At 47.5% G+C, this 71,301-nt stretch overlaps 1 protein-coding gene across 1 annotated transcript; it reads right to left on the bottom strand.

The window, feature by feature from the left end:
• Positions 1-28,477: 28,477 nt before the first annotated feature.
• Positions 28,478-36,529, bottom strand: OTX2 (orthodenticle homeobox 2). Its single transcript, XM_032691043.1, has 5 exons — positions 36,419-36,529; positions 36,134-36,225; positions 32,366-32,583; positions 31,811-31,962; positions 28,478-30,422 (listed from the first exon to the last, which is right to left on the bottom strand). The coding sequence occupies exons 3-5, from the start codon at positions 32,460-32,462 to the stop codon at positions 29,802-29,804; spliced, it is 870 nt and encodes a 289-aa protein (XP_032546934.1). The 5' UTR covers positions 32,463-32,583; positions 36,134-36,225; positions 36,419-36,529; the 3' UTR covers positions 28,478-29,801.
• Positions 36,530-71,301: the final 34,772 nt, after the last annotated feature.

The raw sequence follows: 71,301 nt of genomic DNA, 5'->3' as shown, positions 1-71,301 counted from the left end.
CTGTGGAAGCCGTTCCTTCAGCAAACATTATCACCCACTTTTTCCACCCTTTTTTTAGATCTAAATCTCTGCCTGACATGGTGAGATGAAAATTGCATGTGATGCTTAGGGCATTAGGCACATCTTCGACAGGAATCTTTACACACAAGGTGTTTTTCCAGCTCCCTTACCAAGGGCACCTGTGGTGTGTATGAGCAAATCTGCCCCACTGTCACAAATGGGACATCTCAGAACGAGTGGCTGTCCTTACAGCAGCAGCCACAACCAGACTGGGGACGTGGGGATGTCGGTCTGCAGAGAGTTTGAAAGAGTGAGAGAAGGAAATGTTAATAACAGAGAGGTACCTGAGATCATCTATTTGGGCACTCTCAAAGAATCCAGGTATTCACTGTAACTCAGAAATGGTTACAAAAGCAGCTCATTCCATCACACAGACTGTTGAGAATTTCATGCATGCACTGGAGGAAAAAAAACTCATGATTGCTAAACGCTCCATTTTCTTTTCAAGACACTGTGCTAGTCTGAAGTGGTGTATGTATACATTTCAGGCAAATGTGTACTTTGTCTTCAAATGAACAGCTTTCAAAATGATCTTTGGTTAAGCTCCCTTTTATTTTTATCTTTTATTCGCCTACAATGCCAGCTGAGGTTACCCATCTCCCGACAGCTACCAAATGGACTCGTAATTGTAAGGCTCGGTGATTTAATTAGACTCATTCTAAACACTCACATTTTTATCAATTAGTTAATGGGCTAAAGAGAGTCTTATTGTTGGAGCCAGGTCATTTGGAAGCTGGAGCCTTCGTGAGGGCAAGAAGCTGAAGAACAACAGCGTTAATATCTGTAATTAACCTCACGAGTCCTGGTTTGTTCAATTAGGACTGAACCCCCTCTCCATCCATATGCCTTTCGTCAGATGGGCTTTTAATTTGAAATAATTGTTACAGAAAAAAAATCAACAAATAATAGCTTCCTTTTTTTTTTCTTTCTTTCCCCCCCCTCCCCTTCCAAATGCAGACACATATAAAAACAAAAAGCTCAATCTTGACGCACGTGCCTGTGAGCTATTTATTAAAGCCTCGTTAATTCACGGCTCCCGTATAAATAATCATTCTAGGTTTTTAAAGATTAACAAAGCTCTTGGTAACAGATATTGTGGGATCTTTTCAAATTGATCCTCATCTTGTAATATGTATCTGTGTCTTTTTCACTGCTGCCTTTTCCACTACCAAAAAAAAAAAAAAAAAAAAGTTTGGGCTTTGATTACTTTTTGCAATTTGTTGCATGTGATTTCTGTGCTTTGGAGAGTCTGATACATCTGGTAGTTGTTTTTTTTTTTTTCCCCAGGACGAGCTGTCTTGTTTAAATACATCTGTTACAAATTAAAAAGGAGAAATACGGAACAGTCTATGAGCATTATTACAGAACTACAACAGGTTCAGCATGCCTATGGGTGTATATTTAAGTACACACATATATCTATGATGTTTAATTAGTCATGTTATACTGTAAATATTTAAATGTATGTGTTTCTAAATGAGTGTATATGTTTATATGTGCATAAAAATGTGAGGCTCAGGCTTTGCTTACTGTGTGCACACAATCTTTCTACCTTTAAAAATTCAATTATTCTTTTTTCTTAATAGAGATTATATATATATATGTATGTACACCCGTGTGCATATACAAATGTATCTATATAAACATAAAAGCCTACTTTCATGGCTTGCTGAGACAATAGGCACTCTGTGTGTCCTTAATCTTGTATATAATGTATACACAGTAAACATGCCCTTAACAGTTGCTCCTGCATTTTCGTTCCCTGCAACTTGTTCATCCTTATTCCAATTGCCATCTACAGATAAATCCCAGGACAGACACACAGATGATTTTTTTTTTTAAGCTGCCTTTGAATTCATTCAGTCAAAAGAGAACAAAATTAATTAGAAAGATTTAAGGATGGGCGTGATCACATCAGTACAAGGCATTTAAAAGAGGGTCGGAGGTAGGTAAGTAGATACTAAAAATACCTCCTGGATTACGTGAGGCCCTCAATCATAGGCATTAATTGCATATTGCTTCTGCAGAGAAATATCTTTGCCCAGCCAACACACCCACACCTGCTCAGTTTTATTTCCAAGCACCTAATTCCCCTGAATTCATGGTGCTGTGCAGATACACAAGTGCTGGATTTTAGCATGGTTAGGGTTTCCCTTACAAGGAAGGAATTCACCCTGAAAATGGGATGCACACCTCGGCCCAGCTGCTTGGGAGGCCTGAAACCCAAGCCCAGACAGCATAGAGGTGCTTCTGAGCCCACCCAACAATCCCAGACCCCAAACCTCAGGCTCTGTGGGGTTCTGGGGGCACGTTGGCTGCACAAGGGCCATTGCACAGTGTGCCCACAGCCACCAGCCCAGCCCTGCTGCCACCCTGGATAGCCCAGGCTCAAACCCAGGAAGGATGGAGCCCTCTCCAGCACGACCATCCCCATCACAAAGCACGGCGGGTTCAACAATAATTGGTCCCAAATTAAGCGGGATTAAATAACAGAAACGTAACATAGCACAAGTGCCAAGAAGCCAGGCCTTCTTTTTTACACAGTTATCATTTTTTTTTAACAACGCCAAAGAAAGAGGCAAATTGTTGTGTAAAAATACGCGAAAATAATAGTGGTCCTGGAAAGAATGTTTTTCTTCTCTCTGCCTGCTACAAAAACAGTTGACTACTGAGAAGCAAAGAGCAAATTTGCAAGAAAGGGCACAGCACAACAGCAGCGGGGACTGTTAGGGGGAACGGTAGGCGCTTTGTTATTTAAGGAACTTCACTGTAATTTTAAAGCGTCATTTATAATAGTAATAATGCCAGCCAACTTGTTCCTCCCGTTTGACTTAATACACAACCAGCCTAAATAAAAGACCACAAAAGCAGCTGGGAACAGTACAGTTTCCTACTGTAATTGTGTGTACGTATCTGAACATCTGATGAGCCCCCCGTTCCACGTTCTCCTCATTGTTGTGGCCCACAATTATACCCGTGCATGCGCCGCAGAGACGGTGCTCTGCTGAGCTGCATAAATGCAGCCTTTGTCTCCTTAATTATTAGGCAGACAGTTCATTCTGTCCCATGTCCAAGTTCCAGACAGGTGGAATAAGGAGGTGGCATCTGTCTTAATATTGAATGCCACGCTTCCCCCATCTGCCGTAATAACAGCGCGGGGGCTGCTTGGCTTCAGTTATTCCACCCTGCACACAGCCAGGCAGCCCATATGCCCTTGTGGTGCCGCACGTGCCACCAGAGCCGCCGGGCCCCGGCGATGCCGCGGCGAGTGGGACGGAGCCCGGGCCGCGGGGCTGGGGTCAGGCACGTGCTGGAGTCAGCAGGTGACAGTCAATACAGCTACTGAGATCCGCTCAAAAGCGCCAATAGAAAAGGCCTTCAAAGTCAATTGACAGAACAGAGCGCGCTGCCAATCAAATTTTGCAGGGCATACCTTCCAGGCTAGGCAAATAAGAAGATTTAGAGCACATGGCAGTTCATCGTTTATAATCCTGTCTTAGCCCAGCATGGCTTAGTGATAGTTCTGTGACAGATGATGAGCACATGACAGCTGGGGGATCTTATACAAACTCATACAGTAAAATTAAAATTAAATTAGTGACACACTTGTACACATTAGTTGTGCAACAGTTATGCAATCTGTTCGAGACCCTTAACGCAAACCATCTCTGATTTAAATGGTTTGTACCAAGGCAGAGGTGGAGGGTTGTGGGGGGTTTTTTTCCCCCCTCTCCCAGAAGGAATGCAGCATTTGCACATTTTTAGCTTTAAACAGCTCTGTCCTTTTCATTCTGTTTGTCCTCTCGTTTCATCTTCATGGGGACTGACAGAAAGAAAGCAAAGATTTTTATTTTTTTTTTTAAAGTTGAAACATTCAGAAGAGTTGGTTTGGGGCTCTGGGGGTGTTCTTTTCTTGGTGACTGCACTGTGCAATTCATAATATTACGGCTTGTTTATTCCCCTGCATAGCTTAGGCTGCCACTAAAAAAAAAAATTAAAACCAAATAAAAACAAACATCCTGATCTCCCCCCTCAAGATGTGGAGTGGGAAGGAAACCTATAAGATTTGAGTGTTTTAGATGCAGGAGTATAATAAACTGGCTGTTCTTTGGCTCTTTAATCTGATAATCTTGTTACTATTTTATGTTTGTGTGTTGGGAAAAAAAGAGAAGTAATCACTGAAATGTTGACAGTAGATCTGCAGTTTGAAAAGACTCATAACTTTAAAGCTTAGAGGGCCTGATCCTTTTATCCGCGTGGGCTTGACACCAGACTACCTCTATTAGCTTTAGTGGAGTTACACCTGATTTACACAGGGTAAACAGAGACAGGATTCGACCCTGAAATCCTTTTCTGAAGGCTACTCTCTCTACCAGCAGCATGTATTTACTGCTCCTTCCCAATCCCTGAGCACTGCTCAGTCACTAAAAAACAGCTCAGTCACATAAAGTGTGTTTTACACTCTTGGGCAGCGAGACTGTGATGTGCAAAGGGTGTTGTCGTGCTGATCTGTGCACTAATGCAGGAAATCATAATGATTTCTGTCGTGTAATAGTCTGGAAAAGAAAAAAGAATGGAGGAAATCTTGGGCCTTTTTTTCCCTTGAGCAAATGTTTTTTGTTTATTTACTTATTTCTTTGTGTGTGTGTGTGTGTGTGTGTATTTGATCATGACCAAAGGATGATTTGGAGGCTCCTAGGCACAGAAATTTTCACAACTGGGAAGGATAGTGTGTATGCATATATATTTATATATAATTGTGATTTAGAGGGTAGTTTGGTGTACTCTGGCCCTATAAGTGCTCACAGGTAGGAAGGCTAGTTTGGGTCTTACAGACTGTCTCTCTGTTATGCTCTTTTTTCATATATGTGAAGGAAAAATCCCTAATAGCCATCCAAATGTCGATCCAGTCTTGGAACCCCTTTACTAAAAAGGATAGTTCCTGTTCTACATATCCTTATTTTTACGTTAATAAGGTCAGTGAGAGGAAGGTTGAGGGTTTTTTTACTTGAAGACATCCCTGCTTATTGCAGGGGGTTGGATTAGATAACCTTTGAAGGTCCCTTCCGACCCAAGCCATTCTATGATTCTATGAAATATTTTTAGCATCCTTCCCTTTCCTCCCCGAAGCATTTAGAGGCTCAGGCCATTCCCACCAGCTGTGATGTTCTGTAGTTAAACTCAGCTCACCTGATGCTCCCTGAGGATGATTCACCTGACAGTTCTGTGTCAGCAGGATGCAGAGAGGAGCCATATGGTGAGGTGGCTCAAGCTCAGCCCAGCTGGGAGCAGAGGAGCTTCAGGTGGTCACTTACGTGTGTATATGCTGTGTGTTACAATGTCACCTGGGCAGAGCCAGGAGCAGTAGTGGCCCCAGCTACTCCTCTGTGCTTGTGGCAGTGAGGAGGGCTCAGCAAGGGCATCCATGTGACCACCACCTCCGGGAAAAAGGACTTATACCTGTGCTGAAATTCTGGAAACCCGAGAAATATCCCACATGCTCCTTCCGTGCTCATCCCAGTGATTAATACTGCATCTCCTACCTGTTCCTGCTCTTTCATGCTCCATCTACAGGTGGACTGAGGTGCAGAGAGCCCAGAGCTTGGGCTGCCCAGGCCAGCTCAGGACCTGGAGGATGGACACACATCAGCAGTACTAGACCAGTGAACCCCAGTGTGGTTATCACTGCTCGGCTGCTCTGCTCCCTGATCCCAGACTAGCAGCTCCACGTGGCACTGTTCAGCCAGCCCAGTCTACTGATGGAGGGTGACCCAAGCTTCAAACCCCTGTGGCTAAAAGTGACACCTCTGAGGCACGTCCCTGTCTTGATTTGCTCTCTTCTGCCACATCTCTGCTGGTGTCCATCCTCTCTTCTTCCACAGCCTCCAGACCAGGAGTCAAACCCTGCACTCAGCAAACCCATTCCATTCTCGAGTTTCCCTTGGTTCCCAGTTATTTTTGATCCACTGGGGAACATTGTGTCCCTTGACTTGGCGGGCTGTGAGGTGCAAAAAGACACCGGTACCCTGACTGTGGAAGGAAGGAGTGGCCTGGGAGAGGGATGGCAGTGAGCTCATCCCTGCCTGGAAATGCTCACACAGAAGTGCACTCAGACTGCTGTGGTGGCCCCATTACTGTGTGACGATCACAAGGCTCCTGGTACACAGAGCTGCAAGATGTTTTATAGAGAAATGGGGTTTTTTTGAAACTTTTAAGAGCTTTAAAACATGGCTTTCTTCCTGTTCTCTGTTTCTTCTCCCTGGGGCTGGGTAACAGCAGGTTCTCCTGGCAACATGAGTCCAATTGTGCAGGTTTCAGAAGGAGAGAAAAATGGTGTATAATCAATTGTATATAATAAAACTCAGGGGGAAAAAAGCCTTTTCCATGCTGCACAATATCAGCATTTTGCAATTGGACACTGTATTTACCAAGGCTAGAAAGAGAAGATGCCTTCCAAGGAAGACTTTGGGGCTTCAAAATGCAAATCACAGGGTACAAGCTGGGCTAGTGGAACCCATTACAGAGTATTGGTTGCCCCACACATCAAAATGAAGCCTAAAGGGGGTGGAAAAGCCCCTCTGCAAGTGGTAAAGAAGCAGCTGTTGGGAACATATGCAGCAGCATGTACCCATCTCACCTGAGGAGGAAGCAGATGAAGGGAAATCATCATCATGAAATCATCAGAGAATGGTTTGCATTGGAAGAGACCTTCAGGACTGTCTAGTTCCAAACCCCTGCCATGGGCAGGGACAGCTTCCACTAGACCAGGTTGCTCCAAGGCCCATGCAACCTGCCCTTGAACACTTCCAGGGGTGGGAGGGACAGTCACAACCTTTCTGGGCGATGTTTCCAGCGCCAAATCCTCAGAGTGTCCAGTCCTAGCTATTGTCTGTGCAGATCCTTTAAATGGAGCTGAAAGGATGGAGCTGTCAGGGTTGGATAGGCTGGAGGTGCCACAGTCAGCCCTGTGGTACAGATCCATGGACTTCCCATGGTAACTGCCTGCAGGTTGCAGGCAGGATGGGACATCTTCACCTTCCTCACTCTGCTGGGCCTTCACCAGTTCAGGTGCTCCCACAGCTTCACTTTTTAATCTTGTCTTCTTACAGAGCTCCCATGGGTCCCTTGCAACTCAGAATATTCTATGGTTCTCTGATTCTATGGATGTAGTTCAACAGCTTCTTGTTATCACACATCATACCTGCCCTCCTATTTCACCTGCCCTGCTCAATTGGACTTGAGCTGGAGGGGGAGGATTGTTGCTGTTCAGGGAAAAAAAATGGATTCCCCCCCCCCTTCTCTTTCCCAGTAATTAGAATAATATAGATTATAAGGAAAAATAAAAGTAGGCTGAAGACATATCGGAGTAGCAGAGGAATCATGCACAAACCACACCTTTATACACTGCACACAACAGACATACAGGCGTGGAACAGAGTCAGGGCTGGTGAGAAGCTTATCCATGTCCTGCACATGGGCAGTTTTTTAATTACTTGATGGAGGGACTCGCTGTGATTTGCAGAGCAACCTGGGAACGAGACATCTGTCTCCCACTAAACGAGGGCAGTCGGTGGGGTTTGGTACCTGTTCCCTTTGGAAAGGAGCCTGACCCTCTGGCACGGCCTTGTCCTCAGGCATGGGGTTGGAAATGGAGCAAGCAGGAGCCAGGCAGGGCTTCAAGTACAATGAATCATTTCCCACCTCTGCTGCTTGGTGGAGGTATCCATTTAACTCCAGTCTCCTCATAAATAATGGTTCCATGAGAATAATGGTCATGTTAGATGTCCTGGGCTGTTGTACATGTCTTGCCTTGAAATTGTGGGTGGGATATTCCTGGCTGGCACCGTACCTCTCTGCTGTTGGGCCAGGTCTCAAAGCAGCAAAATATTTCCACAGTCAACAAGATTTTAGTTTGAGAATGTGCCCTGGAAGCTGGATTGTAAGTATTCCACAGAACATAAATAGGACATGATGGTTTGGTCCCTCTGTTTGTGGGGATAAGTATGTGTTTGGGGTGCATGTAATTGTGTGTTGTGTGTGTCTGTGTTGTGTGTGAAATACACCCCTAAATGGCAGCACAGATTCCCTAATAATTCCATTTGTGAATGAGCTATGCCTGCTAAAAATATGTGGCACCACAAGAATTAATAGCAAAGGTGCATTGCCACAATGAACATTTCATGTGAGCTTATGGGCATAATGTAATGAACAAAGCAAGGGGAGAAACACCGAGAACAATATCTTCACTATCAGCAGTTTACTTCAGTCTACTTATGTATGATCAAAGACTACAAATATAGTTTAAACAGCATGAAATAATCGCCAGGTTTGCAACGTGAAATAATTTTAGGGGGAGGAAAAAAAAAAGAAAAAAAAAGAAAAGGCAAAACATACTATGGGCTCAATGCCACGATGCACTGGGCGTGTGGGCTCATTTTGTGATGAACAGCCAAGGAATGGCAGCGGTAGGGAAATGAGGCTGGAGGAGCTAACCTCCCTCCTACCTCCTCTTTGAAGATTTCCACATTCTGGGGAGAGGATAATGAAAATATTTTACCTCCTCTATTACAGAGGTGTCGGTGGACAAAAAAAAAAAAAAAAGGAAAAAAAAAAGAAAAAGGAAAAACAAAAGCCCAAACAGAAAAAAACCCAAGGATGTAGCATAATGCAATTGCCAGGCAGATGTTGGAGGGAGGGCAGGGCTGCTCCCTCTGACTCCAGAGCTCCACCGGATGCACACACAGAGCAGCTGAATTATTCACAAGGGAATGGAGGGTACTGAAACTCACTCCCTGCAGCCCTCAGCAAGTGTCTTGTGCTTTCCCCCTCCTGTTTGCCTGGCTTGGCACGGCACTTCCTTCCACCCAAAAATCACAGAGATGAGTTTTTCCATGGCCCCTCCATACCCAAACCTGCTACAGAGGATAGATTGACATCCCCGCCCATGGAGATAAACCAGTTGCACCCTTCTCCTCCACTTTGGACCCTCCCTGCCCTCCACCCTTTCCCTCAACAGGCCATTCAGTGCCAGTTGTTGATTCTGCAGCAGTGCTGGGCGGGGGACCCGAGCAGGGGATCCCCATGTTCCCTGGCAGGGATGCAACCAGGCAGAGCCACGGGAGCAAAAAAAACCCTCCTGCCCTCAACAAACAGATCAGCCTGGGCTGGAGGACATATCCCTCTTCCTGGAGCAGGGAATCAGGGCTTGGATTACAGCTGGTAGTGAGGAGGGTTGGCATCCTTGCGTGTCGTTCCAGCCAAACGCAGGACCTCCAGATCAACACTGACCACAATAGCAGCAGAAGGTGTTCAGTGACAGCCACATTTTCACACATGCTGCAAACATCAAGGCAGGAGGGCTGCTGCTCCACCCCAGCAGCCTCAGCCACAGGCAAAGGCAGTTACAGCTGTCATTGGAGGTACCAGTGATTGCACTTAAGGCTGTTTAATTTCTTTCCATTTAGTCTCCTGTTTTCAGCTGCTGTTGCTTCTCAATAACTAAATACTTCACTTGAGATCCTCGATGTTTATTCTCTGCCTTAGGGTGAATTCTGCAGCTCTTTCTGCTTTTAGTTGTTTGTTTTAGGGTTTTCAGTAGTGTTTTTTTTTTTTTTCCTTTTTTTTCCCAAGGACAGCAAAATGCCCCAGCCTTTTGGAGTTTTGAATTAGTGTTGCTAATGCTAAAAATTGGCTTCGGTAGCTTTTAGGTTTAACCCTTTCATATTTTATAATGGGTATTTTACCATTTAGGAGTTTGATCTGAGGGGGGAAGAAACATGGGATTTGGCAGATGGGCAGCACTGGAGGGGAATGACTGATGTTTTCTGGTAAAACATATTTGGGTGCAGCCACATCTCAGCACCACTCTTGGCTCACCCTCAGTGAAGCGATGCAGGTGCCACACTGCAAAAATCCCAGCTCCAAACCTAAAACTGGTGGGCACCACCAACTCCAAATTTCAGAGAAGAGCCAGTGGCCAACCCCTTTTGACCCCGGGCTGGTTTGGAAGCCACAAGATGTCCGGATGTTTTACTCCCTGCTCCTCCACCAACCGGCACGAATAATTCTGTGAACTTCACAGCCCTTATTACCGAGCACGGCCTAATAATGTCATCTCAGGAGGCAAGTAATTGCAGTAATTAAGAGGTTGCACAAGGTCACTTGAGGCAGGGCTGGGAATACAAGCTTTTGTCTCTCACCCCGCGCTGCAGCCACACGCTGACTGCAGCCATCGGACCCCAGCTCCCTTCCACTCCTTTCCAGTCTGCAGGGATAGCAGGAAAAGTGGCTTTAAACCTCTTTTCTCCTTCCCCAACCCAGAAAACCTCCTGCTTTACAGAAATGGTTTGAAACTGGTGCATTTTGTGGGAGATATTTATTGAGGAGGAGGAAGGAAGAGCATCGGTGCCTGGCAGGAGGAAGTGATTGTCCTAAAATTCTGTCCCTGCTTTAAGAAGCCTGCGATGTTTCACGTGAAAAATATGTTTTTTATTGCACACAGTGTATAAGCCCTTCCCTATCAGGCCCTGGGTACACAGACACATGTGGAAAATGGGCATCACATTCCACAGATTTCATTCATGGGGGCTTTTCCTAATTTTTGACGGCTCAATTTTGCACCTCTCAGGCTGTCTGAAGTGTATGGCTGCTTGTCTGTCAACAGTGTGTGACTTCAGTGGTGGGACAGAGAGGAAAGAAGGATGGGGAGAGTGACCCCAGCACCCGGCATCGCCTCTTTCCACATGTCTCCAGCTGATGGAGCAGATGAGAGATGCGGTGAGTTACATAAATGCAGGAACCAGAAACTTAATGAAATGGCTCTAAATGTGACAGCATTCATGAAAAGATTAATTACCAGGAGTAAAGGGGGAAGGATGCCAGGAATTGATAGGATTGGTACCAATACCAAAAGCCTGCTGTGCTAGTAGAGCCATAATATGCAGACCTAATCTGAGGGCCTATTGTTTTTCTTACAGAAACAACAGGCTTCAGCCAATGATACAAAAGGGGCTACATTACAGTTTCTGCAGGAAAAACAACAACAGCCATTAGAAATAATTATCTTAAGACAAATCAGCAAGCAGAGTGTGGCACACACTAATATCCTCCCAAGCATGAGGCTCTGGGAAGAGAGGGGCTGTTGCTGTATTTATCCCAGTGGTCGCACAAATGAAGGGAGAGAATTAGAAAGTGGGAGAGAGAGTGAGAAGCAAAATGAGACGAGGACAGGAAGAGGGAGAGATGGAAATGGCAGGTTTCTCATCCCTGTCATGACCATGTCCAAGGACATGGGCTGGTTTCTCCCTACTTGCACTCTCCCAGTGCAATTCCAGCAGAGAAGAGTGAATACGCATTCATCTGGATTTGCTGCTTAGGCCTCAATTTGCCAGGGTGTAATTAACTACGAGGAAGGGCAGCAAAGAACCAAACCCAGAAAGTCTCTTAAACGAGATCATTATTACTGTTCTCTACAAAGACCTACCCTCTCTACTTCCCCCGAAGCAAAGGAGGCTATATTTTTAATTTGTTCTTGCTCATCTTCTCTCCTTGGCAGAATTGATGTATCTGACATATGAAATCACAAACTAACCCGTGGCGGGATAAAAATGAAAAAGCTCCATTTTGCAGTGGGATTAGACGACCACATTTGACTAATGGCGATTTCCTGCTGCATTTTATGTTGGCTGTGATTGTGCAAAAACTTTAAACTCAAATTTCAGATGACTGAAGACACTGAGAATGTTATATTAACTCCCCGTTCAATGAGGTTTTACAGGATGCTGCCAAATATATCCTTAGACAGCGTTTCTCTATATATTTTGAGTTATTTGTATGTGTAAATATATCCTACATTTTGATGTGTGCATGGCTTTTCTCTTTGATTGGTGTGTGTACTGATCAGTGTTGCATTTTAACTGTAATAATAGCATATAAAATACACATAAAATCAGTATAATTTTATAAGTACAAATAGAAATGACTACGTAAACAAGGACCTCATCTATATGGATGTTTGCATACAAATAGATCCAGGCATAGCCATCACTGTAAAGGCATTTTCCCCCAACCTGATGGAGACTAGGTAAGAGAAACGCAGATAACCAAAAAACTTCCTATTTGGAAGGATGTGTCTCTAGCCATCTTACTTGAAACAAAAAGCACACAACATTCTGCAACATCTACAGTGTTAATACATAACATATGGTGTCTGTTTCACATGCTAATAGTGACTTTTTAATTTGAAGTCAGCCCCAATGAACCTAAATCCTTGCTGTCTCCAGGATTAATTATGAGTACTAGACTGCGATACCAAGCCTCTCTTCTTGATAAGCTTTATAACCAGGTTTGCACACAGGATAAAACAGCTCCTGAGAGCTGCCATGTTTAACCTGTACGTGACCTGCTGGTACATCTTCTGGAGAAAGAAAGGTGCTTGGTTCTGTCATCAGGGCACTGGCACTACCAAAGTGAGAAACACAACATTTATGGGCGCTGACATTAATTACTGAGCCATAGACACCTATTCAGCAAAACCCTTGGAAATACTTTGTCTCATATGCAAACGTTACTTGGAAAGCAGGGAGATGGTCCAAGTGGAGTGAGGCATCATGAGGTCCATGGCTTATGTGTTAACCAGTATTCTTCTGCACCTGCATTGCTTCTCCTGCCCACAGTGTTTGGGAGCTCTTCCTAGTGATGATTCTCTGGGCTGGGGTTGGGGTGGAACCCTCAGGGACAGAAGAACCCAAGTGACCATGGGTGAGTTGGCCTGAAGGTCCATCTAGCAGAGATGCTTAGAGAAAAACCATAGAAAGAGGGTCAGCCCTCCCCCTTATCACCTCCATTCCCTGCAGCATTGAGCTTCCTGAGTCGGAGGCTGTATCTTTTTTGTTAAAATAAGCCTGGCTGGTGCTCACTGCATGAATTTGTCCATAGCTCAACCTGTTTGTGCTTCGATTTCCACAGAGGAGCGTGGAGCACACAGCCAGCGAGCACTCTCACTGGCCCAAGGTAATTTCATAGCAGCGTAAAACCCTTAATGTTACTTTAAATAGGTTTAGGTGCAAAGATCAGAGCCTGTCCTAAGCACTGCTATAACATTCCTCCTTGGAGAAAACAGCTTCTTGATGCCCACAAGGATCCTGCTGCAGCGAAGCCATTAGAGCTACTTCTCTAAAATACATGTGCTTGGATGCTCAGGTGCCTGCAAGTTCATCTCCTCTTCCTTGACAAACAGACCCGCTTTAAGAATTGAAACTTCCTTTCTTTTTCTGATTCTCTTTTATTAACCTCAGGTTTTTAAATTACTGAAAAATACATTTAAAGTGGTTTTCAAGGTCGCTGGAAAACTCCATTTTCGAAGCGTCAGTGGAAAATAACCAACTTTCGAACCGCGGAAACGGTGATATTTATTTTTGAACCTGCGAAACCGGTGATAAACCCAAGCTGTTTACATTAGTTTGAAATCTGTTTTCCTGGTTTTGGCCAGCCATGGCCCTGCTGCAGCTACTTTCCCTCCAGATAATTTGCCATCCCCGCTGCAGCGTAAATTCTCCTCCAGACAGTAATGCGGTGGCTGCCAGCCCTGCCACCAAAATGGCCCTGTCTCACAAGCTAAGTCGGATCAGCCTGAGACAGGATTTTCCTGACACAAACTGTCTGTCAGGGCTGGAGGAGTGGGGTTTCTGGGGGTGGCATCCACATCCGTGGTTCAGTATGAAGGCATCGCCCCCGGGCCAGCGTCTGGTGCCGTGGCACTGCCTGAAATCACCTCCCGGAGAGACAGGAACAGTTATTCGTAATAATTAACAATCCCAGAAGAGTTTTCGTGAGGACTGATGTGTTTATCCGTCATGCCCTGGCTAAATTCCAGCAAAGGACTACACGACATCCTGCCTCTGTCACTGTGTTTCATCCCCCTAAATTCTCCCTTGGTTTTGATCAGGAAGGGTCGTCTTCGTTATTCCTTCTCCAGCAGCACTTGGATTCCTGCGTTCAAAAATAGCTGCTGAGCCAAATACATTTCAGTTACAAGTGATCAGTATTGCAAAATTCTTCTGTTTTTATAATGAGTCTCAGGATTTTTAGCATTTTTCTGAAAGCCTGAGCTGCTGGAGTCATCACGAAGCACCGGGATCTCAGTTTTCATGTTTTTAAGTAAGTGGTTCGCACTTGTAGTTGAAAACACGACACGTGTTTACCCCAGAGGCTGAGGAGCCAGATGGAGGATAAAGAAAACGCAACAATTTTGGGTTTTAATCTCGTGGTTTTTCAAGCCGATCTCATAATTTTGGGGAGCTGGACTCACAGTTTGTGAATGTTTGCAGTTGGCAGTGCTGAGTGATCATAATATATGAGGAGTGCCACAGCGCTTAATTAATTGCTGATTTAATTCATGTTTGCCAAAAGCTTTGAAATCCTTGGATTCACTGAGTTCCTTTTAGGAGAAAACACAATTTCCGATGTTAAATCTGCTCAGATCTGCTACTCTGGGAATCTTTCAGTAGCCAGCAGTTTAATTTAACTGATAAAATGCATTTTGGTAGCATCTTCATTCTATAAACTTTGAAGGCCCCTTTCCCTGGAGGCAGAGTGGTCATACATGACCACAGGATGAGCAGCGTCTTCCTAATGGGCTCTTGGGTACAAAAATGGAGAGTCTTCTGAGTCAGGTTCACACTCAGATTTGGGGAGATCACCCACCAGCACCTAAACAGGACAGGAGCTCACACAGGGGTCTTCCAGTGCCACTGGAGGTCAGGAGAAGTCATGTTGTGCTGAGCAGCCAGCTCAAGACTGTTGAAGGTCACTGCTGACCACGATTTCATAGAATCATAGAATGGCTTGGGTTGGAAGGGACCTTAAAGATCATCTAGCCCAACCCTCATGGTCAGGGACACCTTCCACTAGCCCAGGCTGCTCCAAGCCCCGTCCAACCCGGCCTCAGACACTTCCAGGGATGGGGTAGCCACAGCTCCACAACCCAAATGTGGGCTTGGCAGCCAGGCAGATATTTATATGACACAAAGGTATCAATACATTGAAGATATTTGTGTAAAGTAGCTCCTTCTAACCCTTGACTAGACATTTTAGGAAAAGGCCAAACTCTGTTCAGAGTGGGGTTTGTTTCACCCCAGGGTCATTTGGGCAGCTGGGGCATGGAAAATGGTGTGTCACGCAGCAAAATAAGGTGCCTCGTGCTAGGCCTGGTGAGAATGTCTTTTAAGCCAAAATAATTCTGAGTCTTATTTACTTGACAGCTCAGACACTAATTTAAGACAGACACAAATGAATCACCAGCCATGTTACAGTTGCCTCGTTGGAATCCCTCTGCTATAATCTCATAGTTTTTTCACCTAATTAATTTCCCCTTTCCTTGCACCAGTGTTTCATGAGTGTATCTTGTTTGGAGGAGATTAAGAGTCACACACTTCATTAGTAAGGTGTAAATTATCAGAGAGACCCTCTCCATCCACCTGCTTAATTGGGTTAATGAAGCGTCTCTGTGGGCCCTGGTAAGACAGCACTGCTCTCTGCTCCCTGCAGGCGTTACCAGGGCTGTTTGGAAAATAGATGGAGACCTTGAAGTTCCCACCTTGGTACATTTGGAGAGCAGCAGGCATCTATTTTATTTATTTTTTTTTAAAAAAGGAAGAAAAACAGCTGAAGTTGACACGAATTGCAAGATAAAGCATTCCTACCTGCAAAATTACTGTCATAAATATCGCTCAAATCTGTCTGTGTCAGAACTAATTCCTAATTAATACTAACTCCTATTTTTTTCTCTACCTTAAGCACCCAGATTGCATTAATGTAACACACAGAGATGCCATTAATGCTCAGTTAGATGGTTAAGCTGGTACAGAGGCCGCAGCACTGCAAAGGTAAAAATGGGGGCTCGTGTTCAACCTCTGGTCATGAGATGTGGGGTGCACACACTGCTGGGCAGTGCTGCTGGAGGTGATCCCACGTGGAAACCAGGTCCTTTTATCTCTGCACATCCCTGTCTCGCCTCTGCTTGGGTTTTGGAGGCTATTATTGGAAGGGGAAGTGATAAAACTCATATCAGGCGCATACATTACAGCACGTCCCCGAAACGGGGAATTTTAAGGTGATATGAGAGGTTTATTTGCACTGCAACTCCGGGCTCGTTAAAGCCACGCTCTTCCAACCTGGAACAGAAATACAACAGGATGAGTCACGAGCACTGAGCACATCGGGGTGCGTGGTGATGTCACTTGTGGGGTGAGCCCTGCTGAAAACCAAGGCTGATGCTGAGCGAGGTCAAAGCACCACAGACGTTGAAGCTCTTTAAACGTCCTCGCGGGGCTTTTTCTCATGAGCGAGGCCATTGAACTCGGGTTCGTGCAGCCAGAAACAAATCCATCAGCAGCCCCGAGGCTCAACCAAAATGGACAATTTGCGAGCTGGAAATGAGGAGAAAAGTCTGTGGGTAAATTATTTGTCACAAATTATTCGCCCAGCTCTACCTGACAGAGCAGAGTTCTGCGTTTGATCTCTGTGAGCGACTGTCGCGGGAATCAAAGGGAGTTTTGTCAGGGGATTAAGTGCAGAAGTTGTCGTCGAGAACTACATTAAAGATAAGAAATCCAGAGTGTGGCCCAAAGTGCCTAATCCCAGCACAACTAGTGAATTATTAAGTTGGTCATTTGACAGAAGGAGGGAAAAAAACCCGACTGTTTTTGAGGCTGCCTAAAAAAGAGGTTTCTATTAAAATACAGCAGTTGCATAATGAGAACACAATGTGCGGTTCCAGCAGGAGAGAGCTGGGCTCTTGCACCAGTCCCTGCAGCTATGGAGTGATGGCAGGAAAACAGCAGCTTCCAGGTGCAGAATTTGAACCACCAGCTCTGACTGCCAAGGAGAATGCACGGTTTTGAGGTATTAGCAGGAGCTCACCTTTGGAGGCTTGAGATGTGCATGAGACACCTGGCTGATCACAAAACCATCCCACGGGGACCCAATCCTACCTACAGTGTCTCCATGCCTTGTTGGAAAATTAGGAGTACCAAGATTTCCATTTCTGCCACGAGCACACAGCAGTTTTGTCACTTCTGCATTCAGCTCTGGGGTCCCCAGCATGAGAAGGGTTTGGACCTGCTGGAGTGAGTCCAGGGGAGGCCATGGAGATGCTCTGAGGGCTGGAGCACCTCTGCTATGGAGTTGGGCTGGGAGAGCTGGGGGTGTTCACCTGGAGAAAAGAAGGCTCTGGGGAGACCTGAGAGCCCCTTCCAGTGCCTAAAGGGACTCCAACAGAGCTGGAGAGGGACTTGGGACCAGGGCCTGGAGGGACAGGACAAAGGGGAATGGCTTCCCACTGCCAGAGGGCAGGGTTAAATTGGATACTGGGAAGAAATTCTTGGCTGTGAGAGTGGTGAGGCCCTGGCACAGGTTGATCAGAGAAGCTGTGGCTGCCCCATCACTGGAAATGTTCAAGGCCAGGTTGGATGGGGCTTGGAGCGACCTGGGATGGTGGAAGGTGTCCCTGCCCATGGCAGGATGTGGACTAAATGATCTTTAAGATCCCTTCCAACCCAAACCATTCTGTGATTCCATGATTCTATGACAATGACAGGCAGGAAAACATCCAGCATTTAGAGAACAAAGCAAACAGGCAGGGCTCAGACCACTGGAAATGCTGGATTTCTGGACAAACAGCCTCCTACAAGCACTGGAGCATCTGCATAGACAGCTGACCATGGGAAAGAACACGAGAAAATAGAAATCTTACCAGGCTCGTTGGGAAAAAGAGGAGGGAGTGAAACAGCATCTCCAGGAAACCTGCCAGGGATCCTGGAGCAGCTGATAAAGGTATTTGAAGAGCTGTGGGAACCCCAGCAGAATGAGATAGTGTTGGTTACACAAAATCAAGAGAAGAGAAGGCAGGAGGTACTTGCATTACAGAGGTGGGAACTCTGCCTTGTGACCACCACAGGGACATCTGTGAGAGGTGGGCAGGATGTTGGACAGGGTGCTGAGCAGCAGAACCAACCCCACAGCAATGACTCCAACTAAAAAGGGCAGCATTAGGGTCCCATGTATGACACAGAGAGCAGAAAGCAAAAATTTCCCACCACAGTGGTGGGGAACAAAGTCACTTAACACCTCAGTGCCACCACTACTGGGAAATGTGAACAGAGAAGATGATGGCACTCTGAGATACAACAGGCACCAAGACCATCTCTGCTGTCCTTGGGCCAGTGCAGCGTGATGGGAATCCCTGGAACGCCCTTGCAGTTGTCCCAAAGAACTTCCAGACACCAGAAAGGATCGACAGGAAATTTGGTGTGGAAGAGGAGTGGGTCCAAGACGACAATGCCCAATAGCAGCTGCCAAAGGAGTTGGCTGGAGATCGAGGCCTGTGGATTCCACACTATGGAATTGCTCCAAGGGGCTTCAGAGCTTCACAAAACAGAACAGAGCCAAAGACCACCTGGTCCTACCACTGCAGGCAACTGGCTGTTAGTCATAACCCCTCAGCTTCCAAATCCAGGCAGTGATCAGCGTTAGGTAATCCATGTTTCTGGGGGCTGGAAATAGAAGACCTTTAAGGTCCCTTCCAACACAAACCATTGCAGGATTCTATGAATCTAAGGTGTATTTCTGTGTTGTGGGCACAAAGCAGGAGAGAGCAGTGCTTGAGGGAGCTGGGGCGGATGATTCCTCACTTAGCTGGAGGTCTGGGCTTGTGTGGGAGGTGACAGTGATCCCTCAGGCTCCCTCTCCATCACAGACACCAGACAGGTAAAAATTCTCGTCCATGTGAGCAGTTAAGCCCTGGGGCAGGGAGCACAGGACCTGAGAGGAATCTCCATCCTTGGAGATATCAAAAATTCGACCAAAACAATGAGATTTAACTTTGAAGTTCGCTCTGCTTTGAGCAGGATCTAGGAATGGAGACCCACAGATGTCCCTCCAAACTTGAATTGTTCTATATTTTTCCAATCTGTGACTACCCCGTTTATGCAGAATACTGCCCAACAAGAAGCAGCCAATATGAATTTGTCAAGAACAAATCTACCCAGAGCAGGGAGCAACAGCAGTGTGCTGGACTGCTCCATCCCAAGGGAGAGGTGACTGCCTCTCACCTGCTCCCTGCATCCTTCCCTGGATATTCCTGTCCCCTCAGAGATCTGCTGGCATAGCAATTGGTCTCTAAGCTATCAGAGTTACCCAGGCTACTGAAATGCTTTTGTTTAAAAAGATGTGCATGTGGAGGGAGCACAAGTCTTGCAGCAGCTAAAGGAGCATTGTGTGACTGCTACCAGGGGCTGTGAAAACACATGTGGGAGGTACTGAAAAAAAGAGAGGTGGGAAAGGACTTCATGACCCTGTTTGTTGAAGTAAAGTGACGAACAGATCTGCTGAAAGGTGAACCAGCTTGGGTTTGTTTGCTGACACCTCACTGCTTGGCTCCTCAAACCTTGCAATCCTCTGCCACCCTTTGGCAATAGCACAGTCTTGTCTGCCTTGCATCCCTCTCCTTTATCTTTTTTTTTTGTCACTCAGCTGACAAGAAACTCTTCCAGAACAATGGCACACTTGTGCCTGTCCTCACTGAAAGCAAAGGATTTACAAATAAGCTCAACATCCCACCAGGACAGGGTGAAGGGCTGTAAGTCATCGTGCTATGCATGAAGATTTGTTCTGGTGAAAGTTCTGGTGAAAAGTGTATCCTTCTGGGTTCAAACAATTGGAGAGGACTGGATCGTTGTCCTTGACTCAGAATCTATCAGCTGCTCTCTCCAAGCTAGTGCTTGGGCTGGGAATATGGGATATTTAAAAAGGCCTTTTCTTCCATCACAAGGAGCTAAAATGGAAAATGAATCATGGAATCACAGAATATCCCAAGTTGGAAGGGACCCACAAGGATCATTGAGTTCAACCCCTGAAAAACATTTAGATGTCTTTCTCAACCTCGTGATTTTTCATAATGAATGAAAATAAAGCAGTTTGTGTTTATCTCTCTACATCCTGTCCTGATGACATCTGGAAGAGGCTTCCAGCCATCTCAGGTAGTGGGGGCACCACTGGCCACATCCCCTGGGATGCAATCAGGAGGAAGGGATGTGCCGTAAACAGCAGCAGCCTGCCTGGGGTTTGTGTTTTAATGGGTGCAAGAATCGGTGTTAGCATATGCTAACCACTCTTTGCAGGGCGATCATTATGCAAATGCCTACAGTAAACAGGTAGGAAATTAGATCTAATCAGGACAACCCCCTCCCTCCCTTCTCCTGACACAGGAAAGTTGACTCCATCGCATTGCTCTGGGTGCAAACCAAAAGAAGGCTGAATTCCAGCCCAGCCCGAGACTTCAGTTTTCCGTTTGTCCTTCTGTTTGGTTTCTTGCATAAGTCACTGCAAACCGAAGGGCAGCCTTGTGACCGGTTTAATTTTAAAGCTCCCAGAACAGGCTGGTGTGGCTGGATCCAGAATTAACACCGTGATCTGAGGGCAAACAAAAACTGAGCACATCATGCCCGGTCTCCGTGAGCAATTTGACTCTGTGTAATATCTAATCGCTGCCCATTAAAGAGGCTGTTAATGCTGATGGGGACAGTGACAGTCACAGATTCCCAGTATGAGCCCAGGAGCATTGCTGGATTCCCTGGTTATCAGGAGGCCCCCACGGTGCTGCCAGGGGGTCCCACCGCTGATTCCTGTCTCACACCCCCTCTCCCCCTGCAGCTCAGCCCATCTCCTGCTTTTGCAACACCTCAATTCCTCTGTGCCCAAGTGCCAGACACAGCTGTTTCCCTGCCCACGGCAGGGGGGTTGTGGAACTAGATGATCTTTAAGGTCCCTTCCAACCCAAACCATTCCATGATTCTATGATTTGCCCTGTGTTCCGCGGAAGGGCTGTGTCTGACACGGGAAAACGAACCTCTCTGCTTTCCCCAGTCCCAACAAGGCCAAGGATACCTTCTGCAAGGCTCAGCTACTGGGTTTAGGAAATCTCAGCCTCCCAGAAATCTTACAAAAGGACGAGACATCTTCTTGCAGCAAATATTAAAGGCCGTGGCCAAGTAATAACAACTGTTTGCTGCGGTATCTGTGCAAAGGTTGAGGCAATTATGGCACTGCAGGCAGAAGCATAAAAGCCATGGAGCCATAAAGTCTTCCTCAGCCATGAGGACCCTCCTGCATCGTGTACAGGCCCCAGGACAGGTGTGTGAGAAATGGATTCAATGGATTCTGCAGAGACACCCTGGCAAGGAGGGACCTGTGTGTCCTTTGACACCCCAGGGTGCTACTTGGTGTTCTTTTGCCTTTGACTCTTGCAGCCTGACCTGATGGTGGTGAGGGGAACCTCAACAGGCCCTCACTGGCCACTGATGGCATCAAAATAAAAAAAGAAATGTCAGAGACTAGGATTTTTCCTGGGAAATTAGACTTACAGGGGCTATTTTAATGTGGTTCCATCAACACAATACCTCTGCACTCACAGAGTTGTTACCACCAAATTCTAAATAGCTCTAGCACGCTGTTTATTACTCATTTTCAATCAATCCACCACCATCCCTTGCAATGTCACAGACTTGCAGCAGACCTGGATGGTCCATTCAAGCCTTGGTACCCTGGAAAATGCTGAAGGCATTTTAGGAAAACACAGGGAAAGAGTCTCAGCTGTCCCTGCTGTGACCCCTGCTGCAGCCACCTCTCTCACTGTTGGTATGGGAGACCATGAGTCAGAAAGGAGCTTTGGCAGCCCTTCAGCAGTGTGGGTTGCCCCTGGCAGTACCTGCCAAAGGAGGTGGATAGTTTGCACACCTGGAGAGGTTGGCACTGTGTCCTCAGTCCTCCTGGAAGAGGGGGCAGAGGGAGGGTGAGCAGTTCAAGGAGAACAGAAAGAGCAGAGGTGCAGCAGGGCTGACCCACACTGCTCCAGGAAATTCTTGCAAGATATCTCCCTATCCTGGCTTACCTTAGGGATCCCAGTGTTCTGACAGGAGTGGGAGAGAGTGCCCTTGTTCCAGTGCAGATGGCCTGTCCAATGAATGTGGGAGAGGTTGGACACCGCCAGCGTGCCATGCCATTCCTCTGTCACACTTGTCTTGGATGAGCCACCAGCCTGGAGCTCCTACCAGAACACAAATGCCAGCAGCATAGGCCACCTGTACCACTGGTGCCCTGATCCCTGGTGCCCAGCTCTCAGCCCTCTCCTACACCAGCTATGTTTGATTTCCCATGACCAGAGATGATCCAGATGCAAATTTCCCCAGGAACCATCTGGTGAATACTCCATCCTCTAAAAAGTCCTACACATAGCCCTGAAACAGCAGAGTAACCTGAATAATTGTCATAAGGGATGTGCATTATTGTATTCTAAGTACTTATGGGCAGGGGCAAATACCTACTGCATGACCTTTAGAAAGGAAAATGTGTATTTGACTGCAAAACTTAAAAAAATCCTGCACAGCTTCCGTGTCCTAAAGCAAGTTGTTTCAGCTGCTAACTTTTATTTTTCTTGTATGGTCAGTTTGAATTAATCTAATTTTAACTTGTCGTACTCTCACCAGATGGGTAAACACACACTTTTGTCTCCCAGGTAATATCCTGCACTCACTGAATCTACTTACATCATCTCAACACCCTCTTGGATAACTCAGATATTGACAGGTTCTCCCCAAGTCCTCCACCAAGCAGGTTTGCCACTCCTTGAGTAGCTTTCCTGGCTCTTCCTGAATCCTTCCTAATCCTCCACTTTAATTTCAAAGCCAGGTCCTGAGACTGCACAGCACCATTTCTGTACAAGTCTCCTCTCCCACATAATTTGGGGATTTCCAGGGTTTCAGGGGCAACATCCCTGCCCTTATCCCACTACTGACCCAGGGCTGAAACTGTTTGGGTTCCCACCAGACTCCATCACCCTTCTCAGCATTCCATCACCCCAATTCCTGCAACCTCACCACTGCAAGGAGGGCTTAGGGCCCATGCCTCCTCCTCTGTTGGACACTGAAGGAACACCCTCACAACCCAACAAACACCCTCACAACCCAACAAACACCCTCACAACCCACCACATTCCTGCTTTGCAGCTTTTCAGCCCCTGGGCAAACACCCTCACCTGAATCAGGCTGCAGCAAATCCCCAGAGAGGCTTCCCTGGGGAGTGGCTCCACATATTTTCTTAATGAGAGAGAAGCCTGGTTATCCCAAAGGATAAAACCTGCAGCCCCACATCCTACAGAGGAGACACAGAGGCCTCTGGGATATACCCAAAATCAGTGAGACAGAGGGCTTTCCACAACAGAGAGACCAGCTTGCGTGGTTGGAAGTACACTTTGATTTTAACAGCAGCATCAGGAGATAAATCAGCTTCACCTCTGCTTGAACATGTCTGAAAGCAAAAGTGATTTGTCACTTGTAAAGAGAATTAGGATGCACGAGGATCTGGCCTCGTTGGGGAACACACCCTGAGCACGGGAGCTCCCTCTCCCCTCTGGCAGGGGAGGGATGAGAAATGCAGCCCAGCTTGGGCATCCACCCTGCATCCAAAGGCTGGTGCTTGGAAACACAAGGCATGTGCCAAGCCTTGCCAAAAAGTCACAAGTGAATCAATGCAGGTCAGGAGGAAAGTTCTTCTGCTTGGCATTGACATCCTGACCTCACAACCCTGTTTAGGAAAGGCAAAAATGCTTCAAATCTTGAAAGCCCTCCTGTATAATTACTTCAGGGAAGGGGGAGCTAAATCATCCCCCAGCAGGCTGTGAACTGGTATCAGTGGTGAGGAAGAGTAGTAGCAGAGTCCCACAGCCCCTCTGTGCTGGGTCCTGCACACATGCACAAAACACAGTCCCTGTTGGGAAGGTTACAGACCAGAAAGGACTTTTTACATATATTTTCTGATAGAAGTTGCCCTCCTTGCTCCCTCATGCCCTCTCCCCCCTCTCCAGCCTGATCCCAGACCTTTCCAGGGCACAGGTGGGTTAGATCCTGCATTTTCTAAGCATCAGCAGCTCTGGCAGAAATATTGCACTTCTGGTTACCAGCAATCACATGAGAATGAATACCAGGGTTCCTACCTATGAGAGTGTGAGGGGAGGCAGGGAGAGAACCAGCTCCTCCCTGAAAAAAGAGAACAGCAAAAATACAGTCCAGTTTTCTCAATTAGCTCCGTGGGGAGTTTGTAAGGAGGTCTCTGATCTCACAGTCACCTCCTTTCCTCTTGCTCTCCCTATAATGATGCTGCCTCAGCCTTCCAAATTTAACTACCAAGTAATTATACATCACATACAGTGGTTTGGTCCTGGCAAGGGCTGAGTGTCACCAGGAGGTGTTTCAGACCAAGAAAGGTGTTTTCTCTGTGCACTGGGAGCCTGAAGTCCCTCTGGTACCTCCAACTCTGCACCTCTAACAGGAAAAAAACAGAAACCAAGATCAAGTCCTTGGTTGATGGCAGAGTGGGGACATTTTCACCACGAGGCATCTTATGGTCCCCAGAGCACACAATGGCATTCCCAAACCTGTTTAAATGAAGATCAGGGAAGGGACCATGTCAAGGAAGACACTTTCTTTTTGGCACATCCTGCACTAAGAAGTATTTGCCGATAAGCTGATAATCAGGTGGCCTGGCCACCCCCAGTATGTCAGACCTTGCTGCTTAGAGAATATTTGATCATACAGTATCTCCATTAGGAGTTTGTAATCCGCTATCACAGCATTTGAGAGCCATTTGAGTGTAAGGAGATTTTTATTAATGGTTCATGAGCCTAAAAGTCAAAATTGACTCTCAGAGCAGATTTTAACAGTTTGTGTGGGATTTATATATTTATCTATCTCTTCACCACCTCTTCTCCTCCTCACCATCACCTCTCTCTGCTCTGCCCCAGCACAGATACGCAGCAGCAGCAACAGCAGCAGGGAGACACCAGGCAGTCCCAGCAGCTGGAAATGGCATTTCTCCTTCCCTTCTGTCTTTTTCTGTCTTCTCTCTTTACCCTTCCCTTCCCTTCCTTTCCCTTCCCAAACCTTCCCAAACCTTCCCAAACCTTCCCAAACCTTCCCTTCCCAAACCTTCCCAAACCTTCCCAAACCTTCCCAAACCTTCCCAAACCTTCACTTCCCAAACGTTCCCTTCCCAAACCTTCCCTTCCCAAACCTTTCCCTTCCCCTTCCCTTTCCCCTTCCCCTTCCTCTTCCCCTTCCTTTTCCCCTTCCTCTTCCTCTCCCCCTTCCCCTTCCCTTTTCCTTTCCCTTTCCCCTTCCCTTTCCTCTTCCCCTTCTCTTTCCCCTTCCCTTTCCTCTTCCCCTTCTCTTTCCCTTTCCCCTTCCCCCTTCCTCTTCCCCTTTTCCCTTCCTTCCTTCCTTCCTTCCTTCCTCCCTCCACGTGCTGCATTCATGTGTACCTGTGCTGTATCTATGTGTTTGTGTGCTCTATCCATGTGTTTATGCACTACATCCATGTGTTTGTGTGCTCTATCCATGTTTTTGTGTGCTCTATCCATGTGTTTGTGTGCTGTATCCACGTGTGCCTCGGCCTGAGCATCTACAGGTACCCACAGTTCTGCACTATCCATGTCTATCCATGTCTATCCATGTGGAGGGGTCTCTGAGCCCTGCACACCCCTTGATCCCTGCACTCCACAGGGCTAGGAGTGGGGAGTGGAGGTGCCTCTTCCCAGATGAGAACCCCCAGCATGGGATTGGGCTGAGGGAGGTTCCCTGGGACCCTCTTTGGGGTTTGCCCCCTATCACTCCCAGCCCTGCATGGCTCCAGGGGCCTGGCCTCGCTTCTCCTTGGGAAATGGTGGACAGAGGTTGGGGGGCCCCTTCTGGGCTTCCCATTCTGCTATTAATCCCTAAAACTGGATGGGGTCCAGGACGCAAGCCAAGCCCAACCCATACCAGCCCTCCCAACCCTCAAACCCATATCCATGCCCAACCTTCCCAATCTCCTCTTTCTGGCCTTCCCAGACCCAAACTCAGCCCCTCCTAAACCTAAACCCACACCCAACCCTTCACCCTGTCCCTGCCACCCCCCCCCAAACCCCAGGTCAAGGCAGTGCCAGGGGTATGAGCGAGGATTTTGGGGGGTCCCTGTGCCCCTTCACCCAGCACCAGGTGGTGAAGCTCCACTGTGAGTCCCTAAATCCAGCTTTTTTTCAGCAACTCTCCCCTGTCTCCTTGGAAACTGGCAGTGCTCCCCGGCCCCAGGCTCCTCCTGGAAACGCAGCCACCCCAAAACTTGTCCCTGTTTTGGGGGTCCCTGAGCTGAGTGGGAGCAGAGGTGCCCTTGGTGAGGGCTGGTTACTGGGGACACACTGGGCAAGGTGGGCTGGTGCTGGCAGGGAGCAGGCAGGGATGCAGGCAGGGTGGACAGGCAAATGGAGGGGGAATCAGACAGGGAAGCAGAGCAGGAGCAGGAGGGGATCAGACAAGGAGCAGGCAGGGTGCAGACAGGGCGCAGGCAGAGCTGCCGGAGTCGGCATTCCAGGCAGCTCAGCCACAGCTGGGGTCAAGATTTCCCTCCTGTTTTTCTGCTTTTTCAATTTTGGGGATATTTTTCCCCCTCGGGTGGGAAATGTCACATTGCAGAACAGGTGGAGGATTTGCTTATATGTATATTTTGTAGAGCTGAGCAGGGCACCTCAAACCAAACCACCTCCTAATCAGCTCTTTGCCCCTAAATCCGGCTTTCCAACACTAAACTGGTGTGGTCTTTCCAGCTTTTCCCCCCAGTTTTATTGGATCCAGGATTGCCTACTGCAGCCTGAATTCAGAGGAAATTAATTCTACCAGGGAGATCCAAAACATTAAAAATGAAAAAGGAGTTAAAACACTTTACATAATATTTTGTGTTCGCCAGCTCACCTTGGGATTTTGCCCTTTGCCCACGCGTGTGCCCATTTAAATTGAAATCTGAAACAAACAGGTAGAGGAAACATGGAAAGTGCAAAAAGCCAGGAGAAATTCAGAGAAATTCCTGCCATGAATTGGCTTTTTCTGATAAAAATGAGCACTAGCCGGAGGAGCTCATCCCTGACAGACAGGGAAATACTCAGGAAAGAGAAGTAAAAGATAAAGATGGGAGAAGCGAAATATGAAAAGAGGTTTTAAAGAGGCTTCAAAATAATTAATAATCAAAACCTCAGGAAACAAAAAGCTTTTCTAGGCAGGTGGGACACTGTGCCCCAGTTCAACAAGGACTTGGTTTTTTCTTGAGCATATTTTGCTTGAATATGTTTTTTTGGGGGGAGAGGTAAACTTTGTTGGTTTGAAGCAAATCAGTGGAGAAATGAAACTTTCCACGCTGCTGCTTGGGAGATGCCGGCGGCATGGACGTGGCTGAGCTGTCCCTGTCAGCCCCAGCATCCCTGCCTTGTGCTTCCCAAACCTTTCCTGCATGTATCCTCCCAGTAAAATAAAAACAAAAGAGGAAATCACTGACTAAGAAGCACAGCATAAAAGCTCGACCAAATCCCAGAGCTGAAATATGCTTTTTTAAGGGCCGATCTTTGTTCGTGGAGGACACAAATATCGGTGCAGGAAGGAGTGGGTTTGCTGGTGCCCGTGGAGGGGAAGAACCCATTTGGGATGCTGGGACATGAAGCCAAAGAATGGCTGGAGAGGCACCATGATGGTGCCTCTCACCATCACCGTGCTCCCCAGTCCTGGCAGCACCAGTGGGATGATGGTGATCCCACGTCCGTGGCACCAGGTGACTCACAGGCAGGAGGGTGCTGGTGACAAGCCCTGGGGGACAGCAGGGGACAGGGAGTGGGGTGGTGCTGGTGGTGCTGAGGACTTTTCTCTGTGTCTCTCTCTCCCCTCTTTCCAGAGGTCTGTTTTCTCGCTGCGTTAAATCCAAAGCAAGTTCAGGGCTTCAGCGACGCACGTGGGAAGGAGAGAGGGAGGAAGAGGGAGAAGGACAGAGAAAGAGCCACCAAGATGCTTGGGAAGGGCCTGATCCTCAGAAGTGACTTAGATTTGTGAGATTGTAACTCAAACACTTGTCCCCCTCCTTCCCCAGCACCTTTGCTCAAGTGGTCCTGCCTGATCACTCCCGGGTTGCCCCTTCTTCTCCCTGGAAAGTTCAAGGCTCATCCCAGACACAACTGGGGACTTCATCTCCCAGGAGGCCACAGAGCAAACGCATCCCCTCCCTCCCCACAAAGAGATTTGGGAAAGCTGAGGTGGGGAAGGTGTATTTGATTATAAATAAATAAATAAATAAATAAATAAATAAATAAATAAATAAATAAATATGATCCCTCCTTGGTTTTGCTTCCTTCACCTCGGGCAGCTGCCAGCAAAACCCCCTTTGTCTCAGCCCTGCAGGAGCAGCAGGACCCCCCTGGACCCCCGTGCCTGGCTGCAAACAGGAAACCAGGAGCCAGCATTGCTCCTTCTCCGTCACTCGCCGGATGAGATTAAAACGGAAGACAACCATCAAGTGTGCTAGAACCATTTTAATATAATTATACATATCTGCCAAATCCAGGAAAAAAAGGTTTATGCATATATATCTTTTTTTTTTTTTTTTCAGTTAACATCTGCAAGCATAAACGACAACGAATTTCTCGGTTTGAATTCATCCAGGTCAGAGCAACTGCCCAAAGTCCTGTTGGATTTGACGGATACTGCCGGCGTGGCCAGCAGTTAAGGGAGCTCCAGAGGAGTTTAATGTCCTCAGGTTGGGGCATTTTCGGTCTTTCCTCTTTCATTCAGAGACAGTTTGTTGTAAAAAGTTTCAGTGCAGTTCACCTCGGGTGAAAGGCGATCGTGTTTTTTGTGTTTTTTCTTTTTTTTTTTTTGTTTTTTTTTGTTATTTTTTTTAAATATATATTTTTAATTATTTTTTTTAAAAGATGATAATAGGTAACTCAGTTGCTCTGAATTTTCACTTATAATTATAACCTATTTAAATCACAGCAGAACTCCCGCTGGTGCAGAGTTCATAGTTGCATACAATACAGGAGATCACAGTTTTGAAGTCTAGCACAGATTAAAAACCACAGATGTACCATTTATATAAGACACACACTGATTGTCTCTTAAAAACTACATATTGACTCCTTATGAACATTATCTTTTTTTTTTTTCTTAATCTTTAAATAAAGTAGTGCAGCTAGGACAATCAGTCACACAACCCACACAGCCCTGAACCAAGTTCTCCGGGTGCCAACTTGAGCAAGTTGGGCATGAAACAGTTGGATGAGCTCAAGAGAGAGAGAAAGAAAGAGGGAGGGAGAAAAAGAGAGATGTTGTCCATTCTGAATAGTTTAACCGAGGGTTGGCTAACACATTGGAAACCTCTGGATGAAGGATCATCTTTCCACGCACACACACAAAAAAAAAAGAAATAAAAACCTAGACTCTTTTTTTTTTTTTTTTTTTTTTTTTTTTAAAACTGGCCCGTAGGTGGGACGATCTCCCAACCTCTTCCAAACAAAGAAACCCAACAATTGCCTAAAACTAGAAAGAACACAGATGGGTCTGTCTGGTTTCTGCTCACTAGATGATCTGTCCGTTTAAGGCCTTCCTCCTCCGTTTTTCCTCTTTTATTATTCCTTTTCCAGAGCGTCTGAGCAGGAGATGAGTCTGAACGGGATCACACCAACACTGTCCCCCTCTTGTTGCTGTCATTTTTTTTGTTCGTTTGTTTGTCCGTGGAGTTATTTTTCTCTTTAATTTAACCAAGACCTGACTAAAACTGGAGCATGTTCAGCCCAGCCTGTTCGTTCTCGTCGCGATTTCTCTCGGTATCACAAAGGTTCTTCACAAAACCTGGAACTTCCATGACGATGTCTGGTCCTTATAATCCAAGCAGTCAGCATTGAAGTTTAACTTCCAGGAGGCGGTTTGGTCTTTATAATCCAAGCAATCGGTGGTGGAGTTAAAGCCCAAACTGGAGGCTCCATAGCCCTGGGTGGAGAGGGAGGCCGGAGACTGGTTGAGGTGGCTGGTGACCGCGTTGGCACCCATGGGACTCAGGGTGGCCCCCGGCCCAGGGAGCTGGTGGTGCATAGGGGTCAAGTAAGATCCACAGTCCATCCCTCCGAAATAGGAGGTCGATCCAGCGTATCCTTGGCTGTAGCCTGATGCCTGGGTGTAGGTCATAGGGTAGGATCTCTGCATGCAGGAGGAAGAGGTGGACAGGGGGTCTGAGAGCGGGGAGATGGACGCCGGGCTCCAGATGGATACGGGGGCACTGCTGCTGGAAATGGTGGGGACTGAGGTGCTGGAGGGGGGAGTGAACTGCCCGCTGGTCCCGCTCTCCGAACTCACTTCCCGGGCCGGTGAATTCTTCTTCTTCGCTGGCCGGACCTTGTTCTGGCCCCCGTTCTGCTGCTGCTGCTGCTGCTGCCGGCACTTGGCCCTGCGGTTCTTAAACCACACCTTGAGACACAGACACGGGGAGGGAGAGAGAAAAAGGCCGGTGTTAGGGATGCACAGGCAAACCCAAGGGTGGAAAGAGGTGGTGGCAGGGAGACCTTGCTGGGGAGAGGGACCTAAAAGTGCTCCCCAGCAGTGGAGGGTTGCAGGCTGCTGCAAAGGAAAAGCTCCGGGGCTCCCCCTCCCTGAGATCATTAGCAGTAATAACGAGTGGAAATCGCAAATCAAACTCCTTAATAAGGTCACTTTTGGGGGAGAGCCGGGGAGGGGGAGGGGGGAGCATTCCCTCTTTGCTGTTTGCCAGCCGGGGACCCCCAGGAATTGCCATTGAAGGCCTATTGAAGTCGAGCCCTTAATTAGAAACAATAGAACATCAGAAAGGGAGGGAACAATTAGTGAAACAGAGGTAGGGGTTGGGGAGGGGGGTAAAGATGTCTCATTTACCCTCCAAACAAGCTCTCTGTGCTCACCTGCTCAGCCAGAGTCGGCCTCTCAGCTCATCTCACCTTCTCTTAGCAGGGGCCAAGGGTGTTGTCTCTGGGGAGGTTTCGAGGGGAGAAGGATGGGGTTTGACTTGGGGGTATCCCAATCCCAGGCCGCCACACTCCACGGGGACATGGCACCACACAGCCTCGGGAAACCTCTCAAGGAGACAAGTGGGAGGGATGGCTTTGGAGATGCCTTGCCCCTGCTGCTGGGGTGTTCCAGACCCCTGATGGGGGCAGGACCCTCCTACCCTGCCAGCAGCACCTCCAAAACGCTGCCTGGATGGGGCCCCTGCAGGCTGCTTGCAGGGGAGGCACAGCCCAGCCCCAGGAGAGGGGTCCACCAAGGCAGGTCCTCTCTTATCAAAGTCCCTTCAAAGGGGGAGGAAGCCCCCAGCGTGTGCTAGTGCAAGCAGGGATCCCAGTCTGGCCCAGCTCTGGATATGTGGTGCTCCCTGGGGAAGGGGGCGGATCCTTTACGGTTTCCTCAGGGTTCCCAATATGCCTGCAGGACAGGCTGGGATTTGGTACCCGGGGCAAGGCTTGGTATAGAGTTTGAGAGTGCTGGGAAATCCTCAGAGAGGCCGAGGGGGCTGGGAGGGAGTGTGGAGGGCTCAGGAGCTGGAATCTGGAATGTATATGACACCCCCACAGTGCACAGGGAGGATGGGGGGAGGACACACTCCAGCCCTGGGGATGCAAATCACCACTCCATCCTACCCTTGCACCCCCCCCCACCTCTGAGCCTCTTTCATCCCACAGGGGCTTGATTTGACTCCAAGACTGACCCCATCCCCTGAATCAGCCCCCTCATTTCCCTGCCGGCCACAGGCCAGTCCAAATCCTCCACGCCGGTACAGAGTGGGGGGGTCAGGCAGGGCTCTCCGGGGCCACCCCGCTTCCTACCTGCACTCTCGACTCGGGCAGGTTGATCTTCAGGGCCACCTCCTCCCGCATGAAGATGTCGGGGTAGCGGGTCTTGGCGAAAAGAGCCTCCAGCACATCCAGCTGCGCCCGAGTGAAGGTCGTGCGCTCCCGCCGCTGCTTTCGGGGGGTGGCTGCGAACGGAGCCAGAGGCCCTGGCTGTCAGTCAGCGGCCCCTCAGACCCCTGTGTCCCCTCCAGCCCCCTCCCCAGAGGGGCACCCACATTCCCTGCCCTCTCCCGGGAGATCTGCACCCCAGTATCAGCCGCCGCCGTGCCGCAATCCCAACTCCCCATCTCCCTGGATGGGGGTTTGGAGCGTCTGTCCCCCATCTCCAGCAAGAGGCTCTCCTCTCTTTACAGCCCCTTTCCCAGATAAAAAGTTGGGGTTGAGGAAGAAGGGAGACAGAGGGACCCCACACCCTCACCCACCCAAGCCAGTGTGATCCCGGGACATGTTGTGCCTCCAAAATCCCAGCGGCTTCTCCTCCGTGGGAGCAAAAAGAGGTAGGGAAGAGGGAAGAAAAACGTGGCTTACCGGGATAACCGACGGACGGATGCAACAAATCCATGCCCGAGGTTGTGAGACTCAGGCCATTGACTGCATAAGGTGGTTGCTTAAGATAAGACATCATGCTAAAGTTGTGGCGGGGAGGAGAGTTGGCCGAAATCCGGGCGAGGGGGAGCCGGCCGAGCGCCCTGCCTGCCCCGGGCGGTGCCTGGGGGAGCCGTCGGGCGGGGGGGGCCGCCAGGTGCCTGCGCAGGAGGGAGAGGAGGGAGGAATGGAGGGATGAAGGGGGAGTCAGGCCAGCTCGCTGCCCCCCCAGACCCCCCCCGCCCCCCGGCTGGATCCCCGCCGCCGTCCCCCCGTCAATCCTCCCACTCGGAAAGCCGGACCCCAGCCGGATTTGGGAGAGCTGGGAGAGACTGACTAGATAAACGCATCTCTCCCCAAAAAGGGAGAAGAGGGGAGGGGGCACATCCCAGCCAGTAATTACTACCCGAACAAAACCCCCCCATGCCTTCAACTGCCCGCATTGTACGGCAGCCGGGGGCATTTGCATAGGATTCCCGGCCCGGCACCGGCTAATTGTCTCAAGCAAAACTTGATTGGGGCCATTGGCAGACACAAAGAACCCCTCGGCTAAATAAATAATGCAGATAACAAAGCCCAAGGGTGAGAAACAAAGAAACAATTCAAGAAACCTATCTCTCCACTAGTCTCTTGCAAGGACTTTAATTATCCCAGGTTTGGGCAACATTCAAATCTTCCCCCCCACTCCCCCTTTTCCCCTTCCCCCCGACGTTGCTGCATTTCAGAGCTCAAATGCCCGCTCGGGGAGAGTCAAACTTTTCTGCTCTCCCGCCACCAGTCCACGTCTGCAGTAATTTCCACCGGCCATTTGCACCTAATTAGTACTCCGGGTAATTAGATTTGGAGGCAAGTAACAGATTTATTAGGCTTTCAAGAAACTCTTGATGACGGAGCTGAAGCTAAACAAACACCTCGGTGGTGAGCGGCCCCGGGACGGCCCCGGCGGGCGAGTGGTTCCCTCGGTTCCTGCTCCAGCTTTCCCGGTCCCCGCTCGGGCTCTCCCGCTTCCCGCTCGCTGCCCCGACGGGACCGGGATCTCTGCAGCGGGGGGCGAGGGGAAACCCAAACACACACTCCGCCAAAAAATGGCCGACAAGGGTCCAGCCCGGGGCTCCTGAAAGGGTTAAGACTGTTTGCCCCGTGGAAAATATTTTTTAAAACCTTTTAGGGCGAAATCCCGCCCTTCCCTCCATTCCCCAGCGGCCGTCGGGGAAACGAACTCCAGCACAACTTTCTTCCCCAAAACACCCCAAAACTCCGTGTTTCGGCTGAGCCGCCGCCCCGGGAGGGCGAAGCGCTGCCCGTGGGGGGTCCTGCGGGACCTCCAGGACAGGGTGCACTCCCCGCCCGCGCCGTCGGTGCTGCTTTATCCGCAGCGCGGAGTTTCCCCTTTCCCCCTCGGGGCCGCGCTTTGCCCCGCACAAACGCGCTGCGCGGCGGATCCAGCGCGGGGTGAGCAGGGTAGGACCCCCCGGAGGAGGCCGAACAGGGACGATTACACCGAGGGGGGAGCCCCGCTCGCAGCTTCGGCCGCCGGTTCGTTCACCGCGCAAGATGAGCGGGAGAACCCAACGGGGGTTGCCGCCCGCTTGAAAACGGGCTAACAAAAATTTAAAGGAAAAAAAAAAAAAAAAAGCATAAAAGGACAGAAAAAGCGCCAACACCTCCTCCTCCAAAAAAAGCAAGCCCAAAGCTCCGCTCGGTTAAACTCGGCGGCATCCCGCCGAGGCGCCAGCCCGTCGCGGCCGCCCGCGGAGCCCCTCGGCCGCGGCCGCGCATCCCGGGGCCGCCCCGCAGCCCGCGGAGCAACGGCTCCGCTCCGCAATCTGTCACCTTTCCCCCTCCTCCTCCCCCCTCCCCGCTCCGCATAGATCCCGGCTACCAGTTGCTCTGCCCTCGCTCAATAATAATTACCCCGTCCGAGAATTAATTATAATAAATGTTTTCTTGATAAACTAACGAGATAATCCGGGCGGCACACGCTCCCTAATTACGGGCCACCGGCCCCGGCTCCGCTGCTCGCCCCGGTGATTAATGCGGGGCAGCGATCCGCGCCCGGGCGCGCAGCCTGCGCCCCTGCCCCCGGCAGCACTGCGGGGGGACGCGGGGGCCCGGGGGGCTCGGCCGGGGCGCGGAGCAGCGCGGAGGGGCTCCCGCGGACGGGAAGGGTGAAGGAGCCAAGGTAGAAAAGGGAATTTGTTGTCTTTTGTTTTGCAAACGGGAGCCGCGTTCCCTGCCCGCGCCGCGCTCTCCAACGAATTTCTGACATTTTTTTTAAAATTCTAATTTATATAAATTTTTTTCTTTTTTTTTTTTTTGGTAAATTCTAATTTTTTCCCCCCCTGGAAGGACGGTTCGGGGTGATATTTCCCAACGCGGGGATTTTCTCCCGAGGCGAAGGCGGTGGGGATGGACCCGTCACCGGTTCTGCTGAGCGGTATCCCCAGCGCTTCGCCCTCCGAACCTCCGCGCTGCTCCGCGGCCTCGGCCCCTCTCGGGGACCGGGAGCGGAGGAGCCGGGCTCGGCGGGCAGCCACCTCCGCCGCGGGGCCGTCTGACCCGTCTCTGCCTCCCAGCAGCACCCGGTCGCATTTTTTAACTGCTTTCCCCCCCTAACCCCCTTTTGAATGTTTTTTTTTTTAACTAAAGTTGCACCTTTTCTACATAAATAAATAATAAACCTCAACTTCTCTGAGCAGCCGAAATCGAAATAAATCTTAGCAGCGAAAGAGGTTTTTAGTTCTAAAGAAACTTGTGCCGGTGCACAAGCACTTTTCCCGACTTTCTCTTTGTCAGCGCGGTGCGATTCAGAGGAGAGAGGCCGGGGCGCGTTATTCCCGGCCGGTGTCTTTGGGAAGCGCTTTCCCACGGCATTAAAAAATTAAAATAAAATAAGAGAAGGGAGGTGGAAACCAGCTCCAGCCCCTCTCCGACCTGGATGCCATTCTCGCCATCCATTTCACCCACACCGAGTCGTGAATCTCCGGCCCCAAATGCCTTGAAGATTTCTCTCCCTGCGGTTTCCAGCCTGGTTCTCCGGGGCTATGAGTGCTCGGAAACACCTTTACAAAATCACTTTGCTGAGTCTCCACACCGCGAGGAAGAGGAGGAGGATGAAGGGGGTCTCAGGTAGAAACCCCACTCTCGGAGGGGAGAAATTTCTCCCCGGTTATTCCTAATTTTAAAAGTCCAGCTTGAGGTTCAGGAAATAACTACAGGCCAGAGGAACAGGCCGGGGGAAAAAAAAAATCATGTACCCGACGAAATCGCGGTGAAGCCGAGGAAAGAGCGGCTCCGAGCCCGACCCCCGCCCGCCCACGGGAGACAGCCCGGCCGCGGCCGCGGGGGGCGAGGGCGGCGGCGGCGGGGAGAGCCCCCGGCTCCCCGGCTTTGGCCTTTCGCCCTCTCCTCCAGCAGCTCGCGGTCCCCGCCGAGGACCGACCCGGGGCCGCCGGTTGTCCCCGACCCGGGGCCGCCACCGCCCGACCCGGCCCGGCCTCTCCCGGGCAGCGCCACATCTCCCGCGGGGACCCGCCTGCTCCCCGCTACCCGCACGGCGCACCCCCGCCGCACACAGGCGTGTTTAGTAGTAATAGTAATAATAATAAATGTTTAAAAAATATAATTATGATTTTAATTCCCCCTTTCCCTGCGTTCCTGCCCTCCTGGAGATGCCCCCGAGGAAGGATGGAGCCGGCGGGTCGGACTTACCTGCGAGCCTCGCCGGAGCCGCGGGCAGGGCTGGGGGGCGAAGGGGGAAAACCTGCTCCCGGATCCTCGCCAAATTCAGGGCTCGGGCTGAGCTGGGAGAGAAAGCACAAAGCGGGAGGTTAGAGAGCTCGCCGCATGCACATGCCCACGACATCGGGGGAAAGGGGGGGGGTGAGGGGGGGGAGAAAAATGTTTGAAAAAGGAGAATAAATGGGGGAAAAAAAGGGGAGGGGACGGTGCAGGAAAGGGATGTAGGGATGCTCGGGGTCTGGGCTCGGTACATACAGAGCTAGCCGGTGCTGGAGCTGGTCAAAGTGATTTTATTTTTAATAATAGTGGCAGGGTGCGTTGGAGCTGAAGGTCTCTACCTCTCTCGGGGAGCTTTGCTGAGAAAGCGCCTCTCTGGCAACTTTTTGACGCAAACTCTCCAACCAATGGCAGGGAGAGAGTGATTGACACATCTAAGCCAGGGGGAAAATAATAAAAACACACACAGGGGGAGGAAAAAACAGGCCGCTGCTGTACCGGGGGGACAATCCAGAGAGAAATAACAGCCACCGAAATGACACCAGAATATACATTAAAAGAACCTGCTCGGTTTAAAAATATACATTATGGAGCAGAGCAGATGAAGTCATTGTAAAAATTAATGTGATGGACAGCAGAGATGGAATTAGCGTATAGCCCGGGGAAGGAGGGGAAGGGGGGCCAGCAAAAAGCTGGGGGGTGGCTGTAATAATAACAACAAAAGATATTAAAATATATAAGTAAATATTTGTGAAGGGGGGACACGGAGCCTGCCAGGAGCCCTTGGCTGAGCAGGACGAAGCTGAGTGAGAGGAAACCTGTCTGTGCAAAGGGGAGAATCCCTCCCCGGCACAGAATGGGGTACCAGGGTGTCCCCAGTCCCGGGTCGCCCCGCCGATCGGCTGCACCCCAGTTCTACCTCCCACGGGCCAATTGTCCCCTGGAAGGAGGGAAATTGAGGCACCGGGGAGAGGACACAAATGAGTTTTAAACCGTATTTTTAAAGATGTATAGGGATGATGGTGTAGAATGGGACTTAGCGGCGCTGCCTTGAATTTGCAAATAGGGATGTGCACATGTTTTAATCGAAATAAATTGGGAGTAGTGAAGGGGTGAGAGTGAGGAGGGCCTGGGGGGTTCCCGGCGCCGGGTAGAGCCCGACCGGGCACACCGGGCACCGTGATATTCCCCTCGCACCTCCCGTCCCCACTCAACTTCTCCCGGCTCAAAGAACCCCGAAAATAAAGCTCTGGCAAAAGGCAGGAGGACGGAGGCGGCCGAGGTCGGAGGGAGGGAGCGCTCACACACTTTCCTCACTTGTGACAATGGGGGAAAAAACTGCAGCGGCTCGATCATTTTAACGGGGTGACCTATGTTAATGAAGTTATAGCAATTAATTCGCCTCTTTGTGGCTTTCTCCGAGCCTGGCTGCGTGCGATCCAACGTGGTTGTCCTTGGACTTTAGCGCTGGCGGTGCAACCCGGGCTGGCGGTTTGCAGGAGCAGGTTTGGGATGCTCGGGGCTGGGCTGGGCTGGGTGGTGTGGGTTGGTTTTGGGTTGGTTTTTTTTTTTTTTTTTCTTTTTCTTTTTCTTTTTTTTTTTTCCTTTCCTCCCAGAAGGGAGGAGGAAGGAGGCGGCAGAAGGGAAGGAGGGAGGGGAGAGGAGGGGAAATTAAACAAATAAACAAACAAACAAACAAAATACCCCCTCGCCCAGAACGGCCGCAGCCCTGCTCGCCGGAGCCGCTCCCACTTTGGTCGCTGGGTTGTAATTTTATTTTTTTTTTTTTTTTTTTAATTTTGCGAGGCCACTTCGTGGAAAGTTGGTACCCGGCGTACCCCTGGTTGGTACCCCGCGGCCCCCCGGGATTCCCGGCCCCTGCCCTTCTTGGAGCTGTGTTTTGATTTATTTTTCCCTCCCAGACCCACGAGACTTTTTGGGGGACTTTTCTGGGGTTTTATTTGTTTAGCTGAGTTTTTTATTTTATTTTTGGGGGGAGTGGGGGGGGTAGAGAGGGGCGGCTGCAGCCCCCATCTTTTTGCAGCAACCCCCGCCCTCTCTCAGCCCTTGCCCAGAGACCCGCGCCGGGCAAATCCTTCCCTCACCTCCCCGCATGTCGGCACGGCCACGCCACCCCTCAGCCTCTCCTTTAGCAGAGCACCAGGAATAAATATCCCGATTGAACCCTTCCCCCCCCCACTCCACCCCCTCCGCCTTTGCCATCGTCTCCCGCCCCCACATATTATTTAATAACCTTAATCCACCTCGGAAGAATGAGAGAGATAATTCGTCCCCGTGTATCCTGACCAGGAGGGTATTTTCGAAATCGATTAAAAATAAAAGGGAAAAAAATTAAAAAAAAAAAAAAAAAGAAAAGAAAAAGAGAAAACAAGAAAAAAGAAAAAAAAAGAAAGAAAGAAAGGGGTGTTTGGAGGCTGGAGGCAGCCGGGCTGTGGCAGGGGAGGGCTGAGCAAAGCAGAGAAATAAAATTCAGTGCCTGAAGAAAGTAGCTGGGAGAGCAGGATGGGAAGCACAGCCCAGCCGAGCTGCCAGCCCTGCCTGCAGCTGCCCGCGCTGCCTGGCCCTGGGCAGCGGGCAGGGAGAGCTGCTGCCCTGCCTGCAGTCTGCCAGAGGAGCAGGAGCATCCCAGCCTTTCCCTCTGCCCCCTCCAGCCCGAGGAGTTGGGAATAATTCCCGCGGCCAATAAAACAAGTGGCAGAGATGGACAGTGTTACTTAAATAAACAAGGGTCTCTTTAAAATTCTCATCCACTTCAGATGTCTAAAGTAAGATTGTGATGATTTTGTCACGGTTTGGTAAATTTACCCCTTTAAGAGGCTTTCATAAATCCCAGAACACACCTTCAGCCAGATTTGAATATAGATTTAGGTTTTAAAACCCAGAAGCTGGGAACACCGCTTTATCAAAGAGAATTTCCCTTTAGCTTAGCAATGTGTCGGAATGGCTCTTACAAAGATTGGATCTGAGAGGGGGAAAAAGGGGGAACCTTCTTTCCTGGAGCAATCCTGCACACACTTTGCAGCTGCCTCTGCCTTCAACCTTCTGCAGCTCCGGGAAAAGTTGCAAAAAAAATTTAATATGAATTGTTGCAGCTGTAGGATCTCGATTTTTTTTAAAAAATTACTATTTTTCAATGATTTTTTTTTAAACTTTCCAATCTCTTCTGGTCCATTTGGAAAGCGTGGCAGAGCAGGTACAGTCCCAGAGATCCAGACTAGCTGGGGCTAACGGGGAGTGAGTGGAGATGTGTGATTTTCTGCCCTCTAAGAACTTGGTGCTCAGAGAACCAAAATCTGCTTCTGGGATGAAAAGAAACTGTAACTTCTGCTTCTCAGTAAGTTCTCCAACTTTCCAATGCCAATCGGGTTATCAAAGCCATTTTCTCTCTCTGCATAGCTATCTTTCTTCTCTCCTCTCCTGTTTCACCCTCTTTGCTTTTCTTTCTGATTTAATTTCCGACTCTTCTGACTATCGCGACCGTTTCGCGAGTGGTTTTATTGCCGTGTGTTTCGCTCCCAGGGATGAGCGCGCTGAGCTGCTGCCCGCGTTTATTATGGCCAAGGGGTAGAAAAAAAAATAAGGAATAATTTATTCAGGTCGGGTGAAAGTTAAGGAAAGAAGGAAAAAAAAAAAAAAAAAGAAAAAGAAAAACCGACCCCAAAATGAACCGAATTATAATTTGTCATCTTTATATCTCTGATCGGCTCCGGAAAGCGATGCATGCTACGCGTTTTTAAGCTTTTCCCTCATCGGATTTGTGTCTAGTTAAAATATTCCAGACTTTCCTTGAAGTTTATCTGCAATTCAAGTGCCGGTTGGGGTTTATTTTAGTTTAGGGCTTGTTTGTTTGTTTGATTGCGGGTTTGTGGTTCGTGTTTTTTTTGGTTTTTTTGGGTTTTTTTAGTTTAGTTCGACACTCCCCCTCAACCCCAAAATCTCCCTTTCTGGGGGTGCAAAGACGTTGGTACAGCTGTGTCACTTCGAGAAAGGGTCAGATTCGTTTTAAAATGCCGGAATGCTAAAAAAAAAAAAAAAAAAAAAAGAAAAGAAAAAGAAAATTCTCCTTTTATTCCAAGTGTCTGGGAGGGGGATGGCGGAGCCGTCACATCTTTTGGAGAAGGAAAAAATAATAACAAAAATACATATATATTAAGGCAACAGTCTTGCCTAGATGAAAGCAAGTTTTAGAATTGGGATGGGGGGAGAGAGAGGAGGGGACGGTGGAGTTATTTAGGGGCGATCTGAGATTTGCCCAGCTCCTCTTGGAGCCAGACAAGTCCTAAAAACGTCACCCCGAGAGAAGAGAAAGTGAGGTCAGGGCTGGCACCTAAGGGAAGGTCTTCTGTGCAACGAGGCGAGGGGGAAATACCTCCCCCCCCCAAAAAAAAAAAAAAAAAAACCAACCCCAACTTTAAACAGAGAAATAAATGATTATTATTAAATAAATTAAAAAAGCATCTGGGGGAGGCTGTGCCGGGGAGGGGGGGGGAGGGCACACGCGTGGGGGTCGGTGCGGGGAGTCCCCCGGGGGTCGGTGCGGGAGGCTGGGACAGGGGTGTGTGTCCGTGTGTGCGAGTGTGTGTGTGTGTGTGTGTGTTGATGAAAGGCGCTAATACTGCCAGTTTACATAATTTTTCTCTCCAGGCCATGAAGTTACCTTGATGAGCAGCTTGCTGCAGCAATCAGATTATAGCTCCCAACCCAGATATTAAAATAACAGTTACAGTCCCGCATCCCGTGTGTTGGCAAACTTGGGAGAAATGAAGGGGTCGCGGGAGCGGGGGGGGGGGGGGGGGGGGAGAAAGAGCCAGAAAAGGGGTTTTGTAAGAAAGAAGAAAAGAAAACCGCGGAGAAGCTTTAAACTAGTCTTTCGTTTGTAACCTTTTACAACCTTTATTTCCCGTATATGAAAAGCTCCTTTTATTGAGACCCAGAAAGAACTTTTATTTTTTTTTTCCCTCCCCCCTTTGGATTTTTAATTAGAGCCCATCAATTGCAGCCATATATATAGGAATCGATATAAAGTAATCCGTGGAGATGGGCTAAGGTTTTAATCGAAAATCTTCTTTGCCATTCTTTGCAGATCTTCTTTAGCCGCTGGCTGGTGGAGAAACAAATGTTCATTAGAAAAATACCCCCCAGAACCCCCCAAAGCAGCTCCCCCCCACAACTAAACAAAGCCACAATGCAGAAAGCTTGTAAAAGATCCCAAGCCAACTGTTGTTACCATGTGAATAAGGAATTACTCTTATGCTTAACTTCATTCTCCCTTGCAGGCAGGTATTTTTCACGTTGGAAAGTTTAAAACTAGCTTCGAATAACACAGCTAATTTTTTTTCTGTCTTAAATTGTATCTGAGTAATGGTGTTTTGCGTGCGGGAAGGGTCTGGCTTGTGCCGCGAGTGTCTGTCTGTCTGTCCGGTAACAAAGATCCCACAAGTATAACACAGCAGTGAAATCCGGATCCCGTCCTCTTGCAGCTTCTCAGGCTCACAAATATCGCACTTTCTTTTATTCTTTTTTTTTTTTTTTTTTTTTTCTCCTTAGTGTCTGGCTTCTCCCCCCCTTTCTTATTTTTTTTTTCCCTTTTCTTTTCTTTTTCTGCAAGTGCTTTATATCATATAAAATTTAACTATTTGCTTCCCCGCCATGAAATATTTCTTTTCCTATATAAAAAGAAAGGAAGAAAAAAAAAAAATCCCAACTCCCCCCAACCACCCCCAACTCCCCCCTCAACCTTCCTCCTTTCTAAAGAACTAGGGCTGTTTTTCTCCAGGGGAAGGAGGGGGGGGGGGGGTGGAAGCTAAATATTAAACAATGCGGGCAGCTTCGGGTTTATTTTGGTAAATTAATTGTGAGACTATTCTGGCTCCTGTGTGTTTCTGCATGATTAAACTCTGCTATTTGTTCCCCAAAGCTCCACATTAGCAGAAAGTGCAAGTCTATTTTAAAGCATCATCCTCAGGTTTAATGTAAGCAAACTGGGCTGAGTGAAAAGTTTACCCGAGTAATTGCAGCTAAGAGTCCACTGTAGTTGTTTTAATCATTATTTTCTATCTGATAAGTGCGTTTTAAAGAATGGACCCCGCATTTTTTTTTTAATCTGAAGGAAGTGAATCTGGCCGTATTTGTACCCAAACCTCGCGTCTTATCCGTATGAAATTTCAATTTATTTAAAAGCCTGGTATTTAATACACGACACGGGCCACATTTAGTTTAGACAAACCCCCTCTTGTACTTTCTCCGTAATCACGCCTAATGAAAACGTGGGATTTTCCCATTATTAAAAAAAAAAAAAAAAAAAAAAAGTGAAAATATAATGCATCTTCATTAGGAAAATTGACTGCTGTGCTCAAGACAGTTCTTAATTGAAAAGGCAACCTATTTTAATGGTGTGGTTGAGGAGAAGATTACATACTTTATCCAAACACAAAGACAATTAATAATGAGGACCAGGCTGCTGCCATTAACTCTAATGTAGTTACATCAATGTCAATGGAAGTGCTCGTACCTGAGAGGTGCTGGGGGACGCGCCCGCGGCCCCGCCGCGCTGCCCGGCCGCGGCTCAGCCCCTCCACCGCCGCCAGCCTCGGGCATCGCCGCCCCGCTCCACCGGGAGACCCCGCCAGCATCGACCCCCGTCCGTATTGGGATTATTTTTATTGTTATTTTCAGTTTTAACGCCAGCGCGACCCCGAGAAGTTGTGCGAGTGCGGCTCGCCCTCGCCGCCTGCTTTAAAGGGACTTTTCAGAGCTGCCTAATTCAGGATATTTAAGCGCAGGACAATGCAGGGTGGTGGGAGCGCTTAAGCTGTAGTTTGCAAACGAATCCATGCCCCACAGCCAAGGGAAAAGTCCTGTGTCCCCCCCACCCCCCCCACCCCCCGCTCATTCCCGGCGCTGCCAAGCTCCAGCGTTCGCCCGAGCGACGCCTCCACTTCAGGCATTTATTTGGACTTTAAAAGTAATAAAAAAAAAGAAATTAAAATGAAACTTTCATCTGCTCGATGCGCCGATCAGGTGTGATTATGACGAGCGTTGCCTGTGGAGGGTTTGCCTGGAACTTTTTTTTTTCCCCCCTTCCCTTTCCCAGGAGGAGCGGATCGGTGGAGTCCCGCTCCCCCCGCCGGAGCCCCGCGCTGTTTGCGCGGCCGCGGAGCGAGGGAGGGAGAGAAGGGATGCGCGGAACCCTGCGCGTCTTCCCCCAACTTAAACAAAGTCCTGTTCAAAGCCCCTTTCCTCGGGACTGAAGTCGATTTGATAATTACGAATAAAATAATTAAACCAGAGCAGCGCGATTCCCCCCCTAAATAAATAAATAAATAAATAAATATCCGATAGTCGATCCCTCCCCCCCCTCCCAAAATTGCTCCCCCCGCCCAGCGCCGGCAACTTTTCAGCAGATCTTTGTCCCGCACAGGGCAAAGCCGCGCCGGTAAGCGGGGAGGGGAGGGGGGTGTCCCGGTTTCTCGGTTGGATTTATTTTGGGGGGGGTGAGCAGGATTCCCGGCCGGGGTCCCGCATCTCTGGTGCGGGAAGTGGGAAGAGGGGATGTCCCTCTTCTCAGCCGCCTCCCATGGGTGCAAATAGGCTTTTGGGGGTGTTTTGGTGGGTTTTGCGCTGGCGGCGCGGACAATGCGGGCGGGGGCGGCCCAGTGGGGCGGGATCCTGCGCCCCTCCCCGCGGCCTCGGGCCTAATCCCGGCCGGTCCCCCTCCGGCAGCTTTTAATCTCCGCCGGGGGGAGGAGGAGGAAGGGGAAGGTGGATGGGGAGGGTGGCGGGGACGGGGACGGTGCCCAGCGGCGTGGGCCGCCCGCCCCGGGCTCGGTCCCTCCCCGCCGCCAGCGCAGCTGCCGCCCCCCGTGCCGGGCACCGCGGGGAACCGGGGATGGGACGACAGCGCCCGGCATCCCCCACGGACGGACAGACAGACAGGCAGACGGACGGGCAGGGCTGTGCCCAGCATCCCCTCACAGACAGACAGGAGGACAGTACATTGCCCAGCATCCCCCCACAGACAGACAGACGGACTGTGGTCAGGATCCCCTCACAGATGGGCAGACTGACAGGGCTGTGCCCAGCATCCCCTCTCAGACAGACAGACGGATGGGGCTGTGTTCAGCATCCACTCACAGATGGGCAAACAGAGAGGGCTGTGCCCAGTGTCCCCCACAGACAGACAGACGGACAGGGCTGTGCGCAGCATCTCCTCACAGACAGACAGATGGACGGGTCATTGCCCATCATCCTTTCACAGACGAACAGGGCTGTGCCCAGCATCCTTTCACAGACAGACAGATGGACAGGTCATTGCCCAGCATCCTTTCACAGGTGGACAGGGTTGTACTCAGCATCTTCCACAGACAGACAGATGGGCAGACAGGGCTGTGCCCAGTGTCCCCATAGACAGAAAGGGCTGTGCCCAGCGCCCCTTCACACTGTGCCCAGTGTCCTTACAGATAGACAGGGCTGTCTTTGCCCAACACGCCCTTACAGACAGACATGCCCTCCCAGGCAGACAGACATGACAGTAGGATGGGCAAAGCAGAGCCCATGCAGCGCTCTCAGACAGACAGACAGATAGACACGGTGGTTGGACGGGCAGAGCAATGCCCATCCATCTCTCCCAGACAGACAGAGAGACACGGTGGTTGGACGGGCAGAGCAATGCCCATCCATCTCTCCCAGACAGACGGACAGACAGCTGTGGCCCCCCAGCCCACGCAGAAGAGAGTTGCTCAGGCTGGGGCCACCCTGGTGAGCAGAGCTGGGGGCAGCCCAGGTGGGGCCAGGCTAATCCCCAGGCAGACAGACAGACAGACAGACGGGGCTGTGCCCCCTCACCCCGCCTGGCAAGGGGGTGCCCCACTAAATCCCAGGCAGAGCAGGTGGAGCGTGGCTAATCCTCCGGCAGAGCCGGGCAGTGGTCGGTGCAGACAGGCAGGGCTGGCTCTGGCACAGCCGTGGGCTGGCCCAGGAACACCTGGTCATGTCCAACTGGTGTTGGACAAACAGCCCAACCATCCCCCAGCCGGGTTTCTGCTGGGAGAGGTGGAGTCTGACCAGGTCCCAAAGGCAGAGAGGAGTTAAGGGGTCCACGGCCATCACAGTGGGGGATTTTTTTACCTGTGGAAAAATACACTGATGCAATTTCCTTGCCTGTGCAGGCGGGGAGAGGCAGAGCGGTGGGGTCCCAACTGGCTGCGGCCTTTAGGAGCTACCCTGACATCCACAATCGGAGATAAAAAGAAAGTTCCTGCTGGTTCCCTTCCAGACAAATGAGCCTGGCCGGGTCTCTTTGCTCTTTAGCAGCATCTGCCCACCCTCTGCACCTGATTTCTTGCAGGAGCCTTTCATCTCCCTCCCCTGCCTGCTCCCGGAGCCCCGGCTGATCTGCCCGAGGGCTTAATGGTTCGGGAGGATGTGAGTCCCCCGGGACGGTGCTGTGCCCACCTCCCTCTTCTCATCATCCCTCGCCGGAGCACTTCTCCTCCCGCAGCTCCCCCTCTCCCGCGCCTACTCAATGGCTGCTTGCAAAGGGATTTTTGACGGGAGGAGAGGAATTTCTGGAGCTTTCATATTCTTGTCTGGAGACGGTCGTGCTAAGGGCTGTCACTTTGTTTCTCTAAAGTAAAGGGGACGTTAATGACGCTCTGGTTTGTGCCTCTGTCTAAAAAGCAGGAACGTGAACCAGATGCAGCAGGATTTTCTGTGGAAGTGTATCTGCCTTCTGCGTTTGTTTTCACGCTGGTGGTGGAGGTAAATCTGGTATCAACAGGTTGTTGAAAAGGAAAAAACCCTCCTGTGATAAGCACCAAGATGAGGTCCTTTGGCTGGAGGTTTCTGGAGAAAATGGTTGCCTTTTGGGTGGAATTTTTGCTGTTTCTTGGCTGTGTCCTGTCCCCACACACTACAGTGGCCCAGGGCTCAAATCAGTTGCCTGCATGTGGTTGCCAGGAGCATCCAAGATGCCCTCGAATCCCTGAGATCCCCCCACAGCACTGGTGGGTCTGGTAGAGGACTGGCAGGAGATCTGTGCCCCTCTGGCTGAGCAGCTGGGACACCCAGGGACATCTCAGGTGACACTGGACACTTGTATTTAGGCAACAAAGCCACATTTAGAGTCTGAGCTGCTCTAACCTGTGATGGTCAGTTCTTCAGGTCATTTCTGGTACAAGGTGACACCTCTGTCACAGCTTTTTGGATCTCCAGCTGAAATGCAGGAGCATGTACATAACACAGCCCGGCCCAGATATTTTCCTGTGCTCACTGTCCATCTCTCAGTGCCTCATTTAGGTGGACCAGCCAGGATGTGGCACCTTGATTGACACGGCAAGAGGGGTCTGAGTTCAGGAGGTGCCGACAACCCAATTAATGAGACCAAAATCCTTCCAAGGTCTCTTAGTTTGGCCACCTGAAGTGTATTCTTGCTTGTTGCTGTCTGCCCAGGGAGTATTTTGGATGTATATGGATGATTTGGAGAATATTCTCCAAACCCCGAGGTTCTCTCCCTGTGTGCAAACCCAGAGCCATCAGGAGGAGGTGCAGATAATATAACATAAAATATGCTGAGAGTGGATTTGCAGCTTGCTGTGGCAAGGATGAGTGAGAGCAGGGCTGGCTGCTGGTGTTCATTTGAGGAGGAGATCCAGGGCCAACACTCTGGCTCGTCTTTCTGCTCCAGTTCTTTGGGATCCAGGGCTGGTGCAAAGGCAATATTGTGTGGGAGAGGGGAAAGGGCAGAAACCAGCTCTTCAGCCCTGCCTGAGGCTGGGAGGAGGAGGATGGAGCAGTGATGGGCCTGGCACATGTGGGGGTATGTGCAGGAGGATGGAGATGGCTGGGGCATGAATATCCAGCTGGGATTCACTGTGACATGTGGCTCTTCCCTGTATTGTTTTTGAGGAAGAGGAGAGTACATATCTGAGACAAGATTGTAGCAAGGGGGTCGGCCTCTGCTCCCAGACAACAAGGGACAGGATGAGAGGAAACAGCCCCAGGAGAGGTTCAGGCTAGACATCAGGAGGAATTTCTTCGTGGAAAGGGTTGTCAAGCACTGGAACAAGCTGACCAGGGAGGTGGTGGAGCCACCATCCCTGGAGGTGTTCAAGAAATGACTGGACATGGCAATTATTCTATGGTTTAGTTGACAAGGAGGGGATTGGTCACAGGCTGGACTCGATGGTCTCGGAGGTGTTTTCCAGCCTTAATGATTTCCAAACTTAATGATTCCGTGATTCTTATATTTTCACTTCATCAGTTCATGCTCTTATCTCTAGTGGAATGTAGGAAAGGAGCAACTTCTGCCCCAATTTGGTTCTTGTAATACTTTGCTTTTAGACCCAACATATTTTTCTCGTATCATACTTTGCTTTTGGACTGCCTATAGGATTTTGGACCACTGCTCTAGGATTCCTACCTGAGCATGGAGCTGAGAGTAGCTTTCTATAGCTCCATAATTAGGTCATTTGCTGTGATTTAGTCTAGAGAGTCCATAAATCCACGTGTGTGATATATGATGAGAAATTTGGAATAAGCTGCCGTGTGACTTTAGTCTGTGTAGCACAGACAGCCACAGACTATGTCAGCAATTTAAATATTTTATTGAAATGCAACTTTCCAACATTTTTTGACTTGAGTGTTATCAAGAAATGCAAATTATAGTATAATAGTATAACAATGTAATTGCTCAATTCCCCTTAACTCACTGAAGTTCTTTATTGAAGGAACAGTACAAAAGGAAGAAGGTCAATTCCTTTCTCATAACTAAGGACTTTTAAACCTTTCTAAAGTGCATTTTTAATAAAATATTTTATTTTCATTCTATCCTCTTGCACTGTAGATAGTTTCAGCCCCTGTGCTTGGATTAATTGTTACAGGAGTTATTATATAAAGCCTATTAGATGAAAAAAGAACTAATATAAACACCACTGGCTGTATTTTACACTCAACTTGACATGCAAAAAAGCTTTCCAATGTGAGATATATTAACTATTATTGATTAAACACTGGGACTTTTAACACTCCAGATTTTTGGTGTTCACTAAGATCACAAATATGAGTCCATTTACTTAAGTAAATAGGTGTCCAAGGTGTTTCTCAGAAAGATAAGCTCATTTTACAGCCCAAGTGGGCACTTATTTTGAGGAAAAAATATTTTTTAGAGAAATGGGCCTCTTTATGATCTCACAAAGATATTTTTCTTGTGGCACTGAGCCTTGGAAATTTGTACCTTTTTATATCAAATGTGGCCATTTTGTAAAACATGGGCATAACCCAATATCTGGAAGGAAAAATCAGTCTGGAACGGAGATGGCAAAATGGTTTTAAGAAATGCAGTTGAAGACCTTAGAAAAATGTGGAGAAGGATACTATGGATTGAGGAAAAACAGATTGACCAATAATTGGGTATTACGGGCGAGCTGATAAGGGAATGTCATGCTGAATGGAACCCTAGTTGTATTATAAAATACTTTAATTATCATTAATTGTGAAATTAATCTCACATCTAAACACCTTGTCAGTGCTAATGAATTAATTCGCACCACACCTGATGACACAGGGATGTTTTATCTCCATTTCCCAAGGGAGGAACTGTCCCATAAGTGAAGGTCAAGCAAAAAGCTTGTGGGAGGACAAGTCTGGTGCCTCCACCACTTTCACAGAGACACTGACATCCTTTTTGCAGGCTTCAAAATCCAAGGAAATAACACTCACAGCATCTTCCAGGGAAGGAATTTCGAACGACGCTTCTACAGTCGTTGACGAAGCACCATTTATGTGGTTCAGAGACAAATGGACAACTCCACATGATGTCCCAGAGTGCTAAATTTCGCTCAGGTTTCACCAAAGGATGTGTAAAAACTCATGTGGCTGCACACCTGAGGCAGATCAAGAGCGCAGGGCGGCCATTCCGACAGCCAGCCCCTCAGACACGGCAAATAACTGCTACGGTGGGATTTTTGGGATTGTCCTGTGCAGGGCCATGAGTTGGACTCGATGATCCTTGTGGGTCCCTTCCAAATCAGGATATTCTATCACTCCATGGCGAGCCTGGACTTTGAGGGAGCTCTGCTGCACACACCAGACCGCGCAGGTTCGTGGGCTTCGTTTGGCTCCTTGCCTTGCTTAGAACCTCACCGGGAACCAAAGAACCGCAAATTTATTTTACCCTGGATGTTTTTCACTTTTCAAAAGATGGAAGAACGCTGAGGGATCTGCCCAGATTTGCTAGAGGTGGCAGTTCCCCTGCAGCCTCCTGTTCCTGCTTCTGAAGGAAGCAGTGTCTTCCTGAGGGGAGCTGGGCATCCTCAGGCATTAGCACCCAGCACACAGGGTACCTTGGGTTATGCGAGTTAAGAGCCTTGGGAGTTTTCTCCTTTCACTGAAATATTTTCTTCTTCCTTTTATTCACTGATGTCCCCGTGGTGAAAGTGGAAAAGAGCCAGGCTGTTGATTTCTCAGGGAATATGGCAGCACTGGCTATGGAAGTGGCGCTGGATGTGCCTTCCCTTCAGTGACGTTTTTCATCCGTGTGTGTGGCTCGAGAGAGGAAAGGCAAGACTAGATTCCAAATTTGTTAAAACCAACACAAATATTGCAGCATGGATCACGTACTTTCAAGTGTTTCTTCTGTCAGAACATTTATAAATCCATAAAATGTCAGTTTGTACTTTAATTACTCTGTGTTTCCTTACTCTTATGGTAAAAGGGGTTTTTAAACTTGCCTTTACCTTTTCTTTTTTTTTTTTCCACTTTAAAGCAGCAAACCCCCCATACTGAATACTTATAAAGGCCTTAAAACACCTGGGAATGTCTCTCACTCACAAAATCCTCCTCATGTGATGCCCCTATGTGGTCACCTGGTTGACAGCTGGTATTTCCCTTTTCTCTGCACAACTTTTAGCCTGAATTCTTCCCAAACAGGCTCTTGTTCAGGCCTTTCTTAGAAAACTCAACCCATTCATCTGCTCTAGACTCGAGCTTCCGAATTTTTCTTCCCTGGAGTTGATGCAGGAGTGAGTTTGGCTGATGGAAAGGTCGGTGCATTAATCCTAAATCCTTTGGTGGGGTTTTGAGCACCTTATGTATGGAGCTGGGGGGAAAATACGTTTTCCTTTTGGTGACTGAAGCAGAAAACTGTCAGGATAAAAGTGGACTATACAGAACTGAAAACAGATTTTTTTTTTTTCAGATTTTACAGGTAATCTAAACCCCCTTGGAAATGTGATTTTGAATCAGTCACAGACATTGTGCTTAGCTGACATAGAGTATTTTATTTTTAGGCTGCTTAATTCCTTTAAAAACTCTTTTTAGTTTATTTTTGGTGGGAAAATGCTATTTTAAAAGAAAAAAAAGATTAAGGTTTTATTTAGAAGAAGTAAAAAAATTAAACCAAAACACAGACATTTTTCAAAGAAAGCCTTCCTTAAAAGAATATCCAAATGAATTCAGACTTTTTTATTTCCCAAATTTCCCCCCTACTCACAAATAGTTTTGAGTGGCATGCTACTCAAATTTTCAGTGAACTTACCATCTATCAAGAAACAAAATAATAGCTTAGTTCTCCCCACATGCTGTGACATCCCTTAATTCCTTAATTGCTTTAATATGAGCGGGTTTGGGTTGTGTTTATACTAAATTTTCAAAAAAATGTCCACTATTGAGCCAGTCTGCTGTAATTGTTTCGCTAGTGGGGAGTGGGGGAGGGAGGGAGGGAGGGAGCAGGGGTGTGTAAAACACCACATCCCCGCTCAGAGTGTGTCCTGGCATCCAGCAGCATCCAGCCCAGCATTCCTGAAATCACCACCACCTGCAGCTGTGCTGCTGACAGTGCAAGAAAGGAGGTATTTACCTTCCCCAATGCGACCAGGCAAAGCTTTTGGGAAAGGAAATAGAATTCAGAAAATCTTTTGATTACCAGATAGTCACAAAAAACACGACAGTGTTGAACATCAGGCAGCTTTTTTTGCTAACGCAGCACCCTGAGACTCATCCTTAAATTCACAGGAACATCTTTTTTTTGCACGGGTGGGAGCTGTGGCTTGTGGGGCACAAATTCCCACTTGGGAAACGTGGAAATGCACTTCCTTGGCGGCAACACAAGCACAGGCAAGTGGAGGCTCCCAGCAGTGGGGTTCGGGAGGGAGATTTACGTCCCCTCAAAGGCAAATGTAACTGAGACAAGGGCAGAGCAACCCAGACAGTCCATGAGCTGCTTCCCCACGTGACAAAGCCAGGGGCAACTCCAATGTGATCCCTGTGGCTGCCTGTTCCTCCTGCCAGAGAGCCAGATGCTGCTGCTTGGAAGAACCTTGTCCACAGCTTGCTGCCGGGCTCCTGTGATTGCTGTCCAAGGAGCAGTGGGATGACTGGGATCCCAGCATCCCACTGTAATTTCTCCCCCTCCTCATAACGTTATTTTCACTTAAAGTGATTAGAACAAAGAAAGTACAACTTTTATACCTCCCCTTGATGTAATCAAATGTCTTAAAAGCGCAATAAAACCCATTCCAAAGGAATGGAAAAAATATTGCAAAATTATGACAGTGAGTCTACAAGCCCCAGATCTCTGTGTTTGTTCCTCTGATGGCTGAATATTGAGATGAAACAAATCTTTTCCTTCTGATGACAGCAGTTAGGACATGACTGGCTATGTTGGTTAATTAATCAGTTAATTTAATAAAGTCATCCTCAGATTGTAATGGCTATAAGGGAAGAGTGGGAGCCTCCCATAAGTGGGAATACACTGGTTTTTCCAGAGAAAATTTCCAGTGTTTTATCTTGCTGGGAAGTGTTTTGAGAACAGTTTGACCTTGTGCACATTTAATGACAATTTTCTGATTTCAGCTCACGTGAAGTGACTTTTTGGCACCATTGGGATTATGGATGAGGTCTACTAACACAAAGTTGAGTTCAGATGTAAATATAACAGCTCCCTCAAAGCAAAGCTCTGGCTCTATTTTGAAGGGATTGTGTGAGGCACAATAGGTCCAATTTTGCAACAGATGTAGAACAGGGATGCTCCTTTGAGAACACAGCCAAGACAGGTGGATTAGGCTCTAGGTGCCCACATCTGCTCATCCATCACCTCCCACGTTGTTTTCCCAGACTATGGAGAGCTCAGGTACTCCTGTGACTAACACATCTTCCCTTACTCAGTCCTGGTTTTATTTTTGAGCTGAGCTGTGCTTTTTAGTTGCTTGGATAAAGAAAAGGAAAACCAGAGAAGTTTGCTTGTGAGACAAGCTTTTTTCCACTTAAAAACATTTTCAACACAGAACTGAAGCTAAAGCACAACATAAAGTGAAATTACAGCATTCACTAAATTTGCTGTTATTTGGCTTGTACCTGTACACTCAGCCCAGCAGCTTTCTTAGGGATCAAGTGGTGCCATGTTGCCTGATTTTAAATAAAACCCAGGATCCTTCTCCTTCATTATTTCTGCTGGGTTTGATTATTATTCAGCTCTAACTTTGCCTTTTGAAGTGCTGAAATTGTGGGAATGGCCAATGTTGAGCCCTACCTGTTGCCTATCTCCATGTTGTAGCCTAAGAGAAAAAAGGGAGGGAGAATAAAGCTCCAGCTGGCTCAGGAGAATTTGTCCCAAAGAATTTTTAAATGAAAGGAAGTGGTGAAACTTCCAGTGTTTTCAGCTGGAAAAAGTGCTGAGGTATCTGTAAGGGAAGGCAATGCTCATTTTTCAACTCTCTCTGCTTTGCAGACAATGAGTGCTGCTTCTCAGGCTGACTTCTTTGGCACTTCAAGGTCTGTTCCCTGGGATGTGCCTTTTTGGGGGGGGGGGTCTCCTAGGCCACACTGGACTGAACCAAGGCAGGAACTGCCTGAGGTTTCCTGGGATATTAGATCCTAAGGAGTACTGCACTTACCTGCACGGTGTTCCCTCATCCCAGCTGTGCTGGTGACCCCAGAGCTGGTCCAGGCACAGATGAAAATGAAGAAGGCAGGACAAGGACTGGAATGTGCAACAACATTCATGGCATATCATGCAGTCAGTGAATTTCATGGATGAGCTGTAGCAGTTTAGCTGGAGGACTCTGGGTGAGCAAAAGATATTTCTGCCCACAAGGTGCCCAAGGGAGTCTGATAACACCATCTCTGCTACTACTGACAGAAACCCAGAGGTAGGAGAGGACCTCCCTTGAGGGGCCTTGCATCAATTTATTGTTCTGGGTCAAACAGAACAATATTGTTTATCCAAGAGTTTAGAATTTCCTGTGTTGGAAAGTCATTGCATTTGTGGAGTAGTAGCTACTTGTGCAGTTGTCAGATCTGGAAAGCCACTGCAAGGGGCAGAAGCTGTAAGGATAAACCAATGGCATTTTATACCATGATCAATAAATCCATTAGGTGGGATCATGGCTGTATCTCTTTTGGACAAAGTGTTTGGTAAGGCATTCATTCAACAGTCTGTGTTTCTAGTGTAACCTTTATCAATTTTAGACATTCCCTGGCTTTATGGTGCTATACAACACCAACACCCCTTTAATTTCTGTTTTTGGGATAATATTTCAATATCTCATACTCCTGATTAGTCAGTGCAAACCCATGAGGAATGGGAGCTATGACCTGAAGGGGGAATGTGGCACAAGACACAGCTTATTCACTCATATTTATTTATGATTCAGATGTGGAGTAAGAGTACTACATTTAAAAGGAAATGGTTTGTGCTTTTAATAAGGCTCTTCACTTACAGCTATTCTGATATAACTCTTGCATTACCCACTTTTCTTACAGTATTGTGACTTTATGGTCTGCTGGCTCACAGACATGTGTGTTCTTCATTACTTAAAAAATGTGATTGCTTTACAGCCATCTTTCTATGGAGACAAAATGAATGTTATTTCCATTTGCTTTTATATTTTTATATAGAATACAAAAGCATTGTTGTTATTAATTTAATATGGAGAGCCTCTTAAAATGGCCCAAGCATCATCTGTTTTATTAGTGCCTGCTTGATAAAGCTTCCACATTCTACAGTTAGTTTGCTTCTGAGGATAAGACTTCACAATATGCACTGAGATTTTGATAAAATCTCATCAAAGCCTGCTAAAAGATCTTTATCTATTTTGATTGGCTTGATTACATTGATTAATGAAACACTGGAGGATTTTATGTGATGGGATTAAATAATGCAATTAGTTTTAATAATTTTTTCTAAAAAAAAATAGAATTAGGTAGGAACAAAAGGGAAAAAAAGAGAGCAATGTTCTGCGTACTGTGTTCATGATAAGTCATAATTCTTTGCTTTAGCCCTTGGAACTGTGGCATTTTACAGACCTCAGATGCAGGAATGCTCAGGAGGAAATGTAAGTGAGGAAGTTAATATTGGAGTGAATCTAAACTCACCAGTATTTTTCAGGCTGGCACTAGTGCCAGTGCTGGGAAGGAGCATAGCTGGCACCGTGAAGGCAGGTCATTGTTCTTCTGTACTGGCCTCCTCCTTGCTCCTCTCTGGTGGTTTACAGGAGAAAGGGGGTTCTGGATGAGAAGAAAACATGTACAATTTTAGTGGGTTAAGAACATTCGGGAACTTGCAGCAAAAGCCTGAGGTTCTGTGTAGGGGACCTACAAGAAAGTTGGAGAGGGACTTTGGACAAGGACCTGGAGTTACAGGACAAGCGGGAATGGCTTCCCACTGCCAGAGGGCAGGGATAGATGGGATATTGGGAAGAAATTCTTGGCTGTGAGGGCGGTGAGGCCCTGGCACAGGTTGCCCAGAGAAGCTGTGGCTGCCCCATCCCTGGAAGTGTTCAAGGCCAGGACAGGGCTTGGAGCAACCTGGGACAGTGGAAAGTGTCTCTGCCCATGGCAGGGAGTGGAATGGGATGACCTTTAAGGTCCATTCCAGGATTCTATTACAGTGTGTGGTAACTCCTTGGCCACGCCAGAGTTTGGAGTCTTGTATGCAAACTGCTCCACTGAAAGCAATGGAGTTGGAATAGCCTCACCACCTAGGGATTTCCCTCACTATAACCAGTATCTGTTGGGTCCAATTTCCCTCACTATAACCAGTATCTGTTGGGTCCAAGAATAGAGATTTACGGAAGTCAGAAAATTAAAATGGGTATTGTAATTGTCCCGACTACTGAAAGCTAAAGGCAAGCAGGTTGGCAATCTATGTAAGAAGAGCCAAAAGAGACTAGAAAAGAGAAAATTATATTCCTCTGACTGACTGTTGTTCAGTTTGTGTTCAGTTTATGAGCACATCTCTCCCGGGACACTCTGTAGGGACCCCCATGCTTCCTTTGAGGACTTCTGTCTCAAGTGGGCTTTCAGAGCAGTACTGGAGTGTCCAGTTGTTCAACTTGCACATTTATCTTCTCCTTCAGAGTCAAGGCTGCTGGATTCTGTTCCTGGGTCTGCCCTGGACTCTCTGGTCAGTCCTGAGCAAATCCTTTAGACCTGGGCTCAGGTACCCCCATGGGTACCCGTAGCTGAGATGAACAGAGCTGCACGTTATCAAGACAATGAGGACAGTTGTGAGCATCCTGTTGCCTGTGACTGCCAGTCCTTAGTTCCCAGTGCAAGAAATGGGGAGGGGACGTGACAATTTAAAAAATGTCCTTACAGTGTCCTGTCTGAGTGCAGTCCCCCACTCCTCTGCATTCCCTGTGTTGGAAGTGAAGAGTTGCTCTCGATTGCTTATCCTTGCCTTGAATCTAAATGCTGTTGCAGGTGCTTAGGGAGTAGAATCATTTAGGTTGGAAAAGCCCTCTGAGATCATGGAGACCAACCACTAACCCAGTACTGCTAAGCCCACCACTGAACCACGTCCCCAAGTGCCACATCTACATGGCTTTTAAATCCCTCCAGGGATGGTGGCTATGCCACTGACCTGGGCAGCCTGTGCCAGTGCCTCACCACCTTCTCCTTGAAGGAATTTTTCCCAATATTGAATTTAAACCTCCTTTGGTACAACTCGAGGCTGTTTCCTCTTGTCCTGCCCCTTGTTCCCTGGGAGCAGAGCCCGACCCCCACCTGGCTCCACCCTCCTGTGAGGGAGTTGGAGAGAGTGAGAAGGTCCCCCCTGAGCCTCCTTTTCTCCAGGATGAGCCCCACTCCAACCCCTTTAGCTGCTCCTGGTGCTCCAGGCCCTTCCCAACTCTGTTGCCCTTCTCTGAACATGCTCCAACCCCTTAAAATCTTTCTTGCCATAAGAGGCCCAAAACTGACCCCAGGATCTGAGGTGCCTCAGCAGTGCCCAGCACAGGGGAACAGTCACTTCCCTGGTCCCTCTGGCCACACTATTGCTGGTACAAGCCAGATCAGGCCTAAGGTGAGCCCAGGAGGTCTAAATAGAGCTCTCATTTCTTTGTTCCTCATTTCCCTGGGCTGTGCAGAAGCTAGGCTGATGTTCCCCTGTCATTTGGGGGTTCAGTGTTTTCTACCTGCCACTCGTGGTTCATCCTGGAGATCCTGTGGGGAGGTGGTAGTGCAAATGTAGGGGTCTCACTGGCATTTCCTACACCTAGAATATCAATTCTAATTGCCATTTATTTTTCTTCTCATCTAGGTATATCTCTATATCTTGTTTACTGTCACTCTGCACTAAGCTGTTACTTCAAAGCATTTGCCTTGAATAATCACAATCAGTAAACTGCATAACAGCTTTGTTAAACACACTCCCTCTTCCCTTATAGTGTCATTCCTGAGAAGAAAAGACAAGCAGAAGCTGTGCATGTTGAATCCAGACCTGATTTCAGAGATAACAGGCAGCTGAAGTATGTACACTCAGGGTTCAGCCACGTTTGGGACTATCGTTTTTTTATTGGGGATGACCTTTGTTCAGAAACAAGTCCCCAGTGAATCAGTGCCAGAATTCAGACACAGAGGCATATACAAAACCCACAAACTCTAAATAGAAGGGTGAAAATGACGTGGAATTTTTTTTCATAAGCAAAAGTTCTCTTAGCATGTGAAAATTTGGCTCTGTAATGCAAAACCCACCACTTGCAGACTGCTAGAACAGGCTGAGATTGGACTCCATAAGTGTCAACCCTTTAGGGCTGTCATGGAAGTAAAATATTCATCCCCTGAGGCTCTGCCAAGAAGCAAATATATTAACTAACAGAAAAAAAAAATCATATTTTTTCTAATAAAATATTCAATTGCTTGTTTGTTCTAACAGAGACGAGAAATGGAGATTTAATCAAGAAAAACAAGCCTTTACATCAGACTGCAAGGTATTCTTGGCTAGAAGTCTGCTAATATGCTTGAATAATTCTGGTAATAGTAAAACAGCCATCCAGAGAGGGTAGCTCTTACGCTGATTTACGGTGACAGGGTTTGGGTAGACAAAGAAATAGCCAAATTAGCTCTTCAGAATTATAATTTATGAAAGTTTTGCTAATGTCTCATCTTGAAGCCTCATAGGGATGTGGTTCAGGTTTCTGCTCTGTTTATTTGTTTGTTTGGACAAGCAGTCATGGTAATAAATTGGTAAATAACCGGAGTAGAGAGGGGACTTAACCTGGCTGGGAGTTCTCCTGGTGATTGCTGTCTAGGAGAGCAATTTCTCTCATTCCACGTATCAGTGCTTCACATTCTCCTCATCACACAGAATTTCTTTTATCCAGACAGATTAACATGGGCTCTCAGATTGATAATTGGCACACACAGACATGAACTCCCTCTGTCTTTCCCCCCCAAACCCCAATCCCCACGCCTTCCCCCTGCCAAACCCTGCATTGTTCCAACCCCTTGCTCAAACAGACTGTAAAGCCTCCACCAAAGTTTTCCTGAATAACATTGCAATCTTTGGAACAAATCCAGAGCCAGTTTGAAGATAATAGGAACACTGAGTACTAAATAACACACTGACAGAAGACATGACACCATGCTGGCAGGAGACATGTGTGCATGACTTTTATAGTAACCAGGGCACTCATCGCTTGGTAGCCAGAGGACAGCAAAGTAAACTATTGAGAATGAAGGCAACTTTTAATATCTCATGACTTTAGATGGAGAAGATCATGTGTATTACAGGAGAGAGAGGGTTGGTGTCCTTTGCAACTGGCCCTCTGTGAAGGGAAGCTGAAGATGGGTCTTCTGGGTATTTGATGTTGAGGAGTCACGTGGGGATTGCTGGTGTACATATTGTATAGGAAATTCCACTAAAAGGATCAGCTCTGAAAGTTAACACTGATGGTGTGTAAAAGAAATTGATAGGTTTCAGAGTCATCACATGATGGAAAGAAAACAGGACTATCTTCATCTCTTCAAATTACTTCTTATTTTTTCTTAATTGCTAGTCTTTAATCTATAGTCTATGTGCATCTGCATGTCCCACTTCAGAGCCAGAGAAGAATATCCAAGTCATCTTTCAGTGTGTCAGCCCAATTGAAATTTCAAGTTAAATTTTTTGCCCTGGAGGGGGAAAAAACTAGGACTTATCCATTACATTTTCTGCAATTTGTGTTAACTCAGAACCCCTCAAGAGGAGCACCAGACTTTAGAGCAAGCCCTTCCCAAAGCTGATGTACTTCAGGCACTTTCATACTGCATTCAGACTAAGGAATTCACCTGGAGGCAGTGGCATGTTCTGGAATTATAGCCTGGTCAGTGATTACTTAATGTTGTGTCTCCATAGGTAGGAGCTACACAAGGAAAAAAATCTGGAAGTTGTTGACTGTCAATTCTTCTCACATAGCAAAGGTCCTAGCACTGCAGCCAGGCTTGAAGCTGGACATTGCACAAATACTTGGATGTGCCTGGAAGGCTTGTCATGTTGCTAGACCCAGACTAAATTAAGAAAAGGGACTTGTTTTTAGACATTCTCAACTCCCAAACTCTGCATCCTCCTCTAGAAGAGGGGTTTTGTGATGTCCACGAGCTCATGATGCCGACTGGATTGAGATGGAGTGGGCCATGAGAAAGGATCACGTGCCACTGGTGTCTTTGCTGATGCTGAGGCGGTGAAGAGGCTGAGGAGTGAGCACTTCACTGTCTTGTGGAACAGTTTTATCTTTTATTGCTTATACAGGATCAAGTACTTTCACTTCAACAGGAGATTACTTCTGTTTGAAGCCTTAACCATACACTGTAATGCTGAGATGTAAAAAGAGCACAGAAGGCAAAGCATGGAGGAATTAAATCATATATTATATATGCACACAACAGAACGAACCTTGTGCAAGCCCCATGTTAGCATTGAATATCTGTTCCACTTCATGAGAGCCCTTTCCTTTATTTATCACTGTTTTCTAGTGATATCAGTGGGTGTTTGTGCACACTCTCTGGGAAAGGACTGAACTCTGCTGCCTCCTCTTAGGCAAAACCCCCAGCCAGGAGCAAAGGCTCTGATGACAGTCAAGAAACGTCTCTATTCACAAGCACTCTTTACAGGTGATTGCTTATGTAATAGACATGCAAATGAGGGTTTTGTTTCAAATGAGGTAAATCTAAGATTAAACTCCCATCGAAGAGTAAATGCTTCCTTTACCTTTCATGTGTAGTAGCTTGAAAGAGCCTACACAACAATAAATTGCATTACAGAAGCTCCCACTGACACAACCATATGTTAGCAGTCTCTGTTTTGAAGGGTTGCAGCTCGGTTGTAAGAATTTGCTGTGGGCTGAAATTTGGCAGTCTCTGCTGGGTAGTTAGGTTTTAAAATGGAGCTGCAAATGCATCCCAAGTCATCCCAAAAAGGCGCAGAGGGAGGGAAAAGACGAAGCGCGTTGAATTGAAGTTTGGCGCTTGCGTGACTGAGAGCGAAACGAAAGCGTGTGTGGTGGCAACACCTGGTGTGAGCGCCCCTTCCCCTTAGGAAAATGTTAAAAAATGAGCTGCAAGCCACAACGAGGGGAAGAGCTGCCTTCTGGCACTGTGGCCTCAGCAGGTTGCAGCTCCTGAGGCTGTGGGAAGATGATGACCTGTGGTATTCGGGAACATGATCAGCTTGCAACGAGAGCCCCATGAAAAGGGGGGGTGAAGAGGGAAAGGCTGGAAGCTGAGGGGCAGACAGGGGTTGTTTTTTTGTTTGGTTGTTTTTTTGGTTTTTTTTTTTCATAAGTCCTGAGTCATGCTGCCCTCATGTTCCCAGTTCTTGTGTCTGTGAGGAAAATGCAGGCCCCTCGGCTGCCCAACTATGCTGGGTGGCCATGGAAGAAGGAAGGACGGGGAAGAAGTTTGTAGTGAGCTAAACTATATAAGGCTGTTTAAAAAGAGACAGGAGGGAGGAACATCAACATCTGTCTTACTACATTTATACTCGTTATGGGGTTTAGTGCCTGTTTAGGTGACTGGGCTGTTACTGGCTTGAGATGAGGGGGAATTCAGCCCCTTCACATCCAAGGGAAGGGATGAATGTGGGAATCTGTGCCTTCTTTTAGTCTAGCTGGATGCACTTACGAAATCATGGAAGATGAGGCTTGAAGGGAGGACAGGATGCGCCTGATCCACCCTGCTGACAGATCATAGAATCCCAGAATGGGTTGGTTTGGAAAAGACCTTAAAGCTCATCCAGTTTGAACTGCCCTGCCATGGGCAGGGACACCTTCCACTAGACCAGGTTGCTCCAAGCCCCATCCAACCTGGCCTTGAACTCTTCCAGGGATGGGGCAGCCACAGCTTCTCTGGGCAACCTGTAGCAGGGCCTCCCACCCTCACAGGGAACAATTTCTTCCTAATATCCCATCGAAACCTGCCCTTTTTCAGCTTAAAGCCATTCCCCCTTATTCTGTCAATCGGTTTTGAACTTAATCAGTGCTCTGGCAGGCATGGGTGAATGTCTGGCAGGAAGGCTTTTTTCTTGACAACCTTCTGAAGGTATCTGTTCCTGCTTTTTCCTGCTTTTAGTCCTCAAAATCTGGCTGCTTGGTGCGACTTGGATCTTCCTGGTTGAAAATTTAAAAAACCCACAAATCTTCAGGCATGTAACAAGGGCAGCAAATTTCTGCATGTAGACTCCCAACAGTCCACTTCAAATAAGGAACTAGAGACAGAAGTGTCTCTAAAATGTGTTCCAGGCCCTGGATAAGCTGAATTATTCTGTGAATGTGCTGTTTCCTCTCTGCTAACTTCCCAGAATATGCAGAGAGACTCTTGTGTGTAGCCCAAGACAATTAAAACTGGGTTGAATGGGTCAAAGTGCGAGCAAATTGTCTGAATCCATCCAGGAAGACTGTACAGAGACATGAGCTGAACCTTTTGTGGTTGCCTTTACCACAAAACCAGCTTTTCTCTGCTGAGCGGTCTCCCGAGTTACTTTGCAGGGAAGATCTAATGTGTTGTATGAGAAGCAAAGAAATTAAATAGCAAGTGTTCCACTTGACCAAAAGGTCAAAGTCCCGGCGATTAAAATGCTTTGTTATTTTAAGATCGGGGAATGTCACATAACCATTATATATAAAAGGCAAAGCTCCTGTGTGTGCTGACTACTGAAGAGCCTTGCTGACTCTGTCCTTGGGGGTGCCAGCTGATTCTGCTTTCCTGAAGCAATTCCCATGTCCCACAAGCAGTGCCACATGGATGGCAGGCAAGGAAACCCCTCACAGCTGGAGAGATTAAATACACTTTGTAGAATCACTGAACCACACAATGGTGTGGGTTGGAAGGGACCTTAAAGACCATCTCGTTCCAACCCCCTGCCATGGGCAGGGACACCTTCCACTATGCCAGGTTGCTCCAAGCCCCGTCCAACCTGTCCTGGAACACTTCCAGGGATCGAGGGGCAGCCACAGCTTCTCCTTTCCAGTTCTAAGCACACAATGTTGTACTTCTTGTACTGCTGTTCTTCAAGCGCGCTGGTGCTGTTTTGTCTTCTCATCCTCTTTAAGTGAAAAAGGTAATCCAAAAATAGACATAAAATATATTAACTTAACAACGTAAAATTTTGCTCTGGAAATGCCCCACTTCTTGAATGTGGATGGGGCAACACAGTGAACCCAAGACTGAATTTGCCTTGATTTTGACCGGATTTTGCAGATCTGCTGAGCAGAGACTGAACTGTCTCTGACCCACGCAGTGCTGAGATAGAACTGAGAGACATTAAAAAACGTCCACAGAAAGCTGGGATGACATACTTAGCTTTTACTTCTGTCTTTCCACATCAGTAAAATAATAGGATAGGGGGGTCAGTGGATTAATTAAATATTTATTTTATTTTACAGTTTGCAAATATTATTGTACAAGTGGATCGTGCTGCTTTGGACTTTAGGTAATGTTATATTTGGCTTTAAATGATGAAGTTCTGGACATTGATGGAGTGAAAATGAGAAAAGGTCAGAAAGGTCATTTACAGTTAAAATAAATACCTTGAAGTTCAGATAATTCATAATCCTGGCCCTCAAATCCTGCCTGTTATAGAAATGTATTTAACAATAATACTGACCTGAAATAAACTCTTTGAATTAACTGCTTTTTTCTAGCGTGCCAAACAGAGCTGGAAATTCAGGGAGGAGGAGGTCTGAGGTCCCAACAAAACAGTCTCTCTCTGTTAGTATCCCCTAACACACCCTGGGATGTCTTCTTTTAATGATGAAATGCTTCTTTTTCAATTCTACATGCATTTCTTCTCCAATGGATTCTTGAAATTGAACTTAATCTTCTGCTGTGAAGAAGATATCAGAAGGGTCAAAGGAAAGAAGAGAAAAATTATATTTTCACATGCTTTTTTTTTGGATATGAATAAACACATACAAAGCTTTATAGCCTGGACAGAACAGAGCTGTGGGGAGATGCTGAACTCTCCTCCTTTCTGTCTGCATTCCCATCCCATGCCTTATTTTCCCTTCTGCTTAGGGGGACGAGATGCAAAAAGAGCAATTTGTCCTTTGCATGCTGTTTTGAGAGTTGAGGGAGTGTCTTGACTCGCTCACGAAATGATGAATTATAGATTCATTGAGCAATAGGGCTGGAAGATGCCTCAGAGACCTCCAGTGCTGGAAATTGCACCGTCTCACCAGATAATCTGTTCCAGCGTGTCACCATCCATCTGTTAAGCAGAGGATCACAGCATCAGCTTTTGCCTTGGGCCTTCAGTCCCAGGCAGGCTAGGACTGCTCTCCACTGAACAGGAGATTGGGGAACCTGCTTTGCTCCTTGCACATGGATTATTTGTGTTTTGGCACTTGCACAGGGCACAGGCTCCTGGCCAGACCCCTGGTATTCACAACCGACACAGACAGCAAACAGAAAGTGTATTAGAGAGCCCTCCTCCTCCTCTCCACGGGCTCAGGAGGGGTGGGTGGGCTGCTCCAGTCTGATAGGAGCAGCTGAGGGAGCTGGGGGGGCTCAGCCTGGAGAAAAAGAGGCTCAGGGGGGACCTTCTTCCTCTTTATAACTCCCTGAGAGGAGTGTGGAGCCAGGTGGGGTTGGGATGTGCTCCCGGGGAACAAGTGATAGGACAAGAGGAAACGGCCTCAAGTTGCACCAGGGGAGATTTAGATTGGATATTGGGAGAAATTTCTTCATGGAAAGGGTTGTCCATCCCTGGCACAGGCTGCCCAGGGCAGTGGTAGAGTCCCTGACCCTGGAGGAATTTGAAAGCTGTATGGATGTGGCACTTGGGGACATGGGTTAATGGTGGGCTTGGCGGTGCTGAGGGGATGGTTGGACTCGACTGCAGGTCTTTTCCAACCTAAATGATTCTGTGATTCACTTGTCTTTGTCCTTGATGTCTGAGATGGTGCCACATTTGGAGACAGGACAGGGAACTGCCTCACCTGGTGGTGCAGAGCCTGGGTTGGGTTGGGTCACATGGAAGGCTGCAGTTGTGCTCTGTGCTTGTTCTCTGGCTGCACCTCTTCACCAGGTCCAACAGGGCACGGGTGTCCATCTGCTTTTTGTAGCAAGAAAATGCATCAACCTGCCCAAAATGGTAGTTCCACAATGGGATTGTTCAGAGCTCTACAAAAAAAGCCCTCTCCAGGAAAGAGACTTTATCTTCCCTTATCTCCTCCTATCCCATCACACCACATTATTCCACAGAACGTGCAAGACTTCTCCCAGATGCCCACACACTGCACAGATTGTTCTCTATTTATACATTACACACACATGCTATTTAGCGTGCTTTTTATTTTTGTAAAGGCAGCCAAAGAATCTTTTGCTAACATAAATCTTATTTTCACATGTGGCTTTGTATAATGAATTTTTCAAAGATTTCCACACCTACTCTAAGTGAAATTATATCTTCAGGAAAGTATAGGTTGATTGTTTATTCTGAACCATGTTGAAGCTCATGTCTTTTCTGTTTTAATCTAAATTGCTCTTTTGAATGCGTTTTATATTAGAATTTGGAAACAGATACAGTTCTTTTATTTTTATTTGTTCTTTCTTTTTCCATTTTTTTTTTACACACAAGGTTGAATGCACATATATTATTATGGCTCTCTTTTTGCCATTTACAAAGGAAATGTACACTCTGACAATATCGTGTGCACCAAATCAATGAAATATCCTGTGTTTTCTATTCATTAAGCCCCTAAAGCACTATGCACAAATTCCCTCACTTTAATTACACACCTCAGGGATGTGCAGGCCAAAAAGGAGTCAGTCAGACAATAAAGCCTGGTCTCTGCCAAAAGGAAAAAAAAAAAATTACTGGTAAACATTTATTTTCAGTGGGGAAATCTGCTATTAATTCATATAGTGACTTTCCCCAGCTGAAATAATGAGGAAAGCCAAGTGAACCAAATGTTCACAGTGAGCAAACATGAACAGTAGGAAGTCAGCCCATCTTGTATTTACATGTTTATTCCATCAGACTTTGAAGAACGTTTTCACAATTCTTTTTTTTTTTTTTTGTGTGTGTGTGTGTGTGTGTGTGTGGAGTGTCAACGTTTACTCACAGTCCTGGGGGGATGTGGGGGTGACTCGTTAGCAATGAAAGGAATTGGCTCTCTCAGTGCCAGATTCAGCCTGTCCCATCTGGAAGGTGGGGTGTCTAAAATTGTAGTATAATAGAAAAATAGAATGGTTTGAGTCAGAAGGGACATTAAAGATTGTCTCATTCCAACCCCTTGCCATGGGCAGGGACACCTTCCACTAGACCAGGTTGCTCCAAGCCCTGTCCAAACTGGCCTTGGACACTTCCAGGGATGGGGCAGCCACAGCTTCTCTGGGCAACCTGTGCCAGGGCCTCACCACCCTCACAGGGAAGGATTTCTTCCCAATTTTCCATCTAACCCTGCCCTCTGGCAGTGGGAAGCCATTCCCCCTTGTCCTGTCCCTCCAGGCCCTTGTCCAAAGTCCCTCTCCAGGTCTCTTGGAGCCCTTTCAGGCTCTCAGATCTCCCCAGAGCCTTCTCTTCTGCTGAAATCTGTAAGGTGACTCCATGGAGCTCCACGTCTGAGAGTGTCTGTCCGAGCTGCAGGAATACTTGGTCATGCACCAGGCTGGAGACTTCTGGAGGTGCTACAGGTGCAGGACTTTTCTCCTTACCTCTTGGAAATGTTTGTGCTTTCAAACATGCTCTCTCTTGCTGCTGTGAGGACACTCTGGCAACCTTTATTAGGTTCCTTAGGAATAGACTAAGCCCAGACTTCACTTGCCCAACAAAATAAGCCATATTTGCCAATAGATGAACCAGATACAAAATGCTGCACCCCATGTGCGCATCAGTTCATGAATACTGACTGGAGAGTCTCCTGTAGTTTTACAAGAGATGTGTGTCATGGTCACAGCCTGCCATCAAAAAAAAAAAAAAAAAAAAAAAAGGGGGAGAGAAAATTATTTGGACTATCACCTTCTCAAAGCAGGAAAAATGTTTGTGGTTTTTTTTTTTTTAATATTCGGATCTGCTAATAAAACGGCGTCTTGACTTTGGTTCCTCCTGGAAACATCCAAATATTCCAGGCTATTTTCAATATAATTTTGCAATATTGCATTCAGGCTATGTAGAAATCCCTGGAATTGGAAAGGAAGCCAGCTGTGTCTTCATTTTAAATTGCATTTTTTTGGTTTCACAGTGGTCTGCGGTCTGGAAGGAGCTCTGGGTGCTCTGCACCACGGGCAGAACACTGGAGGGTTTGCAGGGTGATGTGGGTGTTTACCCAGAGCAGGGAGGACACTACTGGCATCCACGAGTTTTGTTTAGGAAGGGAGAGTCTTCAAATATTTTCAAGATCTGTAATTAGTCATTTGAAAGATAGTAAAGCAACTTAAGCAAATTTCTTTACTTTCTTTTCAACTGTGTGGGTAGACTTCTACAGTGTAGCTGGTGCTCAGAGAAAGTCTGTGTAAGTTTTCCTGTAAAGAAAACCGTTACTATCAGAGAATATTCTGGGAGAGGAACCTCAAGTATCAGGTATTCATAGGTAGAAAGAGTCAAAAATCTCTTGCAAACACTGAAGCAGACTAAGTTTAAGCATGGCTGATGGTAAACAAATCTGTTTATGGATTAGTGCCTGTGAAGACCCCGAGTATCAATGACATTCTACCAAAGCAGCATATTTTAAAATGAAATTTTTTGGATTTAAATGAAAATCATCAGGAAGGAAAATACACATCTAGGCAGAGATGTAGATGGGTAACAGTGTCTCTGGGCTGAAACTTCCTCACCCTGGGGTTTGAGATGATAGCAGGCTTTTTCTGCTATTACTGGGAGCTTTTATCCCTTAACCCCAGTAAGTATAAGCTAGCATCTCTCCTTGAGTATTGCTTTTTCGGAATTAGCATCCACCAAAGCCCTCCCTAAATAAATTTTTAGCAGATACATCATTTTTGTTAGAGATGAATAAATGAATAAAATGTATGCGCGATCCCTCTCTTTTTCCTATTCTATAAGAAGGAGCAATGCCCTATTAATTTTGACAGACAACTTGGCATTAGCCACTTTAAAATCCAACATGGGATAAAGTTCTGCATTACTAGTCTTTCTACATTTTTGTCAAGAGATGAGCATTTTGCCAGATTTTTTAATAATACGCCAAGAGCTTTGTCAGTCAGTTTGTTTAGCTCTGCGTGGTTATGCCAGTATTTTTCAGCTCTCCTGCTGTGTGTGCCACTGCCCTTCACTGCTTTTCTAGCTCCTCCCCTGCAATTAGACAAAGTCAACATAGCAGAGTCAGGCTGAGCAGCCCCGAGGTACCTGCAGCTATCAACGGTCCAGATTCACAGTCCCGATGAACGAGCTTTGCTTATTCACCGCATCACTACCTCAATTAGGACTTTTTATTGTATCTCGGCTATTTATCACAAACACAACAGATGGAACAGATAACGCTAACCACGTTTTAAGTCCTCACCTAAAGAGGAAGGGGGTGTGGGGGGGGGAGAAATTATCCAGAAAGAAATAGGAGCAAATGCATAAGGCAGCTTGCAACCAGGAACCAGTTACCATGCCTACTGAAGCCTGTTCTAAAGAATGTGTTGGCTGACACACAGAACTCAATGAAAAGATGAAAAAAATGTGCAGGCAATACTAGTTTGGCAGGGATGGTGGGGAATCTGAGACAGAGCTGCTGGTATGGAAGGATCTCACTGCATGCAATTTGCAAACATGCCAATTCAATGGCATGTGATAGACACTAGATGGAATTTAAAGGTCTTGGGGTCTTAGAGAGCTGGAATCGCACAAGAAAACTGTGGGTATTAAAAAATAGAAATCCTTTTCACCAAACCTTGTGCCTCAGATTTGAATTCAACACTGTTGAGAGAAATCCCTGCCATCTCTTCCAGGCACGCTTGAAAAATTGCCTGGATGTACCTTAATTCTACTGTCTCTTTACATCCCAGTAAACACACTGCACCAGCACTGCTGAATTTCCAAAGAAATTCCCAGGGCTTCCTTTGTATTTGTGTGTGTGTGTGTTTTGAAAGGGAACTGGCTGCCTAACAGGACTTATAATGCAACTTCAGGCAGTTAACTTTTATGGGATTTCCGAATTTTTTCCTGATGGATGGAGAGAAAGGGGAGTCAGGCTGGGGAAGGGAGAGGAAGAGTTACATGAGAGCTGAATTTTTTGAGAGAGGTGGTGCAGATGGCTGGATCCAAGCACTTCACCAGGAGTCCACCCTTTCTCCCAAATAAAAATGTATACAAATTCCTGTGTATCATTTATAAAAGTGCTTTATATTTTGTAACACTGCTTATCCATTTTTTTAATATATATATATATTATTTTATAGCAGGTGGTGAAGGTTTGAAAAGTTAGGATGCATGATTTCTACAGAAAGGGAGCAGACTCCTCATTTCCCAGTGTCTACTTGGTGGCTTTTCCCAGCCCAGCCAAGATGTTGGCTTGGTCTAGGGCCAAGTCCCAATTTCACAGTTTGGATTTAGCAGCAATCTTTTTGGGAGTCATGGTGGTTGCAGGGGTTTGGGTCAGTCTGTTCCTGAGCGAGAGCCATACCACTGCTTTTGGTTTGTGCTGGATCTGAACTGGTAAAGTCATGTTTGCTTGGCTCTGCCTTGGTCCACGTTCCTCTGGGTTAAAATTTAAGGGCAGAGCTTTTCCTGGTGTGGGTTGATGTTCCTGCTTGACACAAAGCACTTACACCATTTCATATCAGCTCTTCTATCAGCCCTATTTGCAACACTTGGTGAGGCAAATTCATGTGTTTCCTAGCAGGAAGCCATTCCATCCTCACTCAGAACCCTGCCATCATCATCAGCGTCCACCATCTTCAAGCACTGCTACATTTAGCACTGTCAGGGTCTAAACCAAAAAGCAATGTCCTGGTATTTTATGGGTGATGGACCTCCCTTCCTGGAAGGTTTCTGCCATCCCCTCTGCACAATGACCCATTTTCCATGGAGGATGGTGACTGTCCCAATTAGGAGATGCTCAGGCCAAGGAGGAAAGCACAGCCAGGTCCTCATGCTTCATAAATGCCAAGATGTGCAGTCTATTTAAGCATCACACTGCCATATTTTGAATCCAAATATATGAACCTTTACCCACTTTCCTTTGGCCAGAAAAAGGGGGTGTGGTTCCCTGAGTTCAAGTGGGAGATACAGTGTCTCCTGGAGCCCAGAGGAGGTTCTCAAGCCTCTCCCAACCAGCAGATATCCTGTCCTGGCCTGGCCAGTGCTGATGATCCTACATGCAACAGCACAGCTATTTTGGATCCCATTTCACTCTTCTTTTGCTATAGGCAGCCAAAATGCCTTATCTGGACTGAGGATGCCATCAGAAGGCTGTGTTTTGGAATGGTATGCACTTTTGGAAGGACTGTGTCTTAGATTCTAGGCCTAATGGGATCGAATTGTCATAATACCTCTCCTGGATGGGGAGATGCAATGTTGTCTATGTGCTGTTAATTCCTGCAAACCTGGTATGTTGAGAGATTTTGTGGGAAAGAATTGTTATTCCCCTGTTAGGTTGATGTTACTCACAGAGAGAGTGAGGTGTCTGGGTGGTGTCTGGGTGGATGGGGAGTCAGAGATTTAAAAGTCAGAGAGACAACTGTGTTTGTTTACTGTGTCCTGCTATTTAGTGCAGTCCAGAGGATACCTGTAAATTAATGCATGTTTAGATTGGAGAATCTCACCTGGAAAAATATCCAGTCTTGAGGTGGAAATCTCCAGCAATGGACAACTCCATGCACCACTTTGCAATTTGTTCTGGTCATTAACTGCTTCCCAGTCTGAGCAACCCGATCTAGTGGAAGGTACCCCTGCCCACAAGAAGGGGTTTGGAATGAGATGATCTTTAAGGTCCCTTCCAGCTCAAGATATGCCACGATTCTATGGATTTCCTCTTTATCTCAATGGACCTTTCCCACCCCAGATCCTAAGCCTGGTGATGCCTGTGGTCTGGTGCCTCTAAGAGCCTTGAGCTATTCAGGAGGAAATTTAGACAGGCTAAAACAGGTTCAATGAGACTCACTTCAGTTCTTAGGTACTGGATCCCATTATTCATCTTCCAGTCAGTGGTCCTCATGGTCCCACTTCTTGTCATCTCCAACACCTGCCACGGAGCTTCTAATGATGAGTGAAGTAAAAGCCATTTATTCCAAATTTGTTCAGGTGTTTTAGATGGTCTGTGGAAGTAGTTTAGCTGTGTTAATAAGCTGTGTTTCGTAGCCTTCTCCTTGTGCTGCTGGGTTTAAGGCGTGGAGGGCTCTGCGCTCACTGTGTGGACGTGTCACGACTTCAACATCAATCTTTCGGCTGAGAACAGCTCTGAGATGTGACAAACCTTGACACCTCAAGAAGAGGGGCAGCTGGGTGGTCAAGGGTCTGGTCAAACATGTTATCCCAGTGTGCTGAGGGGTCTGTGGGATTGCTGCCTCCAGCTGGAGAGCAGTGACCCGGCACAGCCCTTTACAGTGTTTGACTGTTTATTGGAGTGCCTCATCTTCTTTAGCTTATTAATTCTTCCCTCATAGCCCACTGTTAGGTAGAAATTGCTTTCTTTTTTACAGATGGGGAATTCCCACCAGGGAAGTTGCAGGCTGTATGCACACTATCTAATTTAGGCAGCTAACTTAAGCCCCCGGGGTAGTTACTGAGTAGAAGAAGAGACTTTCAGAGAACCTGAGGGAGGGAATGCTTTCCCCCAACTGCCAAGCAGCATCATAAATTCCTGTCTTAGGGATCCAATGTAAAGGACAAATCTTCCCCAGTAGTTGCTGGTTTTTCCTAGACCACACCAGACTACTGGCATGGCCAAGACTGAAATGTGTGCCATTTATTTTGGAGCCTGATAGCTATGGATCAGTCTTCCTTTAGATTAACTTTCTGTTAGTTCCTGGAGTTTCTTCTGTGACTGGGATCAGACATTTTTTTAGCAGGGATGTCTTCTCTTAAATGCCTAAATCATGGGGTAGGACTGCTGATAATACAGAATATAAACAAAATGCAATACAACTCTTACAACTCAATGGCAGTCAATGCAGATTTGCCAAGAATAGACAATTTCAAAACAGTGGATTAATCTTTAAAAGGAAATACAATAATTTGGATATGAAATTGCCAGATAACTTCATCAGAAACAAGTTATCTGTACCACTGCCAAAAAGTCACCACTTGATGATCTTTGAGGTCTTTTCCAACCTTACCAATTCTACGAAAGGAAGATTGTCCTGTGTGGAGGCCTTTAGGGATTTGCCCTTTTTCTACTCAGTGGAAGAGAGAGTGGTTGCAGGTCACACCAGTCTGGGGAGGTACCACAGCTACACCAAAGCAGAGGATCAGAATTGAAAAA

This window comes from Chiroxiphia lanceolata, chromosome 6 (assembly GCF_009829145.1).
Source record: "Chiroxiphia lanceolata isolate bChiLan1 chromosome 6, bChiLan1.pri, whole genome shotgun sequence".
Classification (NCBI taxonomy): Eukaryota; Metazoa; Chordata; class Aves; order Passeriformes; family Pipridae; genus Chiroxiphia; species Chiroxiphia lanceolata.
This window is presented reverse-complemented; position numbering and strand designations above follow the sequence as displayed.

Bases quoted from the DNA above. Each gene is read 5' to 3' on its own strand.
- OTX2 (XM_032691043.1), bottom strand. From the start codon at position 32,462: ATGATGTCTTATCTTAAGCAACCACCTTATGCAGTCAATGGCCTGAGT. The intron at 31,963-32,365 runs GTAAGCCACGTT...CTCCGTTCGCAG, and splicing joins TCCGTCCGTCGGTTATCCCG to CCACCCCCCGAAAGCAGCGG. The intron at 30,423-31,810 runs GTAGGAAGCGGG...CTGTGTCTCAAG, and splicing joins TGCCCGAGTCGAGAGTGCAG to GTGTGGTTTAAGAACCGCAG.